The sequence below is a fragment of the Canis lupus genome, chromosome 3, assembly GCF_048164855.1.
Source record: "Canis lupus baileyi chromosome 3, mCanLup2.hap1, whole genome shotgun sequence".
NCBI classification, from domain to species: Eukaryota; Metazoa; Chordata; class Mammalia; order Carnivora; family Canidae; genus Canis; species Canis lupus.
Genome location: NC_132840.1, coordinates 54,397,310 through 54,468,200, shown reverse-complemented (window position 1 = coordinate 54,468,200; position 70,891 = coordinate 54,397,310). Strand labels below are relative to the sequence as shown.

The 70,891-nt window shown below is 47.6% G+C and overlaps 1 protein-coding gene across 2 annotated transcripts; it reads right to left on the bottom strand.

Annotated features, from left to right (window-relative positions):
- Positions 1-14,594: 14,594 nt before the first annotated feature.
- On the bottom strand, positions 14,595-65,990 carry LOC140630623 (myosin-13). 2 transcript variants are annotated; one of them, XM_072821127.1, is made up of 39 exons: positions 65,787-65,990; positions 63,516-63,659; positions 63,275-63,431; positions 61,380-61,407; positions 61,182-61,293; positions 59,821-59,913; positions 57,852-57,915; positions 57,662-57,760; positions 57,449-57,552; positions 55,105-55,243; positions 51,835-51,953; positions 50,962-51,111; positions 50,663-50,833; positions 49,590-49,899; positions 46,725-46,798; positions 46,537-46,624; positions 42,502-42,619; positions 40,787-40,910; positions 39,694-39,830; positions 37,807-38,062; positions 35,395-35,637; positions 33,625-33,801; positions 32,233-32,378; positions 32,038-32,128; positions 30,641-31,030; positions 28,409-28,535; positions 28,209-28,327; positions 25,965-26,161; positions 25,411-25,594; positions 24,699-24,864; positions 23,728-23,852; positions 22,413-22,721; positions 22,119-22,322; positions 19,722-19,847; positions 19,260-19,430; positions 16,933-17,037; positions 16,739-16,834; positions 15,059-15,193; positions 14,595-14,732 (listed from the first exon to the last, which is right to left on the bottom strand). In XM_072821127.1, the coding sequence occupies exons 1-39, from the start codon at positions 65,988-65,990 to the stop codon at positions 14,718-14,720; spliced, it is 5,817 nt and encodes a 1,938-aa protein (XP_072677228.1). In that variant the 3' UTR covers positions 14,595-14,717. The 2 variants fall into 2 exon arrangements, with proteins under 2 accessions (XP_072677228.1, XP_072677229.1); XM_072821128.1 differs by lacking the exons at positions 55,105-55,243; positions 57,449-57,552; positions 57,662-57,760; ... (5 more) ...; positions 63,516-63,659; positions 65,787-65,990 and adding an exon at positions 53,959-54,200 and having other exon boundaries at positions 22,119-22,721.
- Between the last annotated feature and the right edge of the window lie 4,901 nt (positions 65,991-70,891).

Sequence of the window (70,891 nt, the reverse complement as noted above, 5' to 3'; positions counted from 1 at the left end):
TTTTATCCCAAGATACATCATCTTCTTTATATATTGCTGGATTCAGTTTCCTAACATATTTTTAGAGGGTGGGTTTTTTTTTTTTTTTTTTGCTTTTATGTTCACGTTCTTGGTTGAGACTGACCTACAATTTTTGTTTTGATATCAAAGATCATGCTGGCTTCATAAGATGAGCTGGGGCACGTGCTTTCCTTACTTTGCTCTCTGGAAGGGTCTGGGTAAGCTTGGAATTATGTCTTCCTTAAATGCTTCACTCCCATGGGTGTCGATGGCCAAGAAACACGGGGATCCTGACTTGAGTATCTCACAACCAGACCACCTGTACCGCGCTGGTTTTTCTAGAGCCTCAGGGAGCCCCTGGTAGATTAATCTAGCCATTTACAGTAACAAGTAGAGCACATTCATGTCTGGCTCGTCCTCTCAGGGCTCTGTAACCTGGAAGTGGGGGGCTGACCGCAGCTGAGCAGGAAACCAGTTCTTCTTGTGGGATATGCAGTGGTTGGGGAAGGTGCCCCCAGGAGCTTGCTTTCTGGGCTGCAAAGGAGATGGGGGATCATAAAAAGCTGAGGTAGAGAGTCCCAAGTGCCCAGCAGAGCAGCAACATTCATGGTCACTGCAAAGCTATTCCTTGGAGTATGGGCCGGAAGCAGCAGAAGCAGCATTCAAGTGTCGACAATAAGCAATTCTTGCTCTTTGGCCACACAGCCTCCCTCCACCCCTCACTTCTCCAGCTTGGCCAAGACATTCTCAGCATCTTCTGTGATGGGGAAGTCCACACAGCCATTTGGGTTTTTGTTTGTTTGCTTTTTGTTTTTTAAAAAGATTTTATTTATTTATTCATGAGAGACACACAGAGAGAGGCAGAGACACAGGCAGAGGGAGAAGCAGGCTCCCTGCAGGGAGCCCGATGCGGGGACTCAGTCCCAGGACCCTGGGATCACGCCCTGAGCCCAAGGCAGACACCCAACCACTGAGCCACCCAGGTGCCCCGGTTCTCAAAAAGTTTTGTTCTCTGGACCCCTTTATAGTTTTAGAGGAACCCAAAGGACTTTTGTCTGTGTGGATCCTATCTACTGATATTTACTGTACTAAAAGAACAAAACTGAGAAATTTAAAAATATTTAATTCAGTTAAAATAACAAAAATTAATCTATTAAAATGAACAAAAATTATATTTTATGAAAAATCACTGCATTTTCCAAAAAAAAAAAAAAATAATGGGAAGAGTGGCATTGCTGTATAATGCTGCAAATCTCCTCAATTTCTGGCTTGATAAAAGATAGCTGATTTTCATGTCTGCTTCTAGTATTAGATCTATTACAGTAAGGCTTTTTGTTTTTTGTTTCTAAAGTATGGGATGAAAATTTAGGTTCACATAGATACATAGTTGGAAAATGAGGAATATTTTAATAGCTTTTTAGATTATTATGGATTTTTTTTAATGTTCACTAAACTTGACCATTGGTAGTTTCTTTTTTTTTTTTTTTAAGATTTTATTCATTTATTCATGAGAGACACACACAGAGAGAGGGGCAGAGACACAGGCAGAGGGAGAAGCAGGCTCCATGCAGGAAGCCTGATGTGGGACTCCATCCCAGGTCTCCAGGATCACACCCTGGGCTGAAGGCAGACACTAAACCACTGAGCCACCCGGGCTGCCCACCACTGGTAGTTTCTTAAAAGTGAGTTGTAGGGGCACCTGGGTGGCTCAGTCAGTGAAGTGTCTGCTTCAGCTCAGGTCATGATCCTTGTATCAGTCTCCCTGCTTGGCGGGGAGTCTGCTTCTCTCTCTCCGTCTACCCCTTCCCCTGCTTGTGCTCTCTCTCTCTCTCTCTCTGAAATAAATTAAAAATCTCAAAAAAAAAAAAGTGAGTTGCAGTGTGAAATCTAAAGCCCTGTCCCTTCAACTTCCGTACTCTGTCACATTAAAATCCACGGGTTTATTTTGCACTTTGGAAAGATCTTGTACCCACGTAGGATTTTGTAGCATCATGCCCTGGCCACTGAAGAAATGTTGGTTCACTGAGTTATAATAGGCATTCCAAATGTTAACACATTTCATTGTACAATATCAAAACATCACATTTATTTACATCACCTCCATTATCATCAGAAATGCCTTTAAAGTGTAGGGAAACTGTAGCACTTAGGGTGGCAGATACAAGTTTTCAAAAATTTGAATTTTCATTTGAAAGGTCAAGTGTGATTATTGACCACAAATACTGTCATTCGCAGTTCCTTAATGTAATCTGCTCTGGAGATGTTTTCTGCTGAACAGCCACAGTTTGTAAAATCCAGTGCCATGAACGAAGGAAAGATGGTGTTGGGTGGCTAAAGTGTCTGCTCAACTTATAACTCAGTTGCACGAGTGGTTTCTCTCAAGACAACCATCCTACTTCATTCAGCTCCCGGTAGAAATACTTCTGCATTCATTCCATTTCGTCACAGAGTCTTTTAAAAGTGTATTCAAGGGTTGTGGTTTAATGAAAGTAATGGTCATCCTGCCTCATTGAGGACATGGGGAAGGAAAACTGAATTTTGTGTTTCCTAAGAGCACGAGGCAGAGAGAGTACAATGGCACTAGTAGAACATGGTGGCCACTGCCTTGATTCAGCTAAAGCACCAGTCGTCTACCACTGCTTTTGTGCTGTCAAGACTAACAGTGACATAGAGAAATAGGACGTGACATGTCAGAATTGCAGTGAAGGTTGTCGTGGTCTTGCACATTTGAGGACTTCCAGAGGTCTGTGGGCCACACTCCAGGAATGCGTGCACTATGACATCAACTCAAGTGGATCTAGAAATTTTTGATAATTCCTGAGAAAAAATAAGCCTTCAAGATGATGATGATGATGATGATGATGAAGGTGAGGGTGATGATGAAGGTGATGGTGATTTCTACTACTAATCAAGAGTGCAGAGTGTGTGCCGGCTCTTGTTTAATCATTTCTCACGAGTTGTTTCTTTTAACCCTCACCCATCCCTTCTTTTGAAAGAGAAAGGGAGAGAGAGAGAGAGAGAGAGAAAGAAAGAGAGAGTAAGAACTGGGGGAGGAGCAGAGGGAGATGGAGAGAGAGAATCTCAAGCAGACTCAAACCCAACACAGAGCCAGATGTAGGGCTTAATCTCATGACCCTGAGATCATGACCTGAGCTGAAATCAAGAGTTAGTCATTAACCAACTGAGTCACCCAGGTGCCCCCTCCTCTTTCTTTTTTTTAATGCACTGATGCTTTATTGACTGGCTTCACTTTCAGCAGAAAAAGTGACAGGAACAGGGAAGAGTCAGGGAGGAAGGAAGAGCAGATACTGGACGATGCTACTGAGCTGACGCTAGCTGGTTATGGGTTCTTGTGGGATTTCTCTGGAGAGACCATCTGGAGCCCATCCAAGGCAGTCCAGTGGCCATCCAAGCAACTTTGCTCTGTGCTACAATTCAGAGACCCAGGCCACCTCCATCCTGGGAGGCCCCCATCTCTGCCACCTGGGTCCAGTAATGAGACAGAGTTTATTATTATTTTCATTTTGGTGATGGGTGGACAGGTTTACTATGCCTGAGACTGTCTGGTGAGTGAGTTGGGAACTATGAGCTCTATCTCTTTGGCTCTCCTGAACAACTCAGGGGAGATGAAGGCAGCAGGACTGGTCATGGAAGATGCTGGATCATGATGCATCCACAAGAGAGGTCTCAGCCAATCCCATGTGTGTGGGGTGATGGGGTGGGACTCTGCAGCTGGGCTGTTCTCTTGCTTTGGGCTAGGGGATCGTTCTTTGCCCCTTCTCTGCCTGGTCATCAGATGCAGATTGCCTGGGTGCAGGGCCATGACCCTGGGTGAGGTACAATTCTTGGTGGCAGTGGGGGGCCTTGGCTGAGAACTCTCAGCTACCAACATGCTCAGTAGTGGTGGTGATGGTTGCCTGATCATCTGAAGGGGGACCTGGGAGGACCACCACCATGCCCACTATAAGATCTGCGGCTCAAGATAGTTGAGTCCTTTAGCCTAGAGCCTGACTCCCAAAGAAAGGAGAGCTTCACCTCTGGGGAAGGAGAGTAGCTAGGATGATAGATCTGCATGAGCTCCAGGGAAGCCAGCTGGCCAGAATTCATGAAAGAGGCTCCAGCTTCTTCAAGGTAGGAGAGGGCCTTAAAACCGTCAGACCCAAACTCTCACGCAATGCCAGAATCCCTTCAGCACCACCCACAGGGAGGCCCCTCAGACTCCATCTGATACACTTGACTGTGGGCAAATCAGTTTCCCTATCTCTGAAACAGAAATGGTAAGGTAACGGCGTGCCTCACCTGGCTATCGTGTTGCATGTTAAGGCATTTTGTAAAGAGTGAACTCACCCAGAGGCACGTAGGTGGCTCAGTTGGTTAAGTGTCTGCCTTTGGCTCAGGTCATGATCTCAGGGTCCTGGGATGGAGCCCACATCTGGCTCCCTGCTCTGTGGGAAGTCTACTTCTCCCTCTCCCTCTGCTCCTCCCCCACTCATGCGCACATGCTCTCTCTCTCTCTCTCTCTCTCTCTCAAATAAATAAAATCTTAAAAAAATGAGAGTGAGCTCACCTGTTTCTGTGCTGGACAACACTCACCTGTAGGACATTCTTCTTTCCATTAAGCAAGCGCCTGGTGCTGTAACTCTTACCCACTGGTCTGGACTTGTCCTCTCCTCGTGTCCCAGGACCAGCAGCATCGGCCTCATGTGGAAGCATATGAGAAATGCAGATCCTCTGTCCCACCCCCCTTAGAATGAATGAATCAGAAACTGCGGGCATGGTGCTCGGCGGCCTTCAGTTTCACAAGCTCTTGCAGTGACTCTGAGACCGCCCCCGTGCAGTGAGAATGCAGCTCACACCGTACACAACCCACCATGCCCATTTTGCCACCCTGCAGATGCGTCCTGTTCAGTGGTAAGAATGGGTCCACTGACCATGAACCTGGACGTCACAGCAGCATCACATGGGTTCACTATGTCTGGGAGGGACCCCAAATTCTGCATCCCTTAAGCTCCCAGGGGATACCGATGTTGCCGCACCACACTTAGGGTAGCAAGGCTCTAGATTAGAGCCTGCTGTCTTTTCTCATGAGTGTCCACCTTCATATGTGAAGCCAGCCATCAATCACAGTCTCATTCCCAGGCTTCTTCTCTGGGCTTGATATGACCAGTTTCTTCAACGACTCTGCAGGCAGTTGTGCTTCCACACACCAACCTCTCCCACCCCCGCTTCCCCCAATTTAGGCTGCTCCTACAGATGTTATCCACTCCCTGGCCCTCAGCTGGTGCGGTCTCTTCTCACTTCACCCTCTTTCACCCTGTTCCTGGCCCTTGGAGCTGTTTCCTTCAGCATTTTCTAGGCTGGCTCCGGTCCCCTTGGGGGGATTTTCAGATTGTTCATGCTTCTGGGAAACTCTTCAGGCAAGAGGAAGGAAATCACTACAGAGCTGGACCGTGCAGTGAGCATCTGCCCAACCTGGCCTCACGCCCTGCTGAGCCTCCCACCCCCACCACCCCCTCCAAAGGCTCCCGCCTACCCTCTCTGGAGTCAACTCAGATCAACAACAGTAGCCTGGGCTTTCCTGTCTCTGCTGCCCCATAGAGCATCCCAGGGCTCGGAGTAGCACAGGGGTAGTACAGAGCCTAGGGCCCATCCTTTCTTTGCTGGGGAGAAGGAGCTCTCTCACCAGGCCAAGACAAAGTAGCCGTTGTGACTGGGTTGACACTTTGGTGGCACACCTCACAAGGATCCCTCATCCCCACCACCCCACGGTCTCCTCTCCAGTCTCCTGGGACTGCCCAGAGCCAAGGGCACTCCCCTAGAGCCAGCCTCCACCAAGGTTCTGTTTCAGAAAAACTTGTGAAATATGTTTGCTGGGAAGGAGCAGAATGGGACCAGTCTTACACCTTAAATCTCAGCAAGGATTCCTCCATCAAATTAGTAATAACTTTGCCTGGTCTCAGAAGCATAAAACTCACAGGCAGGTAACTGTAAGAGATTATACACAGCTTCATAGGTAAATGAAGACTCAGAGGTTAGAAATTCCTTTTCATTACCCTGATCAGGGGCCTGTCTGACACATCCATATGTTTTCACAGGGCTATGATCGGTACAGATATATTGACTTAGGCTTCTTTTTAAAAATTTCTTTTAGGGCACCTGGGTGGCTCAGTGGTTGAAAGGTCTGCCTTTGGTTCAGGTTGTAATCCCAGGACCCTGGGATCAGTCTCCTTGCAGGGAGCCTGCTTCTCCCTCTGCCTGTGTCTCTGCCTCTCTCTATCTCTCATGAATAAATAAATAATTAAAAAAATAAAAATTTTTTAAAATAAATTAATATGTACATGTCGATGTAGCCAAATGTTGTTTGTGCTTTTGCCTTTTACCATATATATAACCTCCATGTAATCCTAGACTAGCATGGTGGTTGCAAGCTCAAGCCCTGCCACTTACTGGCTGTGTGACATTAGGCCACTTCATAACCTCTCTGAGCTTCTGTCTTTAAAATGAGAATAAGGGGCACCTGGGTGACTCAGTGGTGGAGCGTCTGCCTTTGGCTCAAGGTGTGACCCTGGGGTCCTGGGATCAAGTCCCGTATCGGGCTCCCCACAGGGAGCCTACTTCTCCCTCTGCCTGTGTCTCTGCCTCTCTCTCTGTGTCTCTCATGAATAAATAAATAAATAAAATCTTAAAAATAAAATGAGAATAAAATCAGAAGAGTTTGGTGAGACATGAGACGATGCATGTAAAGCTCTTTAAAAAGCATCCAGCACATAAAAAAGAGCTCAGTTCATGTTAGTAGCTATTACTGTAATTATGCCCATAATGTATCCCGACAGTCCTCTAGTACTAAGCATTTTAGGTTATTTGTGATGATTTTCTCCCTTTCTTTCTTTCTTTCTTTCTTTCTTTCTTTCTTTCTTTCTTTCTTTCTTCTTTCTTTCTTTCTTTTTCTTTTTCTTCCTTCCTTCCTTCCTTCCTTCCTTCCTTCCTTCCTTCCTTCCTTTCTTTTTTTTTTCAATAATTTTCTTATAAAATGCTGTTGTGAAGAGTCATCCTTTCTGGCAACGTCTAAGGACTGCCTCATGCACACAAGAGCATCCTAGGATGATGAACAGCGGGTCGGCCCTGGATGGAGTTGGCAGTTCTGGGGGGGAGAGAGCAGAATTCACAGGGCCCTGATGGGAAGAGCCGTGCATTTGCAGAGACCCGGGAGAGAGCACGTGAGGCAGGTGAGAACCAGAAGCCACTCGGCGGAGCAGCTGACATTTTAGATAAATTTGGAACGTCTTTGAGAGGAAGGCACTTCTCACACTTGTTATTTATTTCCCAACCATGTTCCCAGTACTTAGAACAGCTCCTGGCTGGTCACACACCCTCTGTCAATGTGTCAGTTCCCTGTGGAATGAATGCATCAGCATCGCCCCGCGCAGGGCCACCGCCTGCTAGGGGCCGGCCCTGGGTTCGGATCCCAGCCTCGTCCTGACACGGGCGCAGATGTTTTGTCTGGCCCCACCTGGCCCTCTCCCCTTCTCCTTCCTGACTCACGGGACAGGAAGCTCCCTGGGCTGCAGGGCAGCGCCTCTGAGCAATGAATGGTCTTCCTCCTCCGTCAGCAGTGAGAGGCCCTACATGGAATTCAGGTCACCATGGAGGGGAGGAAGTGATGTTATGTTAGGAGAAGTTAGGCTCTCAGCAGGACTGTGGAAGGACCCAGTGTCTGCTGGGTCTGAGTGCCAGCTGGTTCAATGGGAGGGGGGGGCAAAGACACCCCATATACCTCCTAGAGCTCGGAGTCGTATATTGGCAGGGTGGCTCTTTTGTGGAAGGGGACACGTGAAGATGAGTAAAGGGGAGATGCCAGCTGGCGTGTCTAGATGGCCCTCTGTTGTGCCAGGGGGCCCCAGCCATTGTGCGGATTGGCTCACACCATGGGAGGGCACCAATGGGCCCAATTCCAAAAGTGGGAAGGCCGACTCAGCAGAGCCCGCAGCCACATGCTGCTGAGCCCTCTTCATGGCCAGCCCTCTGGGAGCAGGAGCCTCATTTTTTTTTTTAACATTTATTTATTTATTCATGAGAAACACAGAGAGAAGCAGAGACACAGGCAGAAGGAGAAGCAGGCTCTCTGTGAAGAGCCCAATGCGGAACTCGATCCCAGGACCCTGGGATCACACCCTGAGCCAAAGGCAGATGCTCAACCACTGGGCCCCCCAGGGACCCCAGCAGGAGCCTTGTCTAATAGGAGGAGGAAGGAACACCCCTCCTTACTCTCTGTTCACGGGGTCTGGGTGGGGCTGACCCCCATGATTCAGACCCCGCCAATCTTAAGCTCCCACCTGCTCCCGACCAGGCCCCCGACTACCTGGACAGGCAGCGCCAGTGAGACCCAGCCCGGGCTCTTGCAGAAGCTCCTGGGAAAGAGAACTTTCATTTCGGCTGCTGGAGTGAGAGTTTAAGAGCAAAGACAGAAGCGTGGCTGTTTTGGAATCCCAAAGGGGCAGGCTTCTTGGGAATAAGGTTAATTTAGAGGAAAGCAGAACTGAGATATGGAGAGAAAAGAGAAAAATAAGAAATCATTTGAAAACCTGGCCCCAACCACGTATTGGCGGGCCCAGGCAGCCTGAGGATTGACTACCCTCGGAATTTTCATTTAGGTGAACCAATAAATCTTTGTTTTGGCTAGACACTTGGAGCTGACTTTATGTCAGAGCAGAATGAATTCTTACAACCGGCGTAGGGCACAGGAATTAAGACTGGGGCAACAGGGTCCACTTTCCTGGTTCTCCTGGGTGCCTCACACTCTGCAGGACGTAGATCCTTAACCCTGAGAAGACCTCTCAACTTGCTGCCTTGAATAAGTGGACCTAGCAGGCCTGGTCGGAGGCTGGTGGGGTGGGGGTGGGGGACTGACCCTAATACCCCCGTATCTATGTACAGAATTGCAGATTGGTTTTTACTTGGATTTCACTGGTTCCCCTTGATGCTGGTCAGTGTGTAACCTGCAAACAGATAAAACAGCCCAGCCTTGCCGTGTTCACCCATTTCTGTAGCTTGTGTTTCCTCCATGGCCAAGGTCAAGCTACCAGCATGACATTAGCTGAAGGCTGGCTTCCGAAGAGATCCATGTAGCACACCGTTAAATAGTCCTCCCACCACCCAGTTTGAATAGTTGTCAATAACCTTAAGATCAGAAGCCATAATAAAATGTAGCAAATAATTAGGAAGTTGAAAGTTTTGAGTTTTTATTTTATTTTTTAAGATTATTTATTCATGAGAGACACACAGAGAGAGGCAGAGACACAGGCAGAGAGAGAAGCAGGCTCCCTCCAACGGGCCTGATATGGGACTTGATCCTGGCATCCTGGGATCATGACCTGAGTCAAAGGCAGATGCTCAACCACGGAGCCCCCCAGGCATCCCAAGTTTTGAGTTTTTGATGACCTTTGTTTTTCATACGCTTTATCTCCTGGTAAGTTCATGTAGTTGAATTTTTAATAATATCAATGGAGCGCTGAGTGGCTCAGGAAATTCCTACAATGGTTACAGTCAGCCCTCATGAGCTGGCATGAGCTGGTATGAGCTAGCCGCAGGACACCCCTGGTGCCACTCGGATCCCAGAAGAAATGACTGGGTTCAAGAGCTATGCCTGCATGCGTGTGAGTTCTGGTTTAAATGAAAACCAAAGGACCTGGAAGCAGTCTTAAAAGCTTGATTTTGGTGAAGGTCTGTGCCGGGCCCACCCGTGCAATGAACCTGAATGTGGAATTAGCTATCTAGATGGGATTATGATGCAGAGATGTCCCTGCAGGGGAGCCAGGTAGTTCTCTTTTGAAAGAAGCTTCCAAAAGCTCAGTAAGCACAGCTCAGAGAACCATTCAGACAGGGTGGGGAGGACAAGATGCTTTTGTGCACCTCCTGTTTTGATTTTTGAAACACCCTGGACTTTGGACTTTTATCAATTGCAACTTGTCAAGTGCACCTCTCCTCCCAACTCCTCTTCTAGAACACATCCTTCTGCTTTGGGCTGGAATTGAGATAATGTAGCATCTGTTCTCTGAATAGCCAATCATACAGGAGATAGTTTAACTCTGTCAGTGCCAATCACACTTCTTTCAAAAGAACCCATGTGATCTTGTGGGTTTTGCCATTACAAGCCTGCGCTCCCTGCTTGTAATTTGGAGCACCCTTTCGATTCTGTGTAAACTGTGTGCCTCCCGGATTTCAATCCTGAAGACCCCAAAATAAATGCTTGGGTTGCTTTGCAGCCTCTTCTTGGCCCGCAACTCTTAACTTGGCATGGTCTGCTGGGTCTGCTCCACAGGAGGTCTCTAGAGCCCTGAAATAGGTGTGCAGACTTGGGGGGTTCCTGTGCTTTGCAGAGGTCCTGCAGAAAATAGGCAGGGTGCCCAGATTAGCCTAAAGTGAGGAGTGTTTGCTGGAGATGCACCTCCCAAAGGTGTGGACAGTTATGGGGAAGCAGCAGGGATGCAGCCAGAGGCCAGATCTGATACCTCAGGGCTCCCATCACCCTAGGCCTGAATGTGCAAGCAGTGGGTGTGAGGACCAGTTACAGAAGATGGGGATGGAGAGGGCTGGGGGGAGTGGGATGTCTCCTAGGAAATGGGACCTTTGCCTGCAGATCTGTAGAGAGGGATCCAGGGAGCAAACATCCTTGGCCTCACTCTCTTCCTTCCTTCTGCTTTTCTATCTCAGCTCTGCATTGGCTGGACCCACTCACATGCCGGAGGGCAAGGAAGCTGGCCCTTTCAACCTCTTGGGGAGACTGCAGAAAGGCAGAGGGGTCTGAAGGGTCCAATGGCACAACTCTTCATCTTGGGTATCTCCCTGAGGCATCGACACGCAGATCCTTTTTCTTAGGGTCAAGGAACTTGACTTTTTAAACGATCCTGGGCCACCTTCATCCCAGAACCATTCAGGGTCTGGTCATGGCCCCTGTTAGGGGCAGGGAGCTGTTTCTGAAGGTGTACTGCCTTCCACCCTGGGGCCAACATTCCTCTTCCAGTCTGGCAGAGGTTCCCAGGATGAGGAGAAGGCGACTAGGGAGCAGACCCTTGGTGTGCTCCCAGCCTCTGCTGCCAGGGCCATCCCCAGGGACCATTCACTCTCTCTGCCTGGCTAGGAGGCCCTCCACTTGGAGTTTATTCTATGGGGCCCTCTTCTATGGACATTCAGTGTGGGGACCCCTGGCCTAGTAGCCAGGAGACCCTGGTGGCTGGCTCTGACACTCATCCTCAGGGATGACAAGACCCTACCACTAATCTAGATTTTCTCATCTGCATAGCCAGCATCCCAGATGGACCAGAAGACCATGATTCCCAAGGGCACCTCACATTCTCCGAATACCTATATTGGAGACTTTAGGAGTGGGGTGTCAAGGTCATTTGCATAATGAAAAGTGTGTCTTTTTACAGCCAGGAGATGGCAGCAAAGCTCTGTTTTGAAGGGGCCAGGGTGGGTTTTGCTCTCCAAAGCCCAAAGCCCCAGGTCCAGAGTATGATGGCTGGGCTTTGCCACTGAAGAATGACTTGATGATAATGGCAACCGTGTCATTACCTTTGCCATTATTGCTAGTGAGGCTATAGCAATGCTACCTTCAGTTTGGGCATCATGCACAGTTGAGGAAACCTTTTGCACAACAATATCACCTAGAAATTTTTCAACAATCGCATCCCATGAGTAGGCAGTGCCAGGACTTCCAGCTCCCTCTTGCAGCTCAGAGATATCACCTGACCTGCCCAAGGACTTCTAGAAAGTATGGAGTGCTGAGACAGGAGCCCATGCCTTGGTCCCATGCACACTCCCTCACCACGTGGGAGACCCAAGGCAAGGCACTTTCTGCTACCCTCTTGGTTTTTTCCAGAGAATTAGAGGGGTCAGAGGGGCCCAACCAAAGAGCCAAAGGGTTCAGCTGCCAGCTGGAATTCAACATGAAGACACTGGAAAATAAAACTCAGCACAGAAACCTTATCTTTACTCCTTTCTCTTCTTCCAGTCCTCAGAAAAGAAAATTAAAAACAACAATTATTTTTATTTTATTCTCATCAGGACGTACTTGGTGTCTAGATATGGAAGATTCTCGGTCATCCATTCATACCCTCATTCCGTGATCAGGATTCTGGTGTAGTAGAAACACTGTCATGCACTGGGAAGGATATAGGAATGTCCTTTCTTTCTGACTCAGAGATCTGGGGGGCCCAGAGCTGGGATGTGGGGAGCCAGGTAAGTGCAGAGATGTCTGAGAGTGGCTTTGTTTTAGGGAACCCCAGGTGAACTGGGGAGTGTTTGAGGAGATGGGATCCCCATCTGCTTTTGTTGGGATGCCAGAGAAAGTGTAATTTCGTAGGAATTTTTTTGATGATCCCCCAACTACATGGTATATGATCTCCTCAAACCAGAGGAAGCCCTTTAGAGACACAGCCAAACCCCAGACTGTGGTGCATCTGGCTCCCTGTGTTATACTCCACCTGTGTCCTGAGGCCACGTCTCGCCCCTCCCCATCATGATATGCTAACTATGTGCCAGGCTCTAGGCCAAGGGTGCTTCCTGTATTATCTTCTCTACTTCTCAAAATAACCCTAGAAAAGTACAGTGTTACACCCCCATTTTACACAAAAGGAAGCTGTGGCTTATAATTGTGAACTCACTTGCCCCAGATCACAAAGCTAGTGGGGGGGGGGGGCAGGTCTGGGACCCAGGCAGGTCGGCACCAAGAGCTCTTACCACTACATCATACCCAGTACCCATCATTGTGAGACCGTGTGCTCTACAGAGAGTCTGAAGAGTTGCAATATTTTTTTCTCAACACTGGACAAGCCACAGCCTGTCTGCAACATGTTTAAAAATTAGGGTGTTGATATAGGCCTTATCTCCTGATGGGTTTGTTGTGTGGCTTGAATGGAAAGGAGAAAAAGGAGCATGTGAACATTCAACACATATACAATTGCTCTGTGTTTTTGAAACGTTATTACTCTTATTGGGAGGGCTGGACTGGGGCTAATATTTGAGGACCTTGAGAATCATCTCGGTTTCTTTGACTATAAAATTGAGGAAATTGAAGAGATCTTTTTAAATAGACTTGTCCAGTCCTAAAGTTTAGCACTGATGATGATGGTGGTGATAATGATGGTGATAATGGTAGTGATGGTGATAATGATGATGGTGATGGTGGTAATGGTGATAGTGATGATGATGGTGGTGATGATGGTGGTGGTGATGATGATGATAATGTCAGACATATGATGTCACCTGACCTCAGGATTATTTCTTGCCACCATCACTGCTGCCAGCTGCTTCTGCTTCCAACTCAACTATGTTGAAAGCATGTGGGGTGGGCTGGTGAGATGGAAAGGAGGATTGGATCCAGAAAGCTAGAGAGAAGGGCTGATCCAAGATGTTAAAGGATAGTGTACTTGTCTTGGTGCCTGGTACAGAGTAAGCCAGTTTTGGTTTTATTGAAATGTAATTCACATACCATATATTTCAGTGGCTTTCACTATATTCACAGCTACACATCTATCCCCATAATCAATTTTAGAACATTTCATCACTCCGAAAAGAAACCCTAGAGCCCTTGTCACCACCCCAGCCCCAGCCCCATCCCAGCGAAGCTATGACTTTTATTATCTCCACCTTACAGAATAAGGAAAATGGGGCTCAGAGAGAACACTGACATGCTCAAGGCCACACAGTTGGCATGTGACAGCATTGGGATTCCATCCAGATTTGCCAGAACCCGAGCCCATGCCCCTGGCAGTACGACCATTGTGGCAAGTCAGGTTCAGAGAATGTGTGGCCAACCCAAGGCCAACCCAAGGTGGTGCCTTTACAGCTGTGAAGTGATGAGGCTCAAATTAATTCTTGGTTCCTAATCCTGTCCTTATATTCTTCTATTGCTTTAACCCTTTGGTGTAAGCAAATCTACCCAATCTGATTAGGATCCAGGAGTGAGCCCCTAAACCAGCAGGATCTACTCTGGGCCAGCCTCAGCCTGGAAGCGAATGGCTCTCCAGGCCCACCTGCCCCCTTCACAGTTTGGCTCTGGGCACCGTGGGAAAGATCTGTACAGGTAGAGTGAACACAGTCGGAAGAAGACACACAAGCCCCTACCCAGTGTTTCCCAGGAGCGAATGAGTTGGGGGTACACCTGCTCTCTGCTCAAATGTCACGGGGAGCAGTGGTTGTACAACACGGCCCCTAAGAAGGACAGGATGGAAAAGTAGAGTTTCTTAGCAGAAAGCACCTGCCTGTGAGTCTGGGACCTGGGCATCTGGTCTCCACCCTGCCTTGGGTAACCAGAGGGGCCTTAATCTCTTTGGAGTCAGTTTCCCCACCTGACAGTTTAGAGAGACACTGGGGAAGTGAGTCTGAAACCACTCTGTGTTGCGAGGAGGAAAATGCTCTCTAGTTATGCGGGAGGGGTTCTGCTCTCTCTAGTGCGAAGGAAGCTGGTAATTCGCTTAGCAGAGGGTTGGCTCTCCACCTTTTCTGCTCGGGGCCAGGAGGCCACTTTCTCATCCCTTCTTTCTTTATATGTACAGCAGATGAGGCAAGGCCCTCAAACCACCCCGAGCAAGCGGGACGGACGGTGATCACGAACACGCAGAGCTGGACAGACACAGCGTTAGGAGACTTTATTTCTCACGACACCATCCCTCCCCTCTCCCCCCACGTGTCGCATGGCAACGGGCATCTGGAAGGCCTCATTCTTCCATCTTCTGTGGGAGAAAAACAATCAGGAAATGAGTCAAACCAAAGGCAAGGCTGAGCTTTGCCTTCACGTACGTGGAGCAGCTGGAGAGTCTGGAAGTTCCAGAAAAATATTAAGGAATGGCACTGTTTGCCCTTGCACGTTGTAGACACAAAGCTGTGCAGGCCCTGGAGAGGGAAGGGTCCCCCCAAAAGCAGAGGCTTTCTGGGCAGGGCCAGGGGTGATAGGGGGTCTGGGTTCCCTGAGCCCTGCTGCTCGTTGCCCCACAAGCTCTCCCTGGATGCCCCCTTGGTCCTGGTCTCAGGAATCTGGGGAAGGGGTCTGCTCTCTCACCTGGGCCCCCACATCTCGGCTCTTGGCTCGCAGCTTGTTGACCTGGGACTCGGCGATGTCCGCTCTCTCCTCCGCCTCCTCCAGCTCGTGCTGGACTCTCCGGCACTTGGACATCTGCGTGTTGGCCTGCTCCTCCTGACCAGGAGATGGAGGGGTGGAGGCTGAGGAAGGCCTTCACTCTGCCTCTGGGGCTCCTGGGCCTCAGATTCCCTGTCCTCTCCTGGGGTGAGGACAACGCCCCTGCCAATGTACGCTGTCTGGTCACCTCGAGGGTACAGCCGCCACTCCTAGGATCCCTGCCTGGCCCCCCACATCCCTGCTCTGTGCCGACTCTCCTGCTGGGGCTCCCCAAGTTCCGAGTCCTCTCAAGGCACCTGGAGGGGTCAGAGGCCAATACCCTGACCTTCTCCCAGTTACTGTCTGCCTGTGGCCAGGCCACTGTGCATGTCTTTTGAGGGTGATCTGAGGGTTCTTTTTTTTTTTTTTTTTTAAGATTTCATCTATTTATTCATGAGACACACACAGAGAGGCAGAGACACAGACAGAGGGAGAAGCAGGCTCCCTTTGAGGAACCCGATGCGGGACTTGATCCTGAGGACTCCAGGATCCTGCCCTGAGCCGAAGACAGAGGCTCAACTACGGAGCCATCCAGGTGCCCCCGGGCGATCTGAAGGTTCTCAAAGAAGGTGGCCCCCTGGCACCCACCCTCCCAGGCAGTCCTGCTGCGACCATGCTCATCCCATGGGCACACATCCGTCCCCCATTGAACCAGCTCAGATCTGCTTCCCTGTAGTCAGGGTGGAACCACCAGCCCCTGGGCAGGGGGGGCAGAAAGGACCAGCAGAGGAGCCATATGCTCATTTATCAACAGCAGGGTCTCCCAAATTTTGTTCTTCAGAACACCAGTCCTGTGGGCTGCTCTGCATACAGTAAAAAGGTTCCAAGTTCCACTAAAGTGGCGGGGAGGTATGGGAAGGGCTGGGCCATGCTGCATTCTAGAACGGCTTGTCCACTTTGAAGAGTGCATGACATGTCACCTGCCAAATCTGAGAAATCCCTGAAAGCAACCAGTTCAACTTTGTTTAACCTAGAGTTTCCCAAACTGTTTCTTTTCTTTTTTAAAAATTTTTTTAAAAATTTAAATTCAATTTGCCAACTAAACTGTTTCTTTTCTGTAAAAGAGAAAGTTCCCCCCATCCCAAGCCCCTCCCACCCTAGCTTCCTGCTAGTAATATCTCTTAGACCTGTTTGATGAGGGGGCAGGTCAGGAAGGATGAATGGGAGGGTGGTGGTGAGGAAGGGTGAGAAGGAGGAGGCCGTGGGGATGGGGATGGAGGCAAGGTGGGATGCTGTGAACCAGGATGGGGGGGTGTCTAAGGAGTCCTGGTGGGGTGGGCTGGGATGCCCGGGGTGTCAGGTCAGGGCAAGGTGAGGCTGGCAGGGTGGGCTAGGATGCTCTAGAGGGCAGGGGTGCGGGCTAAAGTGAGGGTGCTAGCCACATGAGGTGAGTCAGGAGGTACCAAGGAGGTGCAGGCAGGCTCTGAGTTTGCAGCCTGCACATGAAAACCTGGGCCTCGGGCTCTGAGTTTGCAGCCTGCACATGAAAACCTGGGCCTCGGGCTCTGTGGACTTTATGGAACAGGATGTACTCCTGCTCAGGAGTAGGGGCCCCCTACTCACAGCCTCCTCCGCCTGCCTCTTGTAAGCCTTCACTTTGGCCTGTAGCTTGTCCACCAGGTCCTGGAGCCTGAGGATGTTCTTGCGGTCCTCCTCAGCCTGCAAACAGAGCACCATGCCAGGGCCCCCGGGACCCACTGCTGCTTCTGCTGGGGTCGGAGCCACATCTGCTCACTGAGGCTTTGGAGACCCCCTACCTGGTACGTCAGTTCCTTGACTTTGCGTTCGTACTTGTGGGCCCCCTTCAGAGCCTCGGCCCCCCTCTTCTGCTCAGCATCCAGCTCACTTTCCAACTCCCGCACCTGGGTTTGGTGGAGAGAGCACGGGGCTGGGGTCAGAGCAGCCAGGCTTCTCCCACGTACTCCCAAGTCGGTCATTTTAGGGGGGACTCAGGATCCTCTCATTATAGTTTGTAAAAATGTCTCCTCCTAAGGCTGGGGGACCACTTTTTAGTTGCAGGGCCACCACTGTTGGTGCAGATGAGAACAGGGAGCCCTCCTAGGTGCACTCAGTGGGGCCACCAGGCTGGGCTCCCAGGAGAGGCCTCTTCCTCTGGGGCCAGCAGCTTGGTGAGGCCTGGGCTTCAGCCCCAACCCATCCCCGCAGGTGAAGCCTGCATGAGCATTTAGGGGGCCCTGATTCCTAGTCAAGTGAAGCCATGGCGGGGGGTGGGTCATGGAGAGAGCCTGGGCCAGCGATGGGCAAGGTGTGTTCAAGCCCCGGGTCGAGCTGGCTGATTCAAAGCACATCAGCAGCTGCCCCTAAGAATGAGTTTCTTTTCTTTTTTTAATATTTTATTTATTTTTTCATGAGAGACACAGAGAGAGGCAGAGACACAGGCAGAGGGAGAAGCAGGTTTCCCTGAGGGAAGCCTGATGTGGGACTTGATCCCAGGACTCCGGGATCATACCCTGAGCCAAAGGCAGATGCTCAATTGCTGAGCCACCCAGGTGCCCCAAAAATGAATTTCTATGTGTTCTCTGTATCTATGGAGGCTCTAATTCCTGCTCCACCACCTCAAATGTGGGGGTCAAATTAGACAAAGCACATGCAAGTGTGTTTTAAATGATAAATCTCTATGCAGGTGTTTCTTTCATAGCTGCATAGGGCTTTCCCTGAAGTCTTGAGGGGACAGGATGGCCACTGAGAGCACAGGTCACTAACTCTGGCCCCGGACTCCCATGGTCCAGACAGAGCCAAGAAGTGAGGGTGGCAGCCTAGCCCCTGGGAGGAATCCCAGTGGCCATAGACGCAGGCAGCTCTGGGCCTGGGGACTCACCAGATCGACCTTGACATCTACCAGTGGAACACGGTAACTCTGGGCACTGTTCCAAAAATATTCCCCCCACTGCAACCCCTGCCACCCCATAAGCCCCGGGAAGCTGTTTACTACTATTAGCTTCTTGCAAACATCTATGTTCCTGGCAATGCCCTTGTGGCCTCTGTGAGTTTTGTGGAACTAAAGATAAAGGGGCAGCTGGGACTGGAAACTGGCTGAGGTGCCTCCCATGGGATGAGGGGGGCTGGCCGAGGGCTCCCTGCCAGCTCAGGAATCAAAGAATCCTGGAGGGTGGTGTGGGCTCTAATCACTCCCTCAGTGGAGGGATCCATGAGGAAGACAGGCTAAGCTCATGTAATAGAGTATGACTGGGAAGAAGGAAAAGTAAGCATCTAAAGAATTTAGGGGGAGCGGGGGTGCCTGGGTGGCTGAGTGGCTGAGCATCTGCCTTTGGCTCAGGACATGATCCTGGGGTCCTGGGATTGAGTCCCACTGGGAGCCTGCTTCTCCCTTTGCTTGTGTCTCTGCCTCTCTCTGTGTGTTGCTCGTGAAGAAATGAATAAAATCTTAAAAAAAAAGGAAAAACAAATACAGAAACAAATACAAATACAAATAGGCTCCCAGATAAAGAAAAAGCAGGACTGCTTTGAGCAGGGGGTAGAATTTTCCTGGGGCAGTGGGCTGCAGAGCACCGGCCACCTGCCACTTAGGACAGAGCAAGTGAGAAGCAAACCAGCATTTCAGACTGACTTCATTCAGAGACTGAGAAATCTGGGACAACTGGGAGCCGGGGGTGGGAGGTGAAGAGAGACTCTAGACTCTACAGAGGATGGGCTGTTGTTCACCCAAGTGGAGGCTGGAGAAAATGTAGCTTACACCAAATATGTGATTTTGTGCATGTAAAGTACATTTCCCCTCACTTATGTGGAGCTGAATTCCTATAAACACAGGATGTGAACATTTGCAAGTGTCTTCACACTGCAGCTCCCGAGACTTAAGTGTTGCAAAGCGTGTGTGTGTGTGTGTGTGTGTGTTGTGGGGGATGGAGGAACCAGTGAAGGAGAACAGGAGAACTAGGTGGGAAAATCGGCTCACAGAGAGATCTGCAAGTAGTCCTCAGACCAAACTCACATCCGCTCCACCAATGCCCACTTTCCTGCAACCTAATTTCTGGACTGTGGCCCCGTCCGAGATGGTTGAATCAGACAGGACTTTGAGGGTCAGAATCCTCTCAAGTCACCCCACCCTGGCCTCCAGTTTCTGGATCTGCTTCTTCCCGCCCTTCAGGGCCAGCTGCTCAGCCTCGTCCAGACGATGCTGCAGGTCCTTCACCGTCTGCTCCAGGTTCTTCTTCATCCGCTCCAGGTGGGCACTGGTGTCCTGCTCCTTCTTCAGCTCCTCGGCCATCATGGCCGCCTGATGAAGTTCATAGGAAGTATTAGTAGGTCACCTGGCATCCCCACCAGGAGGATACAGAGGATGCTGTCAAGGTCAATACTATGCATGCTGATCCTGCCTACTTCATCCTGCTATCACTTGGTGATGCATCTCCTCCCCACTTGGTCTCTGCTGAGGCTTCATCTAACTCTAGGAAGCCAACACGATTCTAGAGGTCACCAGGCAAAAGAACCTACTTGCCTGGTCCCCACCCAGAAACCCCTTTCCTATCTCCAAACACCTGCTCCTAAAAGAAGCAATGGAGCTCACATCCGTGATCGCCTTCTTGGCTTTCTCCTCCGCGTTTCTGGACTCCTGGAGGGAGTTCTCCACCTCTGCCTGGCACTGAGCTATGTCCACTTCCAACTTTTTCTTGGTATTTATCAGGCTTGTGTTCTACAGGAAAAATCAGATCCCAGAGGTGTAGGTTATCTTTGGATGCTTGAGACAAATTGAGCAGGAGACAGTTGCATGGGGAAGGAAATTAATCGCCATCTCATTTCTTATTTTTCATCTCAGGGATTTGCTAGGTGCTGTTTCATTCTTGACCAAACAGAAGGTCCTGAAACAGACCCAGGAACTAACTGTACATAAAATAAGTGAGTAACTGATAAAGGTAGACTTTCACATATTCGAGGAAGAAGAGAGAATTCAGTAAAAGATATCAGAGCAAGGAAAGGGTGGGTAGGCATAAGTATATAAAATGAGAAATAGTTCTAATGATCAAAACACACTATACATAGAATTGTAAGGGTCATGACAAGTGGAAAACACTCGCAATGTAGGTTGCTGGAGAAACATTCTCTTCCTTAACATATAAAAAGGACAAAATCGTGCAAGTAAGAAAACAAGACACAAAGTACAGATGGGGGAATGCACCTGAAGAAATAATTACTCATTAGTAATCAAAATTTCATCATATCTTTTTTTTTTTTTTTTAAGTAGGCTCCATGCCCAGTGTGGGGCTTTAACTCATGATCCTGAGATCAAGAGATAGATGCTCTGCCCACTGAGCCAGCCAGACACCTTGTGAAAATCAAAATGAAAAAGGTGAGGTGTTTTCTAACAATATAGCCGGTAAGGATTAAAAGATGTATAATGGGGGGTCTTTGAGGATTTAGAGGCAAGAGGTCTTACATATTCTCCCAATGAGAATAAAAATTGGGGCCACTTCGTGAAGGCAAATTTCTAATAGGCTACAAATGTCTTTATCGTTTGGACCAGGAAATTCTGCTTCCAGCAATCTAATTACTTCTAGGAGTAATAAGGAAATTAATAATAATAATAATAATAATAATGGGGAAAATGTGAACTTTTAATTATAAGTTAAGTTCATCATATAAATTTTTCTGATTGTAAACATTTTATTGGGAATAATTTAAAACATCCAGCCATGGAGGACCGATTAAATAAAAGTGCCATACCACCCTACTGTAACGGATCACTTATCTGCCATTAAGATAGTCATAGAGGGGTGCCTGGGTGGCTCAGTGGGTTAAGCGACTGACTCTTGGTTTCGGCTCAGGTCACGATCTCAGGGTCCTGGGATAGAGCCCTGTGTGGAGGGGGGTGGGTGGGGGGGGGTCTGCACTCAGCAGGGAGTCCTCCTGAAGATTTCTTCCTCTGCCCCTTGCCCCACTGATGCACAAATGTGCTCTCTCGTCCTCAAATAAATATATTTTTAAAAGATTTTATTTATTTATTCATGAGAGACACACAGAGAGGCAGAGACACAGGCAGAGGGAGAAGCAAGCTCCCTGTGGGGAGCCTGATGCGGGACTCGATCCCAGGACTCCAGGGTCACGCCCTGAGCCCCCCAGGTGCCCCTTCCTCAAATAAATCTTTAAAAAAATAGTCCTAGAAGACTATTTAAAGGTGTGGGAATACATTTGTGACAAAGTGTTAAAATTCAAATGAGACGTTGCAAAAAAAAATTAATCACATTTCTACAAAAGTATAATACTTATACACATGGACAAGAGCCTGGAATGAAAGATCTCAAAATGGTAACACGGTAGTTGGTATTTCTCTTCTATTTGTTTGCTTATATTCTATTTTCTAACAAAGATTTTGTTCTTTTAGAAAACTTTTATAAAGGTGGCAGACAGCCTCTCCTCTGCTGTCCCGCTCACTGCTCCCTTGCGGTGTATTCAAGAAACTTCTATGTCCTTAAAAAGCAAACAACAACTGTGCTCTCTTCGGCGGCACATATACTAAAAAACAAACAAACAAAAACTTTCATAAAGGTAATAAAAATAATTATTTTGAAATGCAATTCTAATTTTCCCAGGCTGTGGCTTAGCTGTCAACTTCCCCCGTGACAAGCCCCTCGATGGAATCATTCATCCTTCCTTTCTCTGATTTTCCCACAAGATGCATGCACCTTTTATCTTTAGATTAAATAAAGCTCAGAAATCTGTGCATCTGGAGCATAGTTATTCCAAGAACTAAGCTTTTTTTTTTTTTAGATTTTATTTTTAGGTACTCTCTATACCCGAAGTGGAGCTCCAACTCACAACCCTGGGATCAGGAGTTGCATGCTCTACTGGACTGTGCCAGCCAGCCAGCCCTCCAAGAGCGAAGCTTAATGCACCTTGGTCTTGACCGCTAGTCTGGGAGCAAGGGTGGGTCCTACCTGGGCCCAGGGTGGAGGGGGGAGGCGCCCACCTGGGAATGCAGCAGCTGCACGCGGTCGCTGGCGTCCAGCAGCTCCTGCTCCGACAGCCTGCGGGTCCGCTCTGTCTGCTCCAGGGCCGCCTTCATCTCCTCCAGCTCTTCCAGCAGGAGCCCATTCCTGCGCTCCACGATGGCCAGCTGTTCCTTGAGGTCCTCATTGCTCCGCAGGGCGTCGTCCAAGTGCAGCTGGGAGTCCTTCCGGGAAAGCCAGGTGTGAGGCCGGAGCCCAGGACAGGTGCAACGCCCGCCAGGCCCACCTGAGCCCACGCACACGCACGTGCTCACCTTGAGCTGGCCCTGCACTGTGCGCAGGTGCTTCTGGGTCTCTGCCACCTGGCGGCTGGAATGGCCCAGCTGGATCTCCAGCTCGTTGAGGTCCCCCTCCATCTTCTTCTTCAGCCTCAGGGCATCATTGCGGCTGCGGATCTCGGCGTCCAGCATGCTCTGCATGGCCTCTGCTGCCCGCTGGCTGTTTCTTTTCAGCTGCTCGATTTCTTCATCCTTCTCGGTAACCCTGCGGTCAAGCTCGGATTTCACCTGGCTCAATTCCAGTTGGACGCGCAAGATCTTGCTTTCTTCATGTTCCAAGGAGCCCTGATAAAAGCAGAGGAGTGATGGGGGGGCGTGCAGGGGGGAGTCATGAGCAGTCCTCTTCTTTTATTCTTAAAAGATTTTATTTCTTTATCTGAGAGAGGGCGAGCAAGATCTAGAGCAGAAGGAGGAGCAGCGGGAGAGGAGGAGCAGACTCCCCTCTGAGCAGGGAACAGGATGTGGGGCTTGATCCCAGGACCCTGAGATCACGACCTGAGCTGAAGGCAGATGCTCAACCGACTGAGCCACCCGGGCGCCCCAGCAGCCATCTATCTGAACAGGTATTTTCCTTCCCGATAATGATAAAATCAGTATCACTCTACCCATTGTATAGATGAGTAGAGGTGAAACAATGTGCCCTCAAATATCCCAACAAGTAACGAAACTGGAACCAAAACTTTGCATTTGTTATTAACAATTTTATGTCTGGAGAGGGACAGAGCACCTTTTTGAATTAGTAAAACCTTTCTTGGGTGTGTGTGTTTTAACGGCAGCCGTAACTCAGGAGACCACCGATCCTCTGGAGGGGCAGGTTAATTGCTCTCCGGTCAGGTCACCCTGCATTATGCAAATTTCCCCCAGAAATAGCTCCACCCTCCACCCTGCACTGGCCACACTGGTTGGGGCCTGAGGACACTGGGCCTATTTTGACTTGATGGAATTCCCAAAGCCCATCTGGCGTGTGACTGGTATAAAGCAGAGGAATTCCGAGCCAGCTCTCAGGATGTTTCGTGACTGAGCTCTTGCTTCCTTAGAGGAAGCCAGCAAGGACATAATGAACACATTTATTTATTTATCTTCAAAGAGGGGGAAGTGATAAACTAGGGGACACCCAGGAAATGAAGCACAGCACAGCTGCACAGCTGGTCCCCCAGGGACCACTGGATGTTCCTCCCCATGGAACTTCCGCACCTCCCGGCAGGCAGCAACCCCAAAGGCCCGGTGGGCTCCCCCCTCCTTTGGTGTCCTGCCCTCCTGAGCTTCTGCGGGTCACGTCCCGAACACTTGCCTCCACCTCTTCTAGGGCGACCTGGAGGTCTGACTTTTCCTGCTCCACCTGTTTCTTGCTCTTTTCCACTTCCTGAAGATGCTTGCCGGTTTCTGCAATCTGCTCGGTTAAGTCGGAAATCTCTTCTGCAAAGGACATGATCGATTTAGCTTGCTTTTTTTTTTTTTTTAAGGATTTTATTTATTTATTTGACGGGGGGGGGGGAGGGAGAGAGAGAGAGAAAGTAGGCAGAGCAGCAGGCAGAGGCAGAGGCAGAGGGAGAAGCAGACTCCTCGCTGAGCAGAGAGCCCGAAGCGGGACTCCATCCCAGGACCCTGGGATCATGACCTGTGTCGTAATCGACTGAGCCACCCAGACCTCCTGATTTAGCTTGTTTTATCAGGCTCCAGTTGACAGCAGAGGCATTTTGCCTGGCAATTTGGGATTGGGGATTCATTCACGTTTATATGGGAGACAATACAGTGGAGCCCTTGAGGTGAGATATCAGCACGACACAGGTGTGTTGTCTCACCTGAACTATGCAGACACAGGAGCGGCAAGAACACTGCTGTGTGTGACCCTAAAACTTCGCAAAGTATATAAAAAACGGTCACCATGAGGACCAGAGAAGAAAATTCTGGAGACACAGCACAGAATATAGAGTCCTAGTCTTTCGGAACCAGAGGGGAGCCTTAGGGGGCATCGGGTCTGGTCTGATTTTGCGGATCAGGAGTCCGAGGTCCTAAGGGATTTGGTGACATGCCCAAGGACACAGAGCCATGTATGGACAGATCCGTGAAAGATCTCGTTCTCCAAGAAGAGGTGAGCTTAGCAACTCACTCAAGACTAAGACTTCGCCACGACTGTGTCTGTGACATGAGCAGGGTTGAGCTCTGGGATCAGCAGAGCAGACAGGAGGGTCCTGTGGGGCAGTGGGAGGAAGGAAGCCAGAGCGGGACTGGTGCACACCTGGGGTGGCGTGGATAGCTCACCTTGCAGATTTTTATTCTCCCGCCTCAGTGTCTCCAACTGATCGACCACCTCTTCGTAGGCGTTCTGCATCTTGAAGATTTCGGTGCTAAGCGACCTGGATCCTTTCTGAGCAGCTTCCAGCTCAGCCTGGCTCTCATCCAGCTTTTGCTTCCACTCTGCAAGGACCTTGGAGATGACAAAGGGACACATGAACAGCAGGAAGGACCAAGGCACCTGGGAGAGGCCACAAAAACAAGGGCTGTCTGGATGCAACGCCAAGGTTTTAACCTTCTGTCCTATGGACTCAAAGACAGGGTGGTTCTAGAGCACGGGCTTCAGACTCTTATGCTCCTACAGGCTATCTGCTTTATTTTTTTAAAGATTTCTCTTTTATTTATTTGAGAGAGAGCACAAGAAGGGGGAAGGGTAGAGGGAGAGGCCAGCGGGGAGCCTGATGCAGGGCTTGATCCCAGGACCCCAGGATCATGACCTGAGCCGAAGGCAGATGCTTCACCAACTGAGCCCTCCAGGCGCCTCCATCTGCTGTATTCTTTAAGATATTTGGATCTTGAAGTAATCCGAATTAGCTTCAACTGAAAATTCACTTTGTTGGAAGTGTCAGCAAAGCAAACACGTAATACACAAACCACCCCCCACACTATGACTTGATGCTCGGGGGACCTCCCAGATGCACATCCAAGTGTGAGAGGCCAAGGCTCTCTGGGGACAGACCTTATCAAGGTCCCTCTGCTTCCTGTCCAGGATGGCACGGGCTGTGCTGGTGCGTTCCAAGTCCAGCATCAGGTCATCCACTTCCCCCTGAAGCCTCTGCTTGGTTTTCTCCAAGGAGGCACACTTGGAGCTCACAGCCTCTGTGTTCTCCTCTGCTTCCTGGAGTCTCTGGGCCAGTTTTTTCCTAGGAGAACCAGATTTTTTTTTTAACTTGACAAAGGTGCACTATTTCAGAACTACCTGTCGGATCTGACAAGGATGGGCAGTCCATTTGGGGCTGGAATGGTAAGAGCCAGACCTAGAATTGGATGAGTGGGCAGGGTCTAAGCATCACCTGGAGAATCCCAAAGTGCTTGGTGGCAAAGCTGGTCACCAAGAAGCCTCCAAGGGAACAAGGACAGTCCTAGGGGAAGGATAGGGATGCCCTACCTGGATGCTTAACAAAAACTCAAGGGCATGGGAAGGACGAGAGGGTCTCTCAAGGCAGAAGAATTCTCTGTCCCTTCACTCGTGTTTTGGGGTCTCCTCTGCTGCTGTGGCCGGGGAGCCCGTACTTGGCCTCCTCCAACTCCTCGGTGCGCTGGATGGCGTCCGTCTCATATTTGGTCCTCCACTGGGCCACCTCGCTGTTGGCCTTGGACAGCGCCCTCTGCAGCTCGGCCTTGCCCTCCTGCTCCTCCTCATACTGTTCCCGCAGCAGGTCACAGTCATGGCGGGAGGACTGCAGGGCGTGGGCCAGGGCGTTCTTGGCCTGTGGGAGGATGGTGGTAGCAGATTGCAAAGACATTTGGCCATTATCAAGCCAAAGTATCTTCATTTAAACTGGCATCTCTGAACTAGGGGTGGGGGAAGGGGAGGTGGGTGGGGGGTGGGGGTGACTAGGTGACGGGCACTGAGCGGGGCACTTGATGGGATGAGCACTGGGTGTTATTCTATATGTTGGCAAATTGAACACCAATAAAAAATAAATTTACAAAAAAATAAAAAATAAAAAATAAATAAAATAAAATAAAATAAAATAAAATAAAATAAAATAAACCGGCATCTCCCAACGTGAACTATTCCCGACCTGCCTTCACAAACTTAGCCGTACCTGCGTATGTCTTGTGTTATCTAATTTTTTTTCAAGTTGACTCCCTTATTGTATTTAAATATTCAGATTTTGCCAGTAAACTATTAAACTACATTAAATAAACAAGCACTAACATTTGCCACAAGCAGATGGGAGCCATAAGAATAAAGGCAACAGGAATAAAGCAGTGTTCTCGATCCCCTTCTAACTAGGTCCTGGCCACTGCGGCTCTGTGCCTGAAGCCCACTCTCTGTACGCCTTGATAAGAAAAATGAGCCCTTGCTAGAGAGACGGTATCCAAATTGAGCTCTTTTCTTTATGCAATCAGAAGAATTAAAACAGAATTAGAAAGGGGATAATTTTCTTGCTACTGATGCAATGCTATAGAAAGATGTCACCGTGAAAAACCCAAAAGCATTGTTTGGTGTCAGCAGGGGCTGTGTCTCCACACCAGGGAACTCTGATGTGAGCTGTTCTGTCTCCATGGCTGTCCTACCTCTTCCCAGGCAGGGAGGACATGCCCAGGGGCCTCCCTCGCGTACTCCTACTTGGTCAGGAGGATAATTTAGCTCTCCTCTTGATGATCACAAAACACTTTTTTTTTTTTTTAAGATTTTAAGTAATCTCTACATTCAACGTGGGACTTGAATGCACAACCCTGAGATCGAGTTGTGTGCTCTACAGACTGAGCCAGCCAAGTGCCCCACACAACACTTGATGCCACCATCAAAGAAAGAGTTTTGTTCACCCAGCATAGTCATGTGCACATTTCCATCTTTTTGGAAACACAGATAGACAGCAAAACTTTGCCCAAGGAAGAGAATTCAGTTGCTACTGTATCCTGGCCAGAAGACAGCCTCGTTCCTGTAATGGATTTTCTCACTGCTTGTTCAGACTCTGGGTCTTGCCACAACCCCGCCCCAGTTCCCTGAAGACCCTTACCATATAGTGGAAAGATGGGAGACTAATAAAATGCTTGGTTTTGTCTTTAGAAGAAGTGGAGCCTGGGAAAATTCTAGAAGATTGCCTTGTAAGTCCCACCCGGTGCATGGCAATCTCAAAATCACAGAACGTAATTTTGTAGACTCCTGGATTCTTATTCTCATGCTTGAACACACATTGACAGCATTTATTAGGCACCTGATGTGTGTACTGTTCTACTGTGCACTGTACATGTTTACCACTAGGGAAAAATTATTCTTGCCTGGGAGTTTACAGGTCAGTGGGGAGATGGGCTTTATGAACATAAATATCTAGGTATTAAAGTCAAGACGCGATGATGGTGTCATGTTTATGTCCCAAGCATGCCCCTGAAAGCTGTGCAGTCTTTTTGAAGGAGGAGAATTTAAAATCGGGTGCTGTAGCAGGTGACACATGAGTGATGAGGAAGGAAAAGGAGGGCATTTCAGGTGGCCAGGATGAATGGCTGAGCAGAGTGAAAGAATACACAGCAACAGAGATGGTCAAGCTGGGGCGGCGGCAGGGAGGGGATGCCCTGGCTGGAGAGGGGTGTTTATCAGACCACCCTGTGAGGGACAGAGGAGCCCAGAGGACGGAGCACCCTGGCTCTGAGGAAGGAAATCCAATGCCAAAGTCCTGTAGCCTCAAAGAATGGGCTCCCACCTTGCCACATAGCAGAGAGGAGAAGCATCGGACTTCATGCATTGCCTCCAGTTTTTGTGGCTTCTCGTTCTGACTCTGCCATTTCAGAAAGAGGCATTCTTACCTTGGTTTCTTCTTCCAGTTGCCTCTTAAGCTCCTCCAGCTGCTGGGTGAGGGCCTGCTTGCCTTTGGTTAGCTGTGAAATCAGAGACTCCTTCTCTTCCAGTTGGTGGCTCAGCTCCCCTACCAAACAGATGCATGAGTGTTGCTGACTGTCGCTGACTCGTGGCCTGGCTGGGCTAGAGAAGCCCTGCCCATCCTTACCATTTTGGGTCTGCAGTCTTGCCTTCTGCATGTTCAGATCATGGATTAACTGTGTCTGTTGGTCATCCTTGGCTTTGATCTCATTAAATTGGTCTTCTACAGTCCGACACATTCTTTCCACATTACTCTTTAAAAAAAAAAAAAAAAATCAACATTAATGGGAAAAATGGGTTTCTGGTGTTCAGTATTGAGCTGGGAGTTTGATAGTTTAGCCCCTTAGCAGGTAAAACAAAAATAAAAATGGAGAGCACATAAATGTCAGTTTAAAAAATTATAATCAGGGGATCCCTGGGTGGCTCAGCGGTTTAGCGCCTGCGTTTGGCCCAGGGCGCAATCCTGGAGTGGAGTGGGAGTCCCAAGATCGATTCCCACGTCGGGCTCCTGGCATGGAGCTTGCTTCTCCCTCCTCCTGTGTCTCCTCTGCCTCTCTCTCTCTCTCTATGTCTATCATAAATAAATAAATAAATAAATAAATAAATAAATCTTTAAAAAAATTATAATCACTTCAGATTTGCTTTATTTTTATCTGTGATTATTGCTTAGTCACCACGAATAGGTTGGAGCAATAGCTTTAAGTAGATAAGTATTGATTGGTTTGTAAAAAAAAAAAACAAAACATAAAAACCTTTGAGAAGATGCTACTCAAAGGAACCCCAGAATCCTCTTGTAATATAAGTAATTCTGTTGTCATGTGAATAATATTACCACCTGATTTATTTATTTGAAAGCAGTATATTCAGATGATAGTGTTGAATATTTCATTTGGTTATACGAAAGATTCTTTATGGTGGAGGTGGCATGGAGGGATTCACTCCCCCAGCCTCTAGTTGGCCCGTATTTTTATGAAGTTTGTAGATTCCCTCCTCCTAACTCACATAACATAAAACAAATATCTTGAGCATCTATTTTTCCTCAGACTGAGAAGTAAAAGATGGTGGTATAAGAGGCAGGAATATTAGATTTGAAGGAAGTTTTCAAGGGGTTTAGGATATCTTTAAGAAAATGACATATGAACATGAAACAACTTTATATGGGATAGCTGAAAAAGAGACAGCAACTCACAAGGAGAAAAATCAAAGGATACAACAATTTAAAAAATATAAAGCAATATAGGTACTTCTTCCACTGGATTCTAAAATTGAGAACAGATAGCATGAACCAGTGGCAGAGAAAGGGAGGTGGCAAGGAGGTGCTGCATGTGGGTGGTGGTGTCATCTGTTCTAACCCAGAAAACCCTGCAACCTGGCCTGGGTGCTACAGGGGAGAGAGACAAAGATAGAGACAGAGAATACATACAGACATAACTCCTTAGAGGGAGGAAAAAGCCAAGAAGAGCAGAAAAATGGGGAAGCAAGCAAGAGAGAAAAAGGAGTTGCAGTCAAACAGTGAGAAAGAAATCAAGAGGAAGCCCCAGGCTGTGGGCATCCAGATCCTAAAGTAGGACAGCAAGAGGCCCCATGGATCTAAGAGCCCACCATTATTCTCTAAGGAAGCCTTTGCCCTGAAGTCAAACACAGGGGTGGGTTTACCAGGAAGCTGGTGAGGTTTGAACTTAACGACCTTCATGTGCATGGGCCCTAGATCATGCAGGTGGTATAGAAGTTTCCAGGTGGGGAAGGGAAGCTAGATGCAAGCAGAATATATTTGTAGGGAGGCATCACTGACAAATGGCCTAAAGAGGTCTCAGAAGACAGAGATCTGAGTCTCCAGGGTGCCAGTAATTTGTAACTTCTTTTTCTACTCTAAATGAATATTTGCTTTCATGCCTAACTTTGTATTTATAATTTTGCATGTGTTTTCTTAAAGAGACCCTCCCCTCCTGAATTTCACATGCTTCAAGTGGCACAAAACTTGTATCTACCCCTGTTCTCACACATAACTTCATGCTGGTTATGCCTCCCAGAGATCAATACCATGGGCTAAGGAGGTGGCACGTAGAAAGCCGTTTGGTGCAATCCATCCACAGGTTTAGTTCTAGAAAATGACCAATGGATTGGAAGATTCTGAAAACTTTCTGAAACTTTGGAAGGATGATGAGACCTTGAGTCATAGTGGGTCATTGTGTCAAGGTTGAATGACAGGAATGGATTTGGGGGGTTGTGGTCAGGCAGAAGGCAAGAGGGCTTTTCAGTTTTGAATGGGCAGTGAGTTTGGGGGGATCAGATTGCTCCTGCTCCCTGGGGTGGTGTATGTGGCCACCTCAACGTTTGCTAAGAGCAGGGGGTCAGGTACCTTTGACTTGGAGACAGTCTCAATGTTACTGGCAAGGTCATCGATCTCCATCTTCAGCTCGCTCTTCTCCTTCTCCAGCTTCTGCTTGACCCTCTGCAGGTTGTCTATCTGCTCCCCGAGCTCGGCCACGCTGTCCGCGTGCTTCTTCCGAAGAGCAGCCGTGGTGGCTTCGTGCTGCAGGGTGGCCTCCTCTAGGTCCCTGCGAAGTTTCTGGAACTCAGCCTCCCGCTTCTTGTTCATCTCCACCTGGGCAGACGTGACCCCACTGGCTTCTTCCAGGCGCTCGCTAATCTCCTCCAGTTCCCTGGAAAGGTCAGAGCGCTGCTTCTCTGCTTTGGCCCTGGAGGCGCGCTCTGCCTCGATTTCCTCCTCCAGCTCCTCGATGCGGGCCTGAAAGGGTCACTGCATCAGGAATGTTGGGAAGAGGGAGCAGCCCACTTTGGGAGGGGCAGGGTGGTGAGGGGCTGGGGGTGGGCATCACAAAGGAAAGACTACATAACATTCACGTAGTGAGGAATAAACTTGGAGACCAGCCCAATGTCTATCAGTAGGGGAACGGCCAAATTCACCATGATGGAGCCACGCTCCAGAACTTCATGAGCAGTTAGACTTGACCCGTGTGTACCACGGCCAGCTCTGCTGGATGCATTGCTACATGAAAGGAGCAAGTTGCAGAACCATAATCTCTGTATTACCATATTTAAACTAAAAAATATAAAGCATATAAAATATAAAATCTACATCTATTTAATGAATATATTTACATGCATAAATATACATGCAAAGATAGATAATATATGCTTGCATATATTTATGTTCTTGTTCCTTTATATTTTAATATATATGTACATATCCATATGTATATGTGTATCATATATATATACACATATATCTCTCTATATATATCTTCCATATATAGTCTCCTTGGGTCTTTTTTTTTTAAGTTTCATTTTTAAGTAATCTCTACACCCCAGTGTGGGGCTTGAACTCAGAACCCTGAGATTGAGAGTTGCATACTCTACCAATGGAGCCTGCCAGGTGTCCCTCTTTGGGTTTTAAATGCGTACATAAACCTGTAGCAAAAGATCCAGAAGAATACGAATCCACCTGAAAGTGGGAATGACTTCTGAGAAGGGGGATTATGGGTGGTGATCAAAGTGTCCTTATCAATATCCTTATTTAGCCTTATTGGTAACACTGTGATATTCTCAAGGAAATCTATGTGTGTGCTACTGACAAAATCAAAGTGTTAATTTCAGAAAAAATAAAAAGGACAGGACATCCTCTCCAGCTCCAAGGGCACAGGGAAAATAGGCAACAAAAGGAACAAAGGCAAAAGGGCAGGAGGGGCCCCTCCAGAGGGTTTTCAGGGTTCCAGAAGGTTTTGGCACTTCTACCTGCAGTTCTTTGATCTTCTTTTGTAATTGTAAACTGTGCACTTGTTCATCGTCAATTTTGGTTTGCAATTGACTGATTTCAAACTCCTTCCTGAAAATAGATGCATATGTTTAAAATAACATAAAATCCCAGCCATTTAAAGGGATAAGTTGGCACTTGGGCTCAGACACAGAAGTCAAACACGAAATCTTTACTTCTTCAATTTCTCCTCCACTTGCTGCTTGTCATTTTCCAGATCCATGATGGATTCCTGGGACAGTTTCAAGTCCCCTTCCAACTTCTTCTTTATTCTCTCCAGATCTGCCCGCAGTTTCTTCTCCTGCTCCAAGGAGCCCTCGAGCTGGGGAGACACAGGCAGAAAGATTGGGGCTGACCCCTCAAGCCAGTGAGGATGCACATGAACTGGCAGCCTACTTTGGGCTCCTGGGAGTGTGCCTGCTGGTCTCTGGCCCCAGGAGGGAGCAAGTCTCCCCTGCCTCTCCACTCTTCCCTCCTCCAGCAAAGGCTACCTCAAGGGGCTGGATCTCTCAGAGGCCTTCTGGTGCCTCTTTCCACTGATTCCCACTTGGCCTGTCCTAGGCCACGTTCCCTAGGAACATGGTGCCCATAGATGCATGCTCGTGCCCAGATGGGAGCAAGGGGGAGCTTCCGTGGATGGGCTCTGCTACAGCCAGGCCCATGAGGGTCACTCCTCCTCAACCAACACCATGCATCCGTAGGGAGATTAGGGCAAATTTGTGTGTGTGTGTGTGTGTGTGTGTGTGTGTGTCCCCATGTGTGTATGTACACATATGTGTGTGAGGACCAGGGCTGTAGGGGTGAAGCACGCCTGCTCCGGGGAACATGCAATCTGGACAAGTTCCAGCCACATTGTGAGTAAGCCTGAAAACGTCAGGCCTGGCTCTTGCAACCTAGAACATATACGCAACTGATGAATCCCTGCATTCTACCTCTGAAACTAAACAAACAAAAGAAGAAGAACAAAAGTGAAACACGATGGGGAAAAATGAAAATTGTCATGGCCACAAACAGGACTCATTTTTAATAATGTTAGAACAGGATCAGAGCTTTTGGAACCCAAGGACCTGCAAGTGGATGCTAAAAACGATGATGATGATGATGGTGATAGCTCTACGTGCTGAATTAGCTTTCTTTCTTTCTTTCTTTCTTTCTTTCTTTCTTTCTTTCTTTCTTTCTTTTTTTAAGATTTTATTTATTTATTTGGGAGAGATCGAGAGAGCAGGGGCAGGGAGAAGGAGCAGCAGACTCCCCACTGAGCAGGGAGTCCAGCTGGGACTCGATCCCAAGAGCCTGGGATCATGACCTGAGCCGAAGGCTTCACCGACCGAGGCCCCCAGGCGCCCCCGAAGCTGAGCTTTCGGTGGAAACCCTGCAAGGCGGAGCTGGTCGTACCCCCACTTCACTTTAAGTGGCTGGCTCAGCATTCCAGACTCATGTAGAACAGGCCAAGGTCCGGACTCAGCGAGTCTGACTCCGAATCAGAAGTGAGACTCCCCCTTCCTAAGCCTTAACCCCTGCCTCTGCAGAGTAACAGCCGTTAGAACCCAGTAGTAAAATTTCCTTACGTCATCCGTTTGCTGCTCCAGCTTGACATTTATTTTGATTAGACCGTTGACTTTATCTTCTTCCACCTGAAGATCATCCAGTGCTTGCTGATGGGCTTCCTGCAAAGACTTCTTCTCTTTGGTCAGTTTGGAAATGTTTTCCTCGAGCGCTGTCATTTCTTCAGAAAGGTTCTTGACCTGTGAGAATATCCACACAATATGGAGTGCTTAAACAATTCAATCCACAGCTATTGGGTTTTTTGGTGTGTGTCCCCCACCCCACCCCATGCTTTTCTTCTCCTTTTTCTTTCTTTTTTGGCTTCTGCTTCTCTAGCTCCGTGGCAGGTGTTCACTGTGTTGGCTGTGTCATTCGGAAACTGGCAGCCCCTCGGGTCTTAATTTCCTCTCTGGCCTGCCCAGGAGCCTCGGATCCTCCCGTTAGGAACATTCCTCCAGAGAGGTTTTTATGTCTTATAAGGGAGGGTGCTGATAAATGCAAGTAGGATGCTTTTGAAGGGCCACCCATTGATCTCTATGTATCACCATGTACCCATGGGAATGTGTTTTCCAGGTTGGGCTATTGCGGTTCAGACTAAGGCAGGAAGAGTAAGGAAAGATACCAAGTGCCTCTGCAAGAATATCCAGAATGGGAGCCTGGGCCGCCAGGACGCGGGAGAGGGGCACCAAACATGAAGCTTCAAGGCCTAAGTTGAACCGCGACCTACGTATGACACTCTTCCCAGATCGGAGGTTGTTAACCTCCTGACCCATCAGTTGAATCTGGCAGCGGACGTGTATTTTCTAGTTCATACAGTAGTTTACTCTCTCTTTCTTTTTTAAAGATTTTACTTATTTATTCATGAGAGACACAGAGAGGGGCAGAGACACAGGCAGAGGGAGAAGCAGGCTCCCTGGGGGGAACCTGATTCAGGACTTGATCCCGGGACTCCAGGATCATGACCTGAGCTGGAAGGCAGACGCTCAACCACTGAGCTCCCCAGGCGTCCCAGTTTGCAACTTCTCAATAAGTTATCAATATTGAAAAAAGAAGTGAAATTTCACATAAAACCCGGATGGAAAATTAGAAGCTCTGGGGATGCTGGATTCACATTCCCACCTGGCAGCCGTTGGGTCGGGCGTGCCGCCTTGGACAGGGCAGGTGCTCACCCGTTTGCCGCAGTCTTGACACCTCTCCGTTGTCCCTTACCCAACTCGAGAGTGTCCATCCAACACTAACCCTGGGTCGTCTCACCCCAGGTCAACCCCCTCCCTTACTCTACCTCATTAGTAATCATTATTACTTGAATCAAGTGCTGTGATTTTTCACGAATTTCTGTAAAAGGTGAGGATTCTCAATTTGACCAGGTATTTCCAGATACTCTGCACTTTGCCTATAATGCACGAGGGTCCCTGCCAGTGCCTGGTGTCATCCAGCTGTCTGCCCCCTTGGCCACCTACCTCTTTCCCTCCTTGTCCACCCGCCCCCTGGAGGTGTTTTGGTTTGCTCTTCCTGGGCCAAATGCAAACAAGGATGAGTAAGATGCCACCCTTCTCCAGGCTCTCTTGCTTCATGCAGGAGGGGCTGGGGCTGGAAGTCTGGGGTACACCCAGCCAGGCAGGAGGAGGGTTGACAAGAGCCTTCAGTGTAGACAACAAGGCAGAGGACAGAACTTGGTGGGACCTCACCACCTGTCCGCTTGCTCCCACCTCTGACTCCGGGCAACGTCTGCTCCCCACTGGGAGGCAGTGAGGACCATTCCAGAAGCTGTGAGGACTCCTGGCACTGCCCACCTTGTTCTCAGTGGCGTGCTTCTCCTTTTCCACTTTTGTCAGCGTCAACTCCAGATCATCGATGTCCCTTTTGAGAGACGAGCATTTATCTTCCAGGCTCCTCTTCTTCGCCACTAGGTCAGAATTCACCTCTTCTTCCTCTTCCAGCCTCTCGTTCAGCTCCTTGACTTTGGCTTCCAGTTGGATCTTGCTTTTGATGAGGCCCTCGCAGCGCTCCTCCGCATCGATCAGGTTTTCCGTTTCCTGCAAGAACCAGATCGTCGTGTTCCGGTCAGACTACAGCAAACCCTGCGAGGGGAAGTGCTCTGCCCTCCAAGAGCCCACTACCTGGACCTACGGCAAGGAATGGGTCACAGGCACGCACACGCTCTCACGTGCACATATGCACACTCAGGTGTGCGCACACATTCACATATGCACCCATGCATACACACATACATACACAGTTGAACACACATGTACACATGCACATATGCACACTCACGCACGTACACACATGTGCACACATGAACATATGCAACCATGGATATTCACACACACTCGTGCACACATGCGCACCACAGGTGTACACACACGCTCATGCACACTCATGCATGTACACATGTGCACACATTCGCACACATGCATGCACACACACTTGCATATGCACCCATGCATGCGCACACACTTGCACACCTGCACCCTCGTGCATGTACACATACATGTGTACCCATATATATGCACGCACACACATACTCACACAATGCTCACATGCACACATGCACCCTCACGCATGTACACATACGTGTGCACCCATGGATATGCACACACACTTGCATGCACGGGTGCATGTCTGTGTACACACTCATGTGTAGAGACATGCACCCACGCATGTGCACACATGTGCACGTACACACATACATAAATGCACACACACACGCACATCATTTGTATCTCATTGGTATACCTTTTTTTAACCACCAAGGACATCCACTTAATAGAAATTCGCCTGAAATAATTCAAGCACAGGACTCCATACAGTTCACGGGGCTTCTGCCAATTTGCCCCAAATCGCCCGGCCGGCCATTTCACTCTTCCTTTCACTACCACTTGAAAAATGACTCATCTACTCGTTACCACAAGCTACCTGGTATTTTCAAAACATTACTACCTTTTAAGTTCCAATAAAAAAGTGCAGTCTATGCCCGTGAGCCCTGCCTCCTCGAGCCCCAGAGCAGGAAGTTCAAAATAGGAATAAAGTGAATATGTAGAGATATGTCCCAGAGGGCTCTGTAATGAGTCTCTTGGACAGGTCAAGATCAGCTAATAATTGGGCTATACCGTGTTGTGTAAGAGTGCTGTAAAAACTGGGCCCACATTTCAAGATTATGGGTAAGAATAAGCGTCGGTGTTAATTGAGCATGTACCATGTGCCAGGTATTTCAGAAGCATGGGCTCACCCGATCCTCCCGACAACCCTATGATGTGCGTCCTATTACTGTGCCCATTTTACAGATGAGAAGAACAAGGCACAGAGAGGCTACGAAACTTGCCCGAGGCCACACAGCTATCCAATGGAGGATCTGGGATATAAATCCAGCTACCTGGTTCTAAAATTTGTCTTCTCTCCCACTCAGCTTGGGAAAGTGCTCCCAATGACCACGCTGTACTGATTGGGAGAATAAGAAGGGGAGGAGAAAATGCTTTGTATGCGAGGCATTTGGAGGTTTATTTAAAAAGGGCAATTCATTCGTGAATCGATAAAATTGCCCTGCCAGAGTGTTCATTTCCCCCACCTCCTTGATTCATTTTATTTTTTTTAAAGATTGTATTTCTTCATTCATGAGAGACGCAGAGGGAGGCAGAGACACAGGCAGAGCGAGAAGCAGTCTCCCTGCAGAGAGACCAATGTGGGACTCGATCCCAGGACCCCGGGAACATACCCTGGGCTGAAGGCAGGCGCTGACCCGCGGAGCCACCCAGGGGTCCCTATCTTCCTGATTTAAAAAGGGCCTATCTTCAAGGCATTTTTAGTATAATCATATTACCCAAACTCACGTATATACGATCACTCCTAATTTGAATTGTAGTGACTTACTGGGAATTTTTGTTTTTCTTAAGACCTGGTGCATCCCTGACAGGCTTTAATTACGAGGACAGACACATCGCCCTCATGTCCACAGCAAAGTAGGCCTAACGCCGCTGTGGAAGACGGACGGAAATGAGGGTGAGCAGAATCCACTGTGCAGAGGAGCTCACCCTGCAGCTCGGCAGCGGCCAAGCCCCGCCGCCTCCGTCCTGGGACCCCGCAGGGGAGCTGCAGTACTCCGTAGGCCCACTAGGTGGCACCACGGCCCCTCGAATAGACGCACCTGCAGGGGCCTGGGCCTTGCTACTGCTTCTAACTGACCCGGGAGGCGGGGAGGTACTTACAGACTGCACCTGCAGCTGGAGGTCGTTCTTTTCCTGCAGCAGGGACACCATCTTCTCCTCCAGCTCCTTGCGGCGAGCCTCAGATCTGGCCAGCTCTTCCTTGGCCCTCTCGAAGTCTTCCTTCATGGTGGCCATCTCTCTCTCAGCCTCCGCGCTCTTGAGGAGCGGCTTGATCTTGAAGAACAGGTTCATCCAGGGCCAGTGCTTGACGTTCATGAAGGAGCGGATGTTGTACTGGATGCAGAAGATGGACTCCCTGGACATTGCATTGCGGTGGGCTGGGTTAATGACCATGGCAAGGACGCTGTCCACCCCTGCCCACCCCGGGGGTGGGGGGCCCATGCCCTTTACCCTTCCCTGGGGACGCGATGCCTGAGGTCCTGATTCCCGACGCCATGAGCATCTTCATCCCTAGTCCCCTGAGTCTAAAGATTTTATTTATTTATTTGAGAGAGAGAGAGAGAGAGAGAGAAGAGAGAGCACAAGCGGGTGGGAGGGGCAGAGGGAGAGGGAGAAGCAGAGGCCCCGCGGAGCAGGGAGCCCGGGGCAGGACTGGGTCCAGGACCCTGAGATCATGACCTGAGCCGAAGACCCAGGCGCCCGCCTCCCAGATCTCAACCGCTGACTCTCACCATTTTGAAAGACCCCATTGCCTTTGATTCCGTGCTCACGGCTTCATGGTACTCGGCACGTGGGCTCCTCTTCCTGCCTACCCACGGGTGTACACCCGGGACCGTCTCCCCGACTCTTGCCCTCCTAGAATGGCCTACTTCCCTGATTTCGACTGGTGCCTGTCCCAGTGCCACCTGCCGTATCTCACGCTGTATCCCCCACAGCTCACGTGTGCCTGAAAAATTGCTTCTCTTTCCCATAAGCTGGCGCCTGCTAAGGGCTCGTCTCTCCCCCATTTCCATGCTGGCTTCCATTCTCTTCACCCAGCTAGATGCCTGCAAGGTGCACAGTGGTGGCCCATGTGGTGACACCAGTGTTAGAGCCATATAGGGCATCAGGAAATAGGCGAGAATGGGCCTCCCCTCAAGGTTTCCCCCTCCTGAAATCCCTAGTACTGTTGCTGAATTACCCAAGGAGTAAGACTCTTCAGTGTCCTCTGAATGCATCCCCTGCTCCCTCATGGGTGGACTCCTCCTTAGTTCAGATCCTTGTCACCTTCTGCAAACCTGATCCTCTCACTAGTCCCTGTACGTGCCTTCTGTGGCTTCCCAGCCAGACGCTCGGGTCTAGCCTCATTAACAGGGTGCAGGGGAGCCTGCGTTGGGTGCCTCTCCCTCTGCTTGCCCCACGGTGACCTCCAGGCTGCGCAAAGCTTCCTTCAGAGAGTTCTCTCCTCTTGCTGACCCCTGCAGCACCCCCACAAACTCCCAGCCCAATTGAGGGCTTGTTGTCACTATGCCACATCGCCCCAAATGTGACTCTGACTTTGTACTTGTCATGCGTGTTACAGTCAGCCAAGTAGGGGTCGGCTCCCAGCCCATCCCTGAGCTCCTGGAAGGCAGGTTTTTTTTCTTTCTTTCTCAAGACTGTATTTATTTATTTGAGAGAGAGAGAGAGAGAGAGAGAGAGAGCACAGAGAGAGAGAGGCAGAGGGAGAAGCAGACTCTCCTGCTGAGCAAATAGCCCAATGCAGGGTTCGATCCCAAGACCTGAGATCACAACCTGAGCTGAAGGCAGAGGCTTGACCCACTAAGTCCCCCCAGGCACCCTGGCAGGGTTCCTTTCTGTATCCCCAGCATCATGCAGGGTCCCTAGCATAGAATGGCCCCTTGGCAGGTGTTGGTCCAGTGAATGAAAGAAAACATTGATGCTTTAAGACCAAAACAGCTGTGAAGTGGGGAGGGCAGGATAAGGTGGGCCGAGGGTCCGAATCACCTCCTCTCCATCATCTTCTTGAACTCCACCCGCATCAGGTACCCCCGGCAGATGGCCTGAGTGCGTGTCATCAAGGTCACCAGCTTCTCGTCCCTCATCTCCTCCAAGAGTCCGAGAAGCCCAGCTTTGAAAAACACCTGCATCACAGAAGAGATGAGCCCTGCTTTGTTCTCAGCCGGTGTGCCAGCCAGGCACCCCTCCCGCACCCTGGGAGCCTGTGTGTGCCCGACCCAGCCCGCCGCCCTCGGAGCCCTGGCTTGGGGCTGGCAGTCCTTGCACCCCACGGTGGCTTCTCCTCTGGCCCTTCCCATAGGACGTCCCAGGGCCTGCCAATCCTCATGGACGGATTGGGCCAGAGCTCACACACAGGAGGTGGCAAAGAGGAGTCCAGAAAGTACCCTCAAAGCTCAGCTGTGCCCAGGTTAGGAGAAATTCACAGTCTGCCTCCCTGTCCTCCCCTCTGTCTGCCCCTCTGGGAAGACTGGTCCTACCTGCAGGCCCACTCACCCACGGCCCTCCTTGGCCCATGTTCCGAGGAAGCAGGGCACCCTTGGGGGTTCCACAGGCCCCGGCCAGCCCTTTCCAGGAAGGAGAGCCTTGGAGACAGGCCAGGATCTGAAGCTGGCCTTTGCCTGTCTCTGTCCCTGTGACCTCAAGAGCAGGTTTCTTGCCCTCTGGGAGCCTTTGTTTCCCTTGCCCTACCTGTAACCCCACGAGGTCAGGACTAGCCTTATCACCCCTGGGTTCCCGGAGTCTGCTGTATTCTCCTCTTTCCTTGGCTCTTAAGTCCCACACGAGATGCCTTTGCTCTGCTCTCTTAGGACACTAGAACTTTTTACTGCTTTCTTCCATTGCTGAGGGTAGTGGTGGGAGGGTGGGTGGAGAAGCCTCTAGACACTTAGAAACCAACATGGAAACAGGATTCTCCATACCTAGACCCTGGTTCCTTCTGCTTGGGCTCCTGTGCAATGGGGTCATCAGGTTGGCTGGACAGGGAAAGACCTTTCCTCCCACCAGAGGACAAGCAGCCCCAGGGGTGTGGGTTACATGGGGTGGAGTGGGGGTAGGGTGTCCCAGCTTAAGGTATTCTCACCTTAGTGTGACCAAACCTATACTGCTCCCGGTCCACGTCGATGGAGCTCAGAAGCTTCTCAGAAGCATTTTTGCTGTCAATAAACTGCCCTTCGGGGATGGCACTGGCGTTGAGGATCCGGTACCTGGGTTGGGGAGGGGGAGAGCGGTGGGTGGGCCACCTGCTGGCAGCTGGGTGAGAGAAGTCTCAGGGACAGAGGGCCTCTGGCTGCATGAAGCTGGGAGGGTATTCTCTCCTCACAATTTCCTGAGCGCTGCACCCTGCTGCACCCTGCTCCTCTGTGACCCAGGGGTCTTCAGCCCTGCCAGGGCCCAGCCCATTCTGCAGTGACTCAGGCATTATAGGCCTTCCCCAGCGGGGACACAGACTCTGGAGAGCCACCTCAGTTTAGGTAACAAGAGTCTGCCAGCAGTTGGCCGAGCACGCAGGAAGCCGAGACAACTTACCCTCAATCTAGTCTGGCTGTGGAAGCTGGATCAGGCCTAGCATCTACTTAGGGCCCCCACTTTGTCTGTTTGGCAGTGCTAGGTGGGGAGTGGTTTCAGTTGAGGGACAAAATTTCTTGAAGGGATTCAATCTCCTGAGAAGGGCCCCATACCAGAGACAAGTCCTGTCCCTCTACCTAAGGCCAGGCCTTCAAGAACCTTTTCCTGCTTCAGCCTTAGGAGGAAATGGCAGATTGTACAGCATGTCTGGCTGAGGGGCTACACAGCCGGAATTTTGCTTTCACAGGGAATAGTTCTTTTTTTAAATATTTTATTTATTTATTTGAGAGACAGAGAACAGAGGCAGAGGGAGAAGCAGACTCCTCCTATATAAGCAGGGAGCCCAATGTGATGCTTGATTCCAGGACCCTGAGATCATGACCTGAGCCACCCAGGTGCCCCCAGAGGGAAGAGTTCTTATCTGATGTAGAGGAATGTTGAAATCATCTGTGACTTGCAGATCTGTGGTCTGCAAGGGTCTCCAGGGTCCTTTCCTTTCCTCTACTCCAGACAAGGCCTGGAATTGTGGGTTCAGATGGCAGCTGGGAGGAGAGAGCTGGTCTGGAGCAGCGGAACTCAACTGGGGACAACTTAACCCCCACGTCCCCTTCCTCCCCCTCCTGCCCAGGGGACATCTGGCAAGGGCTGGAAATATTTTTGATTGTCACAGCTTGGGTGGGGTGGGGTTTGCTCCCAACACGGTAGGTAGAGACCAGGGATGCTGCTCAAATCCTACAACACACGTGACAACCCCCACAATAAAGGATTATCTAGCCCTAAACGTTGATAGTGCAGAAGTGGAGAAACTCTGGTCTGGGGGAACAATTAAGCTTGAAGGTGGAGGCTCTGATCCTGGCCTAGCACTCACTTTGGGTGTAGATCCTCCCTCCAGCAAAAAACAAGGCTCACAGAAACCCTGGGAGGCTGTGAGCTCACCAAACACCCAGTGCATGGAGCACCTCTGGGAGATGCACAAGGCGCTCTCAATATGAGAGAGATGGAGGGCCCTGGGGTGGCTCAGTTGGTTGAGCATCTGCCTTCAACTGACCTCACGATCCTAGGGTCCTGGGATCCAGCCCCACATTGGGCTCCCTGCTCATCAGGGAGCTTCCTTCTCCCTCCCTCTGCCCCTCCCAACTACTTGTGCTCTTTCTCTCACTCTCTCTCAAATAAATAAATAAAATCTTTTTAAAAAAAAAAAGGAGAGAGATGCAAAGCCAGGTGACCTACCGCTGTTTGAAGTCAGCATAGAGGATTCGGCTGGGGAATCCTTTCCTGCAAATCCGGATGCCCTCCAGGACGCCGTTACAGCGCAGTTGGTGCATGACCAAGTAGTGGTCCATCACACCTGGGGAGAGAATGTCCCCGGGGGATATGTCAGTGGCTTTTTCAGTGTCTTTGATGGGCACCAGAACACATGCTAATATACCCAGACTTGCGTGGAAAGAGTTAGTGCCAGCTCCACAATGGAGAGGTTGGGAATGCCTGGAGCCCGTCTACAGTCCTCACAGTGGAAATAATCCCAGCTTCCTGGGGGACACTCGAGCACCCCACTGCTCTGGGCTAAAAGCCAAAATATTGGTCTTTACCCTGTTCATGGCCCTTGAGTCTGTAGCTAGGCTCCAAAGGAGGAGAGAATGAATACGGATACCTCTTGGACTTCCCGTTAGATACCTTGAGATGCCCTTCTTTACTCAAGGTCAGTGATGTAGCAACTGTGGGCTATGCCTTTAGTGGGAGCAGAGGAACAGAGAGAAGGACGCCTGTGCCAGAGGGTGCAGGGAATTGAATGTAGGATGATCATCTGCTAACTGCTGAGCATGAGCTCTGAGAAGGAAGGAGGAGCATCAACTCTGGGAGATAGAAGAGAACCCATAGGGACAAGCCCTCACCAGGGATCCTCTTGGGTCAGGCACAAATCAAATGAGGACTGAGAAAATTCTGTTCTGGGGCTGTGTGAGTGGTTAGGAAAAGTAGTATGGCTGCATAATGACTTTTGCCTAGGTTGTTGGGGAGAGAGGGCACTCAAACTGTCTCTGATGAGCATTCTGGAAACTTCTAGGAGGCTCACAGCTTTCCTTGGTGGCTGGGAGGAGAGATGACTATTCATTTATGCAATTATCATTGTTCTGCTGGAGCTGTGCCATCTGATACAATAGTTTCTGACCACCTGTGGTTATTTAAATTTAAAATTCATTAAAATGAGAAGTTTTTCTTAGCTGCACTAGCTGCATGTCCTGTACCCAGTGGTTGCCGTATGGGACAGCACAGATGTGGAATATTTCCATCTTTCCAGGAGGTTCCACTGGCTGGTGATTCTCTCGAGAAAGCAGTGGTTAAGACCGAGGAGAAACACATTAGACACTCAGAGGACCTCTTGTGGGAGCGAACCTGAGGGGTCACCCAGTCCTACTCCCAGTATATTTCTCAGATGAGGATTTTGAGAGGCTCAGATGCCAGCTGTGCTGCTTTCTAGCTGTATGCCCTTGGACTTTCTGTGCCCCCATTTCCTGCGGAGCTGAGACTGGACTCCCTCCTTCCTCAGGGCCCCTGCTGTTGGTGCAGCTCAAAATTGAGTTGACTTCTCTCAGGGGTCTCTCCATATCTTTCCCAACCCAGGTGGAGACAGTGTCTGGAAAAGCGTGTAAAAAGAATCCTCTTTGCCCTCTGCCCCCATGTGCAAAACTTCTAAAAAGTCCCCTTCTGTCTTTACCACATTACTGCTGCTAAAGAATTTTCTTGCTACCCCTTATCATCTCCAACAAATTCCTTTCTCCTGCCATCTCAGCCTTGTGGGCAGTTGTGTGAATCATGTTTCTCCCGGTGTGTATCGTGTGATGCTTTGGCATCCTAGGGCCTTGCCGGGCCTGAGAGAGAGACTGCCCTCCCCTGAGAGCCAGTTCCTAGGATGGCAAACTGCTCCCCTGGGAGCACGCATCTCACACCCCTGCACACTAACCAACCCAAACCCTGCATCCCCCGACCACTGCCTTATCAGGCTTCCAGACTTCCAGGCCGGGCACCAGACAACCAAGGCAGCATCTGCACCCTGTGGCCTACTGAAATGATCCAAACTAGCCAAGCCAAACCAGCTCAGCCTGTTTGCCCAGTCCTCCCCCAAGCTTTCCCCTCACTCCCCACACGAGAGAGGACACCATGCACCGAGTGTGCTCCCCAGGGTGGGAAAAGCCGTTCGAGGTTTGATCAAGGACCATGACATGACTCCTGCCCCAGTTCTGGACACCCTGGGGCAGGCATTTCCATCTCTGCAGTCTCAATCCCCTCTTCTAGAAAATGAAGACGCCCCACTAGGTCCTTTCCAAAGCCTCGCTCATGCTCCTGAATCAGTCTTAGTCTATTCTCAGAAATGAGGAAGTAAACAGAGGGGTGCCAGAACAAAGGAGACGCAAAACAGAGAGGAAGGGATGGAGATTTTGTCACAATTTACCATCTAAGGGAAAAAAGAAACCAGTGGATTGCATAGGTTGCACCAGGTGAGGGGCAATCTGTCTCCCATTCCCCTGATGCTTGTGGGCAGATGCTTTATGAACCAGTCATGCTATGGCACATTTGATTTGTGCAGACACGTTGCTCAAAAACAAATCGTCTTCTTGATGACAAACCAGCTACATGAAAGCCAACAATTTTGTTTGATGCATAACCAGAGATACAGCTCTGTTCTGACACTGGAGGAGAAATGGGCCGTGCTGGGTGCACTGGGAGGGATGTAGCCTGCCCTGACAAGGCGAGTCCAAACAGTGCACCAGCTGGCTTTTGCCTTTGACATAGGCTTTCACGGAAGATGGAGTCCACTACACATAGTAGACATGGTTGTTGGGAGAATTAAAATGTCTGGTTTTTGGTAATAATAATAATGGTAACGAGAATTATTATATTGATAATCATTATATTACTATAACAATAATATGATAATTATTATAATGATGGTTATTATAATCAGAATAAGAACTAATAATATAATTATACTGTACTATATAATAAACAATACAATCATCATTAATGTAGTAATACAATTATTTCCCCCACAATGTTATCATTTCCCTCATGGTTATTATCATCCGTAACATTATTATCACAATTCTTCTTCTTGTAATTATAATACTAATAGTTGTTATAATTGGCAGCCAGATAGACTGAGTATTCACAACGTGCTTGGCCCTGCTTGAAATGCTTGACGTGCACTCACTCATGCAATCCTCGCAGCAAACCCGTAAGGCAAGTTGAGTGAATTAATATTTACAAAGTTTATAAGTGCTCATTAGATAAATAAATGAATAGCTAACTAAGTGAATGCATGCATAAAATGCCACTTTAATCCTCATTTTATAGCCCAGAAAGCTAAAGTACACAGCTAGGGGGTCCCATGGGCAGAGGCAGGTGGAGCTCGGGTTTTTTTTTTAGGGTTTTTTGTTTTGTTTTGTTTTGTTGTTTTTTCCCTTAGGTCTTTGAAACCCTCTGTTCACCTGTCACATTGCAGAGGCAGGACACTTATATTTGGGATAGATAACCCGGCTGTAAATGAGCTGCCTCGGAACCACTGATCTATGTGACCATGTCTTTTTCTCTTTGTGACAGATGACACTGAGACACATCTACCCTCTAAGAATATTTGTGAATCGGGGACTGAGTGAGGGTTAAGGGTCCTACTACACTGCAGAGGGCTCTAGATCTACAATTCTCAGTTTTCCCATCTGTAAAGTGGAGAGAACTCTGCTTACCTAGCTGTTGTAAGCAGGAGAGATGATAGAGTAACTGCATACCATAGAGGCTCCGGAAACGGTGGAATTGCTGCTGTTTTGACAGTGGAACACCTGTCTCTTTGGGGGAAAGGTGCTCTTTGGGGGAAAGGAGCCTTCGGGGAACCTTAGGAGAGTCCCAGCTCTGATGTGCCTCTCTACCTACTTTACTCTTTTCTGTATGACTTCAGAGTAGGGGAGCCAGAGAAAATACAGGATGCCAAGGTGAATTTGAATTTCAGATACAGTAAATCATTTTTTAGGGTAAGCGTATCCCAAATATTGCGTGGGTCGTACTACTTACAGTTTCAAAATCAAACTTAACAGGGCATCTGGTATTTTTATTTGCTCAATCTGGCCTTCTTACCTCATAGGATGTTGAGAGGTGATAAACACCATACCCCTCTTCTCAGGGAAACACACACACATACGTGCACATGGATGCACGCACACACGCAGAAGTTTGCACACATTTCAGGGAGTCCTGTTCTGATGGATTCTTACTCACCAGGAGTCTTGGTCTCATTAGGAATCAGACATCGCACAAAGTGAGGGTGAGTGCTCCTTAAATTGGTCATCAATTTGTTTAAATTTTCCTGGGACACAAATCGGAACAAGCATGTTTATACCTTATCAGCAAATGCCATTTCACTGGGCAGAAAATCAGCCAAACGGGGAAGCTGCCAAAACACAAACCCTGAACACAGCCGACACGGTCTGGAAAGAGGAGCCTTTCTTCTTCCCACCTTTCTTGCTTCCCCCGGAATCACCTGGAGACAGACACAGAGGATGTGTCAGATGCAGCCCTGAGGACACAGTGGTGCCCACTCCCCCAAAAGCCCCCAGTTTCATTGACATATAACTGACATAGAACATTGTCTAACTTGCAGGTGTACTCATATAACAGATACACTTATATATTTTGAAATAGTTGCATTAAGTTTAGGTGCCATCTGTGCCCATACTCAGTTACAATTTTTCTTGTGATGAGAACTTTTAAGATCTACTCTCTTAGCAACTTTTAAATATGCAACAGAGTATTGTTAACTATAGTCCCTACCCGGTAGGCACAGTATGTTACATCGCAGAACTTATTTATCTTATAATTGGAAGTTAGTACCTTTGACACCTTCATCCAGTTCCTCCACCCCTCACTCTCACCTCTGGTGACCACAAAGTCTGATCTGTTTCTGTGAGTTCGGTTTTCTCAGATTCCACCTATATGTGAGATTGTATAGGATTTGTCTTTCTCGGACTTATTTCCCTTAGCATAATGTTCTCAAGGTCTATCCGTGCTGTCCCAAATCCAAGATTTTCTCTTTTTTTATGGCTGAATAGTACACCATATTTTTTTTTAAAAAAGATCGTATTTATTCATTTGAGAGAGAGAGAGCAAGCGAGAGCATGAGTAGGGGTTGGAGGGGCAGAGGGAGAGGGAGAAGCAGACTCCCCACAGAGCAGGGAACCTGATGCAGGGCTTGATTCCAGGACCCCAGGATCATCACCTGAGCCAAAGGCACATGCTTAACTGACTGAGCCACCCAGGCACCCTTACACCATATTTTCTTTATCCATTCATCTGTTGATAGACACTTAGGTTGTTTGTATGTGTTGGCTATTGTAAATAATGCTGCAATGAACATGGGTTGTCGATATTTCTTTAGGATAGTGGTTTTGTTCATTTCAGATATATTCCCAAAAGTGAGATTGCTGGATCATATGGTAACCTTATTTTTAATTTTTTGAGGACCCTCCAATACTGTCTTCCATAGTGGCTACACCAATTTACATTCCCACCAACAGTGCACAGTGCTTTTTCTTAGTGGTGGCCACATCCTACAAACCCTGAAATTGGACTTTTGGGTTTCTTTTGACAGAGCTGAAGGGTTTTTGTTTCTTGTTTGTTTAAGATTTATTTATTTATTTGAGAGAGAGAGAGCAAAGGGAGAGTTAGAGGGAGAGGGAGAGAGAATCTCAAGCAGACTCTCTTCTGAGTGTGGAGTTCAATGTGGGTCTTGATCCCAGGATCCCAAGATCATGGTTTGAGCTGAAACCAAGAGTTGAATACTTAACTGACTGCACGACCTAGGCGCCCCTACTTGTTTGCTTTTAAAATGATCTAATTAGGGGATCTCTGGGTGGCTCAGCTGTTTGGCGCCTGCCTTTGGCCCAGGGCGCGATCCTGGAGTCCCGGGATCGAGTCCCACATCAGGCTCCCAGCATGGAGCCTGCTTCTCCCTCCTCCTGTGTCTCTGCCTGTCTCTCTCTCTATGTTTATCATAAATAAATAAATAAAAATAAATCTTTAAAAAAAACTAAAAATAAAATGATCTAGTTAGGGGCACCTGGGTGGCTCAGCGATTGAGCGTTGGCCTTCAGCTCAGGTTGTGATCCCAGGGTTCCCTGCACGGATCCTCCTTTTCCCTCTGCCTATGTCTCTGCTTTTATCTCTGTGTCTCTCATGCATAAATAAAGTCTTTAAAAATGATCTAATTATAGAATGAATGATTATATTGCCTGTATTTTCACATTAAGAACATTAACTTTAAAATTTGATGTATTTAAGATAGTCCATAATTTTACGAACCCTATTTTGGCAATTATTTTTAAAATATGAGTAAACTTCGCAAGTGATACTGGCTTCTGCCACCATTTTGGAAAACAGTCTGGAGCTTCCCCAAGAAGTTAAATAAACAGTTACCATATGACTCAGCAATTCTACTCCTAGGTATACATCGAAGAGAACTGACAACATATGCCCAGATAAACTTGTATACAAATGTTCCTAGCAGCATGATCCACAGTAGCCAAATGTTCATCAGTTCGTGAGTGGAGAGACAAATGTGTGCTATGCATGCACTAGAATATCACCCATCTATAAAAAGAAGTCAAGTACTGATACATGTCCCAACACAGACAAATCCCAGAAACATTCTGCTACATGAGAGAAGCCAGACACCAAAGCCCATACAGCATATGATTCCATTTACATGAAATGACCAGAACAGGCAAAGTCATAGAAGTGGAAAGGAGATTTGTAGTTGCCAGGACCAGGGGAAGGGGTGACAGAGCTGATAAAAGCCTTCTTGAATTCAATAGGGGCGATGGTTGCCCACGCTGTAAATATAGTCAAGACCCCTGAATTTTCTAAAGAGTAAATTGTGTGGCATGTAATTATACCTCAGTTTTTGAAGTTTTTCTTTAAGTAATCTCTACACCCAATATGAAGCTCGAACTCATGACCCCTGAACCTAGAGTCATATGTGCCTCCGACTGAGCCAGCCAGCCACCCCACCTCAATTTTAAAAAGGTATTTAAAAATGTGGTATCAGCTCTTTTGTCCCCTGAGAGGCCCTGTTTACCTCTATTAGAGCTCAATCTCTTAAGGCAGAGAAAGAATAGGAGAGAGAAAATTGATTATCGGTGACAGACCAATACATCCAGCTTAGTCTGAAACTCGCACTTGAATCCTGGTTCTTCAGGAGCAGCAGGGTTATAAGTAATTACACAGAGCTTTCCACATGGGGCACAGGGCAGTGGGGAGGAGAGAAAGAATTTCACCTGCTTCTGCACCAGCATAGTTGGAAAAAAGGAATGACAGCAGCTTCAGCGAGGACTTCTGGTACAGCCCGACCACGGTCTCATTCAGGGGGTCCTTGTTCTTGTCAAGCCAGCCAGCAATGTTGTAGTCCACGGTGCCCGCATAGTGGACCAGTGAGAAGTGTGCCTCGGCCTTGCCCTTGGCAGGCTTGGGCTTCTGGAAGTTGTTGGACTTGCCCAGGTGCTGGTCATAGAGCTTGTTCTTGAAGGAGGTGTCTGTGGCCTTGGGGAACATGCACTCCTCTTCCAGGATGGAGAAGATGCCCATGGGCTGAAAGTAGGGGAGGACAGGCCATGACTCAGCATTTAATAGTGTGTTTCAAGGACTCTGTTGTCTGCAGGAGCCAAACACAACTTCTTTGGTGCTATGGGTCTGTCACCAGGAGCACTGCAGCATACAGTGCTAGGCATGGAGTAGGTGCTTAATTAATGCTTGTTGAACAAATGAATGTGGAAAGAAACTGTATGTATATAAAGGTAGCTCACTTTTAGCAATAGGCTTATCCCACTTCCAAAAAAGGGGAAATTACATACAAAGACATAAAATAATATGAGTCATTTTGAAACAATAATGTCTGGATTTTTTAGTAGCCACCTTAGGAAGATAAACTCATTCCAACAGGACCAGTGATCAAAACATTGTGGGAATTCCTTTTCTTTTTTCTTTCTTTTTTTTCTTATTAATGTCCCCTGCTATTTTTATAGTAACATTATTCCAAGAACTCCACTGGTCTATCTTCCTTGGGTCTTCGAATAAGTCAAAAAGCTCTGCAATGCCATAGTTCCTCCTGAGCTCCCATTCCCATCCTTGAGAAGAACTGAGCCCTTGGATCTCAACCACCCATGTACCTCTTTAGGTGTCTGCATTATGCATGCTTTCCAAACACTTTTCTCTGCAAGGGGACTCAGCTATCTGAAGGCTGGAAGAGTAGGGTTGGGATCACCATTCTATTATCAGGGTAGAGTGAGAGCAGAGAGATGATGGTCCCAACCAAGGAGGAGCTGACCTTGGGGAGCAGCCTCTATTTCTCTACCTTCTCGATGAGCTCGATGCAAGCAGCCAGGTCCATCCCGAAGTCGATGAACTCCCACTCGATGCCCTCCTTCTTGTACTCCTCCTGCTCCAGCACGAACATGTGGTGGTTGAAGAACTGTTGCAGCTTCTCATTGGTGAAGTTGATGCACAGCTGCTCCAGGCTGTTGAACTAGGTGTTGCAAATAGCAAAGAGTTTGAGTGAGTTTGGAAAATCCAGTGGGGATTCAGCAAAGCAGACACAAAGTAGAATACCATTTATTCAAACAACTTAAAGGGCCATTTATTCAAACAACTCACATCAAAGATCTCAAAGCCAGCAATGTCCAGGACCCCGATGAAGTATTGCCTGGGCTGCTTGGTGTCCAGCTGCTGGTTGATGCGGGTGACCATCCACAGGAACATCTTCTCGTAGACAGCCTTGGCCAGGGCACCCACTGAATTGGTCACCTTGAAGAAAGGTCACCCACCCAGCCCTCAAATTAGTGCTTTTATAGTTGTATTAAGTTGAAGCATGAGGCCAATGACATCTTCAAGGTCAAGAGCAGTTGGAGATTGGCAACTTCATATAGTCCAACCTAATATTAAATATTTCTTAAAACATTTGCTGGCTTAGGGTGTTGCCCTTCCTCTGAGAACTATCTCATTTACAAAGGTAGTCTTCTAACAACCATGGTTATAATACATGACTCTAGACCCTGGCCGCACATAACTGAACCAGAGGTGGACTTCTGATCCAAGTTGGATTACACGGAGTATTGCTCTCTCAGTTTGGAATTGGGGCCGAAGACACTTGTCTCAGTCTTGTGGGAAGCTCAACTATGGAGATGTGAACTTGGGAGCTATGGGGTGGCCGTGGGCAGGAGGGATGCAGAGAGTTTGTCTGCCCAGTGAGAATATAGAAGAGAAGGAGAACAATGACTGTCCATGGAACCCCAGGGGAGGACCTGCCCAAGGCCTGCCCCACTCCTGAGGGGTCTTTCAGTTCCTGGCTACAAGCCACTTCTCTATTTGCATTCCTTGAGCTACCCCTAGGGTGTAAGAATGAAATTTCCCTTAATGCTGAAGCCAGTTGCGTATGTATTTCTGACACCTGCAACTGAAAGAACCTTGAGATGGTGGTTAAAAGAGCAGAATAACCGAGTTGGCTGAACTCAGAGGGTCTCCATTTACCTGCTGGACGTTCTGCCCTTTGGTGACATACTCGTTCCCAACCTTCACCCTCGGACAACACAGGCCTTTCAGCATTTCTGCAGAGTTTAGACCCATCAGGTATCCAGCTTTGTCAGCCACTGAAAGAAGAGAGAAATGGTGTCACACAAGGATGGCAGTGGCTGATGGGGCCATTCTGGCTCTAGGACCTCCTAGAAATATTTCCTATAATCCTTATAGGTATTTTTAAAAATGTTTTTAAAAAGATTTTATTTATTAATTTATTTGAGAGAAAGAGAGTGAGCACACAGAGGGAGAGGGGAAGGAAGAAGCAGACTCCCCGCTCAGCAGGGAGCCCAGCATGGGACTTGATCGCAACACTTTGGAATCATGACCTGGGCCAAAGGCAGATACTTAACCAATTGACCCTCCCAAGCTCCCTTTTTCTGGTGTTTTTATATTGGCCTCTGTGCATCAGGACTGGAATTGTCCAAGGAAGCTTCCATCTCATAATCCAGGGATGCAGGTTTTCCAGAACTGCCAGTTTGCCTTCTAGATGCAATTTTGAATTGAAGGTTGATCTTCACCTACTGATATTTAAATTCCTTCCTTCCTTCCTTCCTTCCTTCCTTCCTTCCTTCCTTCCTTCCTTCCTTCCTTCCTTCCTTTTCTTTTTCAAGAAAGAGAGCAGGGGAGACAGTTGGAGGGAGAGGGAGAGAGAGAATCCTAAGCAGACTCCATGCTCAGCATGGAGCCCAATGTGCAGCTCAGTTTCACGACCCTGAGATCATGACCTGAGCTGAAATCAAGTGATGCACACCTGACTGAACCACCCAGGTCCCCCTAAATTTCATTTTTTAAGAGGATACAGTGACACAGTGACATTGGACTCTGATAATTCAACAAAATACTATTATGAGTAAAGGAAGCACCATTTGGATAGTTAACAATACATGTTAAGCAGCTTCCGAAATTTATGCAAGATGCCATGCTCATAGCTGAGAATGGACTACAAAACCTGATCCAGTCTTCAGATGTTAGGAGAGGGTCAAAAGCAGTTGAGAATTGGCAATTTCATACAGTTTGTTGGAAGTTGAGTTGACTTTGGGATGTACTTGGTTGTCTGCATTGAGCTCATCCAGAGGATAAAGAAATCTTACTTCTCTAGGGACAGCCCTTCCTTGGTTGGGACCATTATCCTAGAGATGGCTGGGGAATGAGATAATGAAAATCCAGGACTGTATTTGTCAAGTGCTTAATAAAAAGTCAAATAAGTGCCTTCCTCTTGGCTTAAACTATCCCCTTCTCTCACTTTGCACTGTAGGTGGGTGGTATTCTTCTTGTCACTTAAACTTGAAAGCTTGGGGTGATTACATCCTTCCTCCTCATGCCTGACATGCCTGTGGTCAGATAGGCACTAAATCCTGTTCACTTCACCTTCAAAATAGCTGACATCTCCATTGTTTGGAATAGTATAGCGGCAGAGAGCCTGGACTCTAGACTCAGATGGTCTGACATTCAGATTTTGGTCTTGCCTACTTATTACTCATTTTTCTCACTTGAAAACTGGGGTGGAGGGGTTGTGGCTGTACCCCACTGGTTGGGTTGTCGTAAAATGGGCCTGGTGTGTGGTGAGCATTCAGCAAATATTCACTTGGATTGGTCACCATCAGAGGACCTCAGAGACAGATCTGGCCCCCACTTTCCCATTTGCAGGATCTTTCTGCTCCTACACACTGAACACGGGGCTTCCAGGGCTGGAAGGGGTCCTGGGCCATGATACTTATCATATGATCCACCCTCGCTGAGGAGGCTGGTACACTTTCTTTTCAAGGACCCACACTCTTGGTGAACCTGACTGATCACAGATTAATTCACACGAACTTCCCCTGCTGTGTGGAGAGTTCATGGTTTCTGGTGCCTACCGTGTACATTATAAACTATTTATCCCAGCACTCAAGGCCTTCTCCAACAGATACCAAGATAATCACTTTTCAATTCCCATCTCTTACAGATCTACAGCACACATCCTCTTCTGTAGCCAAAGTGGACCACTCTGGGGTTCAGTCTCATCACATTCCTTCCCCTGCCCCCTTCATCATCTTATTTCCTCTGCCCAGACTGCCTTCTCTCCTCCCTCTTCACCTTTCAGAATCCTATCCATCCTTCAAAGTTCAAGCCAGTACCCTCTTCCTCCAGGAAAACTTCCCTGATTATCCCAATCAGAAGTGCTTCTTGCTCTGAACACTGAGTTTCTCTGTTGCCGCTTGTCTGGCACACTGCCACAGGCCTGATTCCCACATGGCCCCAAGGATTGATACCCCCTGGTACATTCCCTGCATAATCCCCTCCACTTGCAGAGCAGACTGGGGGTGTGGGGGCTGGGAGAGTGGGGGGTGGAGTTGAACCAGTGAATGTTGATGGGCTATTATTCCTATGATGATGTCACTAACAATTGACTTGGAATTAATAAAAAGAGGTCATCCTGGGCAACCTTAGCCTAATTAGGTGAGCCATTGTGGGCAGTGATAGAGTCACGTGTATTTTCCTGGCCTTTCTTTCAAGGCTATTGTTCCTGCCTATCATCTGGGGCTCAAGACACACTGTTTCACACATCATGGGGGATGTTAAAATAGGTAGAACTATTGGAGATGAACCAGCTTTTTACTTACAGAGCTTATAAGACATAGTGTGAGAAATGAGGCCTAATGAGCAGGGCATATGGTGGGTTGGTCCTACTGCTGGTAGCCCCTCCTACTTTCCTCTGCTCTGTTTCCAGGACCAGGCTGAGGGGGTGGGGAGATCACCCCGGTGAGAGTCCTGAGGTGGGGAGGAGGGGAGACTGGTACACCAGTCCTTGGTTCAGGGTCAAGTTCAACAGATGTCAGAGTGGAATTGAAGGCAACAGGAGGAGGAAACCTCCTCACCTGGCGCAGATGCTTAGGGCAGCATTCTGAGTTTTAAGGATGTACAGAGAGAAATTGAAGTCCACAGAACAGGTAAATGTCTACCCTTAAGATAACAGGTAAACCGTGATGGTGAGAGGTAGTGGTGTGAACAGTGATTATTCATCCATGAGAATGATGTCTTTTGTTTTTCAAGGGTCCACCACTCTACGATTCTTGGACTTCTCCAGCTCAAGTACAATCAATGAGCTTTGGACACCCCACATTCAGTTTGTGCGACTTTCGAAGAGCAGCTCTGGGGATGAACCCAGAGCATATCTCATGCTTATCCATAGATAAGCACAGGTGCTGAGTCAGATGCCAGTTCCTGCATTGATGTGATTACCTTCGGTGCCATCTGGCTCGGCCTGCTCCTCCCGCTGCTTCTGCTTGAACTTCATATTCCCGTAGTGCATGACGGCCCCTGTGAGCTTGTAGATCCCGACTTTCTCCTCTGAACTGAAGCCCAGGATATCAATGGCATTCTGGGAATTAGAGAAAGGACAGTTGTCACAGGGACTCAGTTGCCCCTGGTCAAGACCTCACCCTTTCTGTACAGCCTGTGAGATAGCATTTGCCCAAAGAAGTGGATGACAGGGCGATATGTTAAGTTAGGGGTTAGAAACCATTTCTTTAACATGTTTGTGTGGAAAGGTGGAGATTATGGGAAGAAAAAGTGATGACTGCTTTCTTCCATCCAATAAGCACTGATTTGAATCCTTTTCTGCTGTACATATGTTTGGGGCTATTTTCTGGATGAGGCCACTGGGAACCATCATGTGACACCACAAGAAGGAAGTCTCATGAAGAGTGTCTGAGAAATAGTGCCCAATAGCTTGAGAGTGTGACATTGTAACCCAGAAATTCTGGTGTTGTTCAGAATTGAGACAATATGGTCTCCTGGCTATTAGAACTGGAAGGGGTGGTCATCGAAGAGAATGCCATCAGTTTTCAAACAAGAAAGGGGCAAATTTTTGCAGAGCTCTCCCTGTGCTAGGCCCGGGGTTAGGCACCCATCTATATGTTATCTCACCAAGTTGCTATGAGAACCTCATGGGTGTGTGGATCTTTCCAAAGTTCCAGGTGAGACCTGAGGCTCTAACAGGGTAAGTGACCTACAGGTAGCATGTGATAAAATGGGCTGGAGCAAGCGTTGGGTCATTTCAGAGCCTACAGCATTTGCTGATTTGGTTTTATAGCCATTTGCTCATGTCCTACCACAAAGAGTTAAGCAAAAAATCCTTCCCTTGGATAGATGTATTGATTATGCAGCAGGGCTTGCGGCCTGAGCCTAAGCAATGCCCCCCTGGTGAAGATGGCATGTCTGGATGGGTCTGGTGAGCTGGTAGGTCAGTGAGCGGGTAAGTCCATGTCAGCAGGATGATATGGAACAATGAGGCACTCTTGGGGTGGCGCCCCCTTTGGGAGAGGGAGAGTCTAGGCCAGGAGCCCACCTGGGGGAGGAGAGGTCCTGAGCCACGATGGCCTCCTTGACTCCAAATCCTACCCCAGCAAATGCATCTCTATGTCGTAGGAAGGGATTAAAAGAGAAAACCTTTCACTTAACATCGAAAGGAACCAGGTGAAAGGGTTACTGTCTGTGGACCCTCTTGGGGAATGCAGACCCTCAGAGAGACCAATCCCCCTCTGCTGGGTCATAGACCATTACCCAGGAGAAGCTTGGAGAAAGATTAATTGCTTAGAGATGGTGTCTGTTGGTTTAAAAATACAGGTTTGGGGTTGGACAGATCTGGCTTCAAGTGTTCCGTCATTTGCAAATTGTGTGTGTTTTTCTAAGACTCAGCTTTCACTTTTGTAAAATGAGGCAATAGTCATACCTATTGGTTTGAGGTTTTTGGAGGGATTTAAATGAGATAAAGCAGGGAGAACCACTCAACTCAGTTCCTAGCACATATATATGCTCAATGCACTTATTATTATTATTATTATTATTATTATTATTATTACTATTCTAGTTTTTAACCTTGGAAATACTTCCCAAAGCTAATGGCTGGAGGCCTGACAGGTGCACTAAAGACGTGGGAGCCGAATGTGAGTCTGAGGAGGCAGGTAGCACGAGGTGTGGAGCATCTGCTACACAGTGGGTTGTTTTTCCTGCTTGATACTTTACTGTATTTTTAAAATTTTCTTCAAGAACCGTGTAGATGGGGGATCCCTGGGTGGCTCAGCAGTTTAGCACCTGCCTTCGGCCCAGGATGTGATCCTGGAGTCCCGGGATCGAGTCCCACATCGGGCTCCCTGCATGGAACCTGCTTCTCCCTCAGCCTGTGTCTCTGCCTCTCTTTCTCTCTGTGTCACTCATGAATAAATAAAATCTTTTTTAAAAAAAGAGGAACCATGCAGATGGTTTTATGGCCTGAGAAGTTCCAACGAAACCTTCAAAAACCTTATAAATGCAAAACTCGACTCTACCATGCTAGAGAATGGAAGAGGAGGCCTGTTTTGGAGAACTTTCTGTATCCCCCCCTGGCATCTCCTGAGGTGGAGCTGAGTGGGGAGGGGAGCAATCTGGGCTAATTGTCTCGACATCTTGAGATCTCTGAGATCTAGGGTCTGCTCACTGAGAATCCCTGTGTCCCAGTTTCTGATTAGATTGCTAGGATGCCTCTCAGTTCACAAACTTGGTAATTCTGTGCTGGAATTAAGAAGGAAGGAAAGAAAATGCTTACGTCAGTTGCCAGCAGTTCTTCACTGTCATTAATGCTGGCCACAGTGACCTCTCCCTGGCTCACGAAGGGGAAGTCAAAGGGATTGGTTGAAATGAGGAGCAAGTCTGTGAAACACGAAGGTCCCGTTAGCATCTCACACATGCATGATGCACTCTGGGTGTTTTCCCAAGGTGCCTGGTTTAGAGGATGAGACCAATACCCCCAAGAACTTACCGATTAGTTCTGGCTTCTTGTTTGACAAGATTTGGTAAAAAATGTGATAGCTTCTCTCACTGGATAACTGAAATGTCACTCTGGATTTTTCTAAGAGATCTAAGGTAATAAGAAAGAATGTGGTTTCAGGTGTCTGGGAGGTGGCTGTGTCGCCAAGTACCATGGTGCCCGATATGGTGCCAGGACTCACAGGTTTCAATGTCCGCTGATGCCAACTTTCCTGTGGCTCCGAAATGAATCCGAATGAACTTCCCCTGTCCAATGGCAGGTTGACAAACATCACAGTTATTTTATTTATTTGGTATTGTGGTTGGCTTTTGCCAGCTGCTACCAGCCACGAGTGGGAAAGGTAGGGTCGGGGAAGAAGTGATGCCAGAAGTGGAGGACTTCCCTCCTCTGTCTGCCTGGCACCCAGAGTCCCCAAGCTGGGTTAGCCAGACTCAGATAGCTCTACCCAAAGCATCTGGCTCTGTTCATCCAGTTTTGGAGACACCTGTGGGCTTCCTCTCCAACTTCTGCTTGGGGCCACCTCACTCTTGACTGTCCCTTTGGTTTTTATCCTGCTCTCTGATACCTGGATTCCCAAATGTTTCATGATACCTTTGATAGGCCTGCTTGGGCCATTTTGCCTGTCTGTCTTCCTTCCTTTCTCTCTCTCTCTCTCTCTCTCTCTTTGCCTCTGGGTATTCCTTGTGAGATTTCTTGCTTTGGTTTTTCTTACCACTTACTACAGGCAAACCTAGTTCCTAGGTTTGGGCCAGGCTCTCTGGCTACCAAAATATGCATTCAGAGTCTGAGTTCCTCCATTTTGAGGGGGGGGCAAGAGGTGAAATTTTATGAGTGGCCGAGCTCTACCACACTGTGAGCAAATCTGAAGGCAAAAATGTTGCCTTCTCTTTCTCACCCATAGAAGCTGGAATGTAGTCCGTACTCCACCATCACATTCTCAATATTTCCTGAATGAAGCTCAGGGAGAGTCAGTGAAGGGTCAGTGGAGGCATGAGTGAACTGTAAGGCTTGGTCTTCAGTATTGTTAGCTTCTCAGTGGAAGATGATGCAAGTTTTAGCTTGCAAATGTTTGTTTGCTGGGTGGAAGGTAGACAAAATAACACAGTGGGTTTTTCGTGACTTCTGGTTCAGGGCCAAGAGGAGAGGCCCATGTACTAAATAATGAGAGTGGCAAGGGGTAGGTATGTAAAGCATTTTCTTCCACTTTAAGCTGGTGCCAGGTTAGTGCAATAATGAACTTGGTGCAAGTATGTATGCATATCTCTGCTGCATAAAACGCACCCAGATCCTCTACAAGCAAGAGTTTTTAGTTGTACCCTAGGAAGAGAGATGTGCATATGGGCAATGCACAGAGGACCAAGGGAAAGAAAGACAGGTCAGGGCTCACAGCCTGATATCTGTATGTACTTTCACATCAGGGACCATTTTATCCTTGAGAAGCAATAATAAAACACAAGCTTGAGATTATCAAGCTCCCTATATGTGTGAAGGCCTGACATGCTTCTGCAACTATAGGCATAAGTAAGGGCTTCACCTCATGGTAGTTGTTCACTTCATGGTACAGTGAGATTAAGTAGAGGGCTGGATATTTGTTTATTTGCCCTTGGTGGGGCCGGGGGTGGGGGGGTAAATGCCTCTTTGGATGGGCCAATCTTAAGAAATGTTGAAGGATAGAACATATCCTTCAGTATCTTCAACATCAACGTATTCCCAAGTTTTGGGCTCTCCTGCTTTCACCAGGTTTCTCCTTCTCCCAATGCCTTTTGACCTGGAGGAGTTCAAACCTATTCACTTAATTCACACTACGGTTTCCGTGGTTAACGAGGCAATGGAGAGTTCTCAATGGACTTCAGCATTTTAAATGCTTCCACCTAGAGAGACCAAGTGACTTCAGGATGCTCAGAGCTAATGCTGCCTTGTTAGAAACAAGCAGGTAAATCCTCCCTCTGTTGACAACAAGCCAACACACTCTTCAGTATATCAGATTATCCCAGCAGAGCTCAATTAATCTAAATCACTTAGGGGTAAAATAAGGCTGGCTCTATTCTAGTTTATGTGGGATTTTAAAAAAATATGTATCTATCTCCAGCATTTGAAGAGAGGGTTTGGTTCTTGGGGAGGCAGGTGGTTAAAATTGGACTGGGTCTTACAAATCTCGAGGAGTTGTCATTCCTCACGGTCTTGGCATTTCCAAAGGCCTCCAGTAGGGGGTTGGCCTGGATGATTTGATCTTCCAGCGTCCCCTAAAAATAAACAAGAAAAAGCAAAGGGAAGACGTTAGAGTATCCTCTGAAGGAGCCCATGGTGACTTGAAAGTGTGGATGCTCTGGTCAGGGTCCAGGGAGAGATGTTGACCAGCTCAGCCTGGAGGCCAATGCAGATGGGTGAAGGAACCCATGGGCCCTGCCCCCACCACCTGAGGAGGCTTCAAATCCCATCCTGCAGAGGGTCTCCTTAGTACAGCATCAGTGACTCTGGCCATAGCAGATTCCAGGCTTCCTCTTGATTTTTCAGACTGCCTTTCTTCTCTGATAACACTCCATTATAACTCATGGATTTTTTAGAATACATACCTCTGTTACTGCATGCATCATGACCCATCTATTAGACATTTAGGTTCAGAGGTATAAATAGAATTAATAGTATAAATAGAATAGAAATAATAGTTTAAATATAATAGAAAGTCACTGAAAAGATCATACAGTAGAAATAGCAGTTCTCAAAAAAATATTTTTAAGTCACAAAATATATTTCATGAGAATTTTTGCTCAGAAATCTGCTTATTGGGGCACCTGGGTGGCTCAGTCAGTTAGGTGTCTGCTTTTGACTCAGCTCATGATCCCAGGGTCCTGAGATGGAGCCCGGTGTCAGGCTCCCTGCTCAGCAGGGAGCCTACTTTTCCCTCTGCCTCTGCCCACCCCCACCTCATGCTTGCACTCCTTTTCTAGTGCTCTCTCTCTCAAATCAATAATAAAATCTTTTAAAAAGTCTGCTTATAGAATGCAGAATTTTTACTCTCACTCCCCATGACTGTTTATCCTTTTGCCTCCAGAGCGGTTTTCAAACTACTGCCCCACCCCATGTTCTCCAAGTGTGATCCCTAGACCCATTGCATGAACAGTGGGATCATGATAGAAATGTGAAGTAGCAGGACTGTGAATGTGAATTAGGAATTTCAATTCGAAATTCTGGGCCTGGGGCCTAGCAATTGGTTGTTAACAAGCCCTTCTGGTGATTTTGATGTACGCTCCCATCTGAGAGCCTAAAGCTTCCCTTCTCTGGAGGAGCATGGGATGTTGCTCAGGGTTGCTGGGCTGTTACTGATAGAGCCAGTGCTCCTGCCTGGGGCCACCAGGTGGAACCACCTCCTGCCTAGCCCCACAAGCACCCCTGGAACAAGACTTTGTGCCATGCATCTTGCTGAGCACTGAGCTAGGCATACCCTTGGTGCTCACCCCGTCTTTAAGCTGTCCTTATTCCAGCATATCTCCAGATGCAGGGAGCTGCTCACCTGCATCTTGCCTGGCTGCTGCTCCTTCTTCTTCTCCCCAGTGACTGCAATTGTCGCAAAGTACTGGATGACACGCTTGGTGTTCACAGTCTTCCCTGCACCAGATTCTCCACTGTCGATGAAAAGCACGTAAGATAAAGGAGTGGAAGGGACAACTCTGGCTTCCAAGTCATCATGCTGTGAACACAGGTTACTCACGTGATGAGGATGGACTGATTGTCTCGATCTAGAAATGCAGAGGGAAGAAAACAAAATAAAGAAACAGCAAATGCATGGGATATAAAAATAGGGCAATAGTGGGGGTGGTTGGAGTACATGGCTTTGCTGTGAACTAGCTTGGTGAAGACTTGGATGTGTCTAATCTTCCTGGAGACAATTTGTGTAGATTTCCCAAATGTGGGATGTGTAACAGACCACGCATGGCAAGTGAACAGTGAATCCCATGGAGGGAATGTGATTCTTATTCATAGATCTATAACTGCTTGCCAGCAATTTCTCATCTCCTTTTCTAAGAAAGAGAGCAAGTCTCAGACTCAAGGCTCGTGGGAAGGCGCAGCTCCTAATTAGAATCTATGTGCACTGATTGGCTGTCATTAGGTTTTTCTTTTACCTTTACTCCATGTTTGTGGAAAGTGATCATGGGTTTCCACTTACAATCGTTTATGAGTTGAGTTGTATCCCTCCCCCTCCCTCCGAAATTCACCTGTCCAGGTGTTTATGCCCATGACCTCAGAATATGACCTTATTCTGGTCATGGGCAGATGACCAGACCAGATGACTGGTTCATTGTAGATGTTATTAGTGAAGATGAAGTCATATGGGAGTGGGAGGGAGATGCCCTAATCTAATACGATTGGGACCTTTATCAAAAGGAGAGATTTGGAAACAGATGCTCATAAATGAGAATACCATGTAAGCAAGGTGGTGCTTCTACAAAGGAACCCCAAGGATGGCCAGCAAACCACTAGAAACAGAGAGAGAGAGAGGCAGGGAACAGATTCTGCCTCTTAGCCCTTATGAGGAGAGGACCCTGCTGACACCTCAACCTTGGACTTTCCACCTCCAGACTTTGAGACAATAATTTCTGCTGTGTAAGCCACTCATTTTGTGGTTCCTTGTTGTGGCAGCCCTAGGAAATTCATACAAATAGTGTTACCAATCTTCCTTTTAAAATTGATGCAACTTCAGCCAATTTGAAGAAAAATATTAAGTGTGTAGGAATGGCTAGGATTGAGTGTGAGAGAGGAAGGGCTGAGGTTTGGGCAACCCAAGGTTTAGTAGATGAGCCTAATTGTCTTCAGATCTCAGAGCCTTGCTTCTGCTTCTTAAGTCTGCACCAAACCAAGTCAGGTGAAAGTGGGAAAGACGAGAGTGACATGAAACATGGTGGCATGACCCGTGTTACCACATCTCTATTTCCTATGCCATTCTCGAAATTTAGGGAAGAGAAAGAGGAGCCCAAGTCTAGGGAAGAAGACAGTGCAGGGACATTGCTATGCCCAGTTCTCTAACTTTGCATCCTCCAGGTTACTAATCTGGTCTTCTCCTTCTAAGCATGCTCATGTTAGGGGGATTCTTTGGAGGTAGCGGCAGGATATCTTCCTGTATTCCGTGTTCCCCCAAATAAGCATTTATGCAGCATGGCTTCAGCCATGAGCACTGACCTATGCACCATGGCTGCTAATAGGAGATATGCACCTCTGGCTTTTCATCATGGAATCATCAGACTCTCCTAAGGTCACCTCGACCATAACTGCATTCAGATAATCAAGGTCTCCAAAGGGCTTGAATAATTAGCTAAGATCCAGTCTAGCTAAAAGACTTGAATAATTAACTAAAAACTATTTTAAAAGATAGGGATTGGGGCAGCCCTGGTGGCCCAGTGGTTTAGCGCCACCTTTAGCCCAGGGTGTGATCCTGCAGACCTGGTATCGAGTCCCATGTCTGGCTCCCAGCGTGGAGCCTGCTTCTCCCTCTGCCTATGTCTCTGCCTCTCTCCCTCTCTCTCTCTCTCTCTGTGTCTGTCATGAATAAATAAATAAAATCTTCAAAAAAAAAATAAATAAAAGATAGGGATTGAAGAAATCACTCACCGGTCAGCATGAACTGATAGGCATTGTCAGAGATCGAGAAGATGTGGGGCGGGGCCTCCTGGCGCTTCTTGCCTCGGTAGGCCGTCACCACCTCGGGGTTGTACACTGGCAGCCACTTGTAGGGGTTGACGGTGACACAGAAGAGGCCCGAGTAGGTCTGAGAAAACCAGAAAGTGCAACATGTGGATCTTGTCTTTACTCAGAGAAAGAGAGAGATGGAATAAGGCTGAAAGGTGCTCACATAGATCATCCAGGCTGCATAGCGCTCTTTGAGGTTGTACAACACAGCAGGCTCGTGCAGGTGTGTCATCATGGCCATGTCCTCAATCTTATCAAATTTGGGAGGGTTCATGGGGAAGACTTGGTCACTGTTCAAAGTGAGGGTCTGGGGATCGAAAGGAAAAGCATATGATAGATAGGAGAGCCAATAATCTGAACTCTGCTTTGCTTGGTGTGGTGGAAGTAGTGAAAGACTGTGATGTAATCACCCTATTACCATGAATAGCTTCATGGATCATTTTCATTCCCAGAGATGATCCACACATAACATCCATTGGTTAACCCAATTCTGGCCAAACTGCGTAACCAGTGCTGGTCTGATACCGCCCAGTCAGTGTGCCACCTGTGTGCCAAGAATGAGTTACAGATGTGCACAGCAACAGAGCCTTTCAGCCCTCAGGATCCAGGTAGGACTCAGAATGGCCAAGGCCAGGGAAGCTTGCCTCTGTTTACCCCATTTGCTTTGGGTGTTTCAGTGAGACAAAGGTTGGAAGGTTGGAAAGGAATACTCCAATGTATTCTGTGCATTTCCACCTCATCACCTCTGCTCCTTTGTCTGGAATATCTTTATTGACATTATGTTCAGAAACCCTCATAGTTCAGCTCAAGGGACACCTCTTCCATGCCATATTTCCTGTCTCTTCATCTTTTCAAGACTTTCATAATTCCTTGTAACAGAATTACTATTATAACGGCTCTGCTATAATAGTTACAACATTTGAACTTGGAGCATGGTCCATGGCTGAACAGTATTTCTGAGATTACTACTTAATTTCGTTTCTCTGGGTTTGCCCCTTCTCAACTTCCCCATTCAAGTATACAGCTGACTCTGCACACCATTAATTCAGGAGAGGTAGAAAATAGGGCAGAAAAGAGAAAAAGCCTATAAGGCTTTCTGGATTTGGGGCGCCTGGGTGGCTCAGCGCCTGAACGTCTGCCTTCAGCTCAGGGCATGATCCCAGGGTCCTGGGATCGAGTCCCACATCAGGCTCCCTGCAGGGACCCTGCTTCTCCCTCTGCCTGTGTCTCTGCCTCTCTCTGTGTCTCTCATGAATAAATAATATTTTTTAAAAAAAGGCTTTCTGGATTCTATTTTCCCAAAGCCTAAGTCCTTAGAAAAGCTTTGAGGGTTTTAGTGAAAAGACAAAAGGTAGGGGATTTGTTGGTACATGCCAAATCTCTCTCTGTCTTTTTAAAGATTTTATTTATTTATTTATGAAAGACACAGAGAAGGCAGAGACACAGGCAGAGGGAGAAGCAGGTTCCCTACAGGGAAGCTGATGCAGGACTCTGTTCCAGGACCCTGGAATCACGACCTGAGCCTAAGGCAGATGCTCAACCACTGAGCCACCCAGGTGCCCCACATGCCAAGTTTCTTGGGGAAAGGAGACTCCTTTGTCCCACTGCCCTACCTAGAGAGACACCCAAAGTAGCACAAGGGGAGATGGAAAGATCTGTTCATTCTGAAGCTTCAAGGATTTGTTTCTTAGCAGATCATTCAGAGAGGAGACGAGACCCTCAGTGTGGTACTGTGTAAGGTCCAGAAAATGAGGTACACCCATAGGAGGAGACCCCAAGAATGACTGAAGAAAAATTATTTCCCTCCCAGTGAAAAGAGGCTGAAATCAGATGTTAAGTGCAACAAACAAACAAGAAATAAAATAAAGATGTGTCTCATATGCCTAAGTTTGTAAACTGAGAGTCACACCTGCCAGGCACATCTTGATTCCTACAGTAGATGGTCAACTTTGGGAAGGCAGGTGCCGAGATTTGCTTCAATTTGCAAAGTGATGGATGCTAGACGTGATGGGCGTCCAGTCAATATTTAATTGAATGATGCATTGTAATTTTCTACATTAAGCTAGGCATCATCTCCAGTGCTTCCTCTGGAAATCACTCTGCAGCCTAGGGAAGGATATTTGCCCGGACTACCCAGCAGTGATCAGCTCCAATCTCTCCCTTAAATGGTCCAACATCTGCCACCCTCACCTTCCCCTTTCTCCAAAGCAAACATCATAACAACTCTCAAAGCCCAAGTCCTGGAAAAGTGAAAGAAATGGGAATAAAGGTGTTTGCAATAGGAGCATCACCTGTCACTTCACTATGGAATAGATTATTGTAAGTCATGTTCTATCATCAGATTCCTATGGACCAGTATGTGATTTCTAATATCCTACTGGAAAGGCTAGTGAGGATGCCCAAATGACCCAGGACATCTGAAATCAACACTTACCCGATCATCTAGGGTCTTGACTGTGACTTTGTCATTTTCCCTGCTCTGGATCATACCTTTCACGTACATTTCCTTATCATCCATTGCAAAGCAGGCTTTCTTAGAATCAAATGGGCGGTTTTGTGCTTCTATTCTCTCCTTCTCTGGCTTCCGCAGGTAGGGAGCTGCTTCTCCAAAAATGGCCATCTCTGCATCAGAGCTCATGACTGCAGGGGGTGCTGGAAAGACCAGGGAGATGGCTGAGTCTGGAGCTCGCATGACGCCTGAATGGGAAGAGTCCCACCCTGTTATTTCCATGCAGACCGATCAAAAGCTCCTGGGATTTATTTAGCTCCCGAGGAATCCAGAACCAGGTGTAGGGGCTTAGATCAGGCAAGTGGAAGTGAGCTGAAAGTGAGACTGTACTCTAAGAAAAACATTCGAAGGGTTGCTTTCACCCCTGAGTGGAAGGAAGTGTGAGCCAACTAGATTGAGCCCAATGAAGGGGAGACTTGGGAAGCACTTCCTTAATTACACATCACGTTTGAACCCTGTGATCTCAGCGTCATCCCCAAATCTTTTTTTTTTAAGATTTTATTTATTTATTCATAAGAGACATACAGAGAGAGGCAAGACATACGCAGAGGGAGAAGCAGGCTCCCTGTGGGGAGCCCTATGTGAGACTCGATCCCGGGACCCTGGGATCACACCCTGAGCTAAAGGCAGATGCTAAACCACTGAGCCACCCAGGTGTCACAACATCCCCAAATCTTAAGGGCATCTGAAAAGAGTTATTGGAATGTCAATAATTCCTAGTAGAAATTTCAAGGGGTCCAATGAATAGCAATGACTTGAATGTAAAGTCTTGCCATGCTTGCTTAGCACATTATAGGTAGTGAGCCGATGGGAGGCATGATGGCCAAATGCAGTGTTCCAAACATTAACATACACCAGAGTTACCTGGAGGGCTTGTTAAAACACAAACAGCTGGGCCCCAACCCTAGAGTTTTGATTCTGTGGGTATGGAACGGGGCCTGAGAATTTGCACTCCTAGCAAGCTCCCAGGTGATGCTGATGCTGTTGATCCAGGGACCATGTCTGAGAACGGCTGGCCTGCGCCCTCCTCCAAGTGTGGCCCTTGAATCTGTTATATCGTCCTACGCAGGAGTGTGTTAGAAACAGAATCTCTGACCAATCCCAGATTACAGAATCAGAAGCTTCGTTTTAACGAGATCTCCAGGGGATTACATAGCAGACGTGAGAAGAAGAATCAGGTCTAGTGCAGTGATCTCCGAACCTCACTTGCGTGTAGCAGTGACAAGCAGTGTTTAATTAGGTTAATACCCACCTTAAAACTCACTGGCTGGTGTGCGTATGCGTGTATGTGTGTGTATAAGTGCCTTCCTGTTTCTGCCTCTCTCTCCCACTCTCTCTTTCCCATCCCTCCTATCAGTCTCTTCCCAAACCATTCCCCCTTCTTTGTCCTTTATCTGTTTTTCCCCACTTAGAAGCCAGAAAATCTGGCTTTAGATTCCTAGCACTGCATTTGGTCAAACCACTTAGCTTCTCTGGGTCCCTGTCCATTTGATTTGATTTTTTAAAGAAACCATTTGGTGTTTTTTTTTTAAATATTTTATTTATTTATTCATAGAGACACACAGAGAGAGAGAGAGAGAGAGAGAGAGAGAAGCAGACGGAGAAGCAGGCACCATGCAGAGAGCCTGACGTGGGACTCGATTCAGGGTCTACAGGAACACGCCCTGGGCCAAAGGCGGGCAACGCTAAACCGCTGCGCCACCGGGGCTGCCCTGTCCATTTGATTTTAAATGAGGTAGCAAGTGTAGCTCATTTCTAAGGCCTCTGCAGTCTGTGTGGCTCTCGGATTCCTTTTTTGAGTCTGCATCTGCTTGTCCCGCTCCCTCTGGATTCTGACCTCCAGAGCCCTCCACTTCTTTTCCCCATGTCGTTCCTCTTCCTGATTCCTCCCCTTTCCCTTCCCACCCATTCTCCTGTAACTGATTAAGGAGTGAAGTTACACACATGTATCCCCATAGCTCTCTTAAGAAAAGTTCATATTTTTTAATAAGGCTTTTTATGTTTTCTATTAAAAGCAGGAGAACTGAGCATTTTGTGGTTCTCTCTGGGAAGTCGGCTTCCCCCTGCTCACCCATTATGAAATCGCTCTTCATTGGTGACTTGTTTTATTATTCCTTCCTGCCCTGCTGTGGGGTTTTATTCCTACAGAAAGAGAAGCATCTGCTTCCCTCTGGACCTTATTCAGCTAAGTTATATCTTAGTTTTACTTTGGCTGGAGGGTGTGCTGAACTACAGTGATTAGATTTTCATAGGAATTCAGTAGGGCTCCCACAAAGAGGGCCCCTGGCCTATAGCCATCCTGCCGGGTTAAATTTTCTCGCTTCCTAGCTAGCAGATGAAGAAGAATTCATGCACATAGCTTTCCCCTTCTCTAACCATGGTCCCCCGTATTGTGTGTGGCTTAAGTGGGTTTTTACAACAGCAGTGGTTCAGAATCCCTTGACATTCTCAAAAAGAATTGAGAACCCAGTGAGGTTGGTTTATGTTGGTTATATTTACTGATGTTTATTACATTAGAACTTGCATTGCGTGTTAACATGAATAACATTCTTATGAAAATGACTGTATTTTCCAAAATGAAAATAAATTAGTGAGAAGAGTAGCATTGCTTCTCATTTTCACAATTTACTATCCTTTTTAAGATTTTTAAAATCTATTTTAGAGAGAGAGAGAGAGAGCACAAGCAGGGGGGTAGGGCAGGGAGAAGCAGTCTCTGCTGCAAGCAAGGAGCCCAACGTAGGGCTTGATCCCAAGACTCCGAGATTTTGACCTGAGCAGAAGGCAGATGTTTAACGGACTGAGCCCCTCAGGCACCCCTTTACAACTTTCTTTAATGTCTACTGAATAAAAGACAGATGGATTTTCCTGTCTGCTTCTGTATTCAGTCTGTTGCTGTAAGGTTTTTTTTGTTTTGGGGTGGGGGGGTTGGTTGAAATAAATACAGAAAATCTGGCCTTATACAGGTATGGAATTTAGAAAAGGAAAGAATATTTTCATTGTCTTTTCTTAAAAAAAAAACCCACAAACCTTTATTCATTTATTTAAGTAATCTCTTCACAACATGGACTCGAACTCATGACCCCGAGATCAAGAGTCACATGCTCCACTGACTGAGCCACCTAGGTGCGGTCCTTTGTTGTCTTTTTAAATAATTGTGAATATTCTTCTTAGATATTATACCAAAACTTGACAAGTGGTAGTTCCTTAAGGGCTAGTTGCAATGTGAAATAAGATCTGAAACTGTATCCATAAATATTTTGTACTCTACCCATTGGTCAGGTTTTGAACTCTGAATGGATCTTTCCCCATGGATGAACATCATACATTAGTCATTTGGAAAATCTTGATCCACTGAATTATATAAAACTCTGAATGTTGACATGTTTCATTATAGAATATAAAATAATCACCATCATTAATATTTCCACTGATTTCATTAGGAAATTCTTTAAGTACTAGAAAGTTGTCAAGTTAGTGATAGCAGATGCAAGTTTTCCAAAATTCTCATTCTTGCTTGAAAGCTTAAGTGTATCATTAGTAACAAATGCTGTCAGTTGTTTTCCTTGAAATGATAAGCACACTTCATTCCTTTTTCAGAATATATCTGCCAAATATCCAACTCCAAAAAACCATAGTTTGTCCACTAGAAGTTCTTTCAAGTAATAATGATGCCACATGAATAAAGTAGCTAGTTTGTATTGCAGCTCAAACAACTATACATGTGCTTTTCCTCAAGACAACCATCAAACTCTGGTACGCAGCTAGAGTGCCTTATGCACACTTCCCATTTCATCACAGAGAATATTATAAATATATGTGAGAATTGATTCATACTAGAATTAATAATTTTAACTGTTGGAAATTTCAAGTAATTTTTAAGTAAAATGTTAATTTTTTATTTTTAAATTTTATTTTAATTTTTTTAAAAAAATTATTTATTTATTCATGAGAGACACAGAGAGAGGGGCAGAGACACAGGCAGAGGGAGAAGCAGGATCCCTGCGGGGATCTCGATGCAGGACTTGATCCCAGGACCCCGAGATCATACTCTGAGCCAAAGGCAGACCCTCAACTGCTGAGCCACCCAGATGCCCGAAGTAAAAATTTTTAATTAAAATAAAACTGTTTTTCATTGCCCGTTGTATAGCAATGACAATGACTTGGTTTGGTAGCATGCCTTGATTTGTAATAATGCACCAGAAATTTTATCCACCTTTGCTTTCACATCATTAGGTTAACACAGGGGAAAAAAGGCAAATAGTGTTTAGGTATTATTATCATGAAAATTGTTTGGGTCTCATGTTCCTCCTGAAAAGTTCTTGGGAATCTCCAAAGATCCATAGGCCACTCTTGAGAATGGTTGCACTATGAGGGATTCTTGTCAGGTTGCAGGTTGACCATACATGATTTAGCATGCCTTAGTATTAAGCATGGTATCCAAAGTGTTGGAAAATGATCTACATCAAAATTATCTGCAATAGAATCTCTGTGGCTGGGTCTGGAGAATCTGAATTTTTTCCCAAGGGCCTCAAATCCAGTGATGTTTGGGAATTACTAGCTTAAGTCATTATTTGCTTTCCAAAACTATGCCATGGTCCCATTGGTCATACCTAAAATGACTTTAGGCAAATATTTCTTAATTTTAATAATTATGTGCTCATTAAATCTGTTATTTTATCAAAATCTCATTGTCATCAATTGTAAGATAAATTATTTCAGAAATTAAAAAATGCATCTTATTATAGTGCTCCTTTCATTGATTGTAAGATGTTTTTCAAATTCAGAGATAATAGTTTGTGAAAAATGTAAAGAAAATTAAACTTGATCAAATAGTGTAATATGTGCTATGTTGGTTTATGCTGGTGGGGTGACTTTAAAAAAGAAATCTAAGGAGGGGTGCCTGGGTGGCTCAGTTGATTAAACATCCAACTCTTGATCTCAGCTCAGGTCTTGATCTCAGGGTCCTGAGTTCAAGCCCTGCTCTGGGCTTTTCTTAAAAAAAGAAAAAAAAAAAACCCACAAAAACAAAC

Bases quoted from the DNA above. Each gene is read 5' to 3' on its own strand.
- LOC140630623 (XM_072821127.1), bottom strand. From the start codon at position 65,990: ATGAGCTCTGATGCAGAGATGGCCATTTTTGGAGAAGCAGCTCCCTAC. The intron at 40,911-42,501 runs GTAGGTCACCTG...TCCCCAACCCAG, and splicing joins TATGCTGACTTCAAACAGCG to GTACCGGATCCTCAACGCCA. The intron at 19,431-19,721 runs GTGAGCTCCATT...GAACTTCATCAG, and splicing joins CCAAGAAGGCGATCACGGAT to GCGGCCATGATGGCCGAGGA.